The following is a 72,089-nucleotide window of genomic DNA, read 5'->3' as shown; positions in this document are numbered from 1 at the left end:
TCGCTGAGTGTTTTGGAGTCCTTAACATCACTCCATCGCTTCAGTCATGTATTAACTTTTAAAATTCATGAATTGCACGATAGTCTTACATGTAAAGGCTATTCACTCCTATTTTGCTGGGTTCCCTCACATGTGGGTATACCGGGCAATGAATTGGCTGACGAGGCAGCGAAATCGGCTACCATCCTTTTAAATGACCCTGTTCCTTTTAACGACATAAAGAGATACATAAAAGCCATTCTAAATCTGGAATGGCAATCGGAATGGGACAGAAAAGAGGTAAATAAGCTTCACTCTATTAAGCATTCCATCGAATTTTGGCCTAGTTTACCTAGCAGAAAATTAGATACAATTATTACTCGCTTAAGAATTGGCCATACGAGACTTACACATAAACATTTGTTGTTGGGGGAGCCCGCCCCTCGATGTACAATATGCCAATGCCTTTTGACAGTCCGACACATTCTTATAGAGTGCCCACGTTTGAACTCTCAACGAGTTCAATGTTTTCATTCGCCTCACCTTGTTTTAAAAGACATCCTTAACAAAGATCCTCATCCTCATCTTTTTACCTTTTTAAAAATGATAGGCTTCTTCTATTTTATATGAGTATTGTTCATCCTCTTTTAATGCTTCAAATCTTTACAACAGTTTTTTCTTCTCTAGAGCAGAGGTTTTAAATAACCTTTTAAAATGTGACCATGTACCTTTTTAATGAACCATATGTATGCATTTACCTTATGGTTGGCGCTGCATAATCAAAAATGGTTTTAGCGCCAGTAAACTTCATCAAACTCAAACTCAAACTCAAACTTGAAACAGTTTCCCCTTTTTTGGTACAGAAAGCAATTTGTGCTACAATTGGTGATGCGACGTCAATACGCAAGATGCGTTCTGGCGACTTGCTGATTGAGATTAATTCACGAAAGCAAGCCCAGAACATTCAAAAGTTAAAGGCTTTGGCAACTATACCAATCAAGGTATACCCACACACATCTTTAAATACATCAAAAGGTGTTATTACATGTGGAGAGATTTTCAACTTGCCTGTAGATTTAATTACTGAGGAATTAAAATCGCAAGGTGTCACACATGTCCGCCGTATTACCATCCGGCGAGATGGACAAACTCTTGAGACTAAACATCATATACTTACTTTTATGTCCCCTAAACTCCCGGACTACATATATGCAGGTTACATTAAGCTTCCCGTGAGACCATACATACCGAATCCTCTCAGATGCTTTAAATGTCAGCGTTTTGGGCATTCGAAAGCAAACTGCCGTGGGATAGTCACTTGTGCCCGCTGTGCTGAGAAAGGACATGAGAGCCAGGATTGTTCAGCACCAGAGAAGTGCGTGAATTGTAAAGGCGAACATACGTCCTTCTCCCGCTTATGCCCACGTTGGAAAATCGAAAAACAAATCACAGCAACTAAAATTAAAGAAAATATTCCATATCCTGAGGCTCGAAAGAAAGTTCTTGCACAAACACCCTCCCCTGGCGTAAGTTATGCATCTATAGTACGGAAAAACTTTTGTGAAAATTGTACATGTCCCAACTGTGCTCAAAATACCACCCGTATGATCTCTCCTAAGCAGTCATCTGATTCTGATACAGAAAAATCGATTGGCAACACACCTGATATTGAAAAACTAGACAAAAATAAGCGAAAAACAAAGCCGGTAAAATCTCTTAAACTAAAGCTTGCAAAGCGTGGACTGTCGAAGAAAGAACTGTCTTCGCAGTTAAAGAAATCAAGCACCAAACATTCTGTTGCATTGGGACTTGCTAGTAGGGGTGTAGCCCATAAGGACTTGACGTCCATTTTTGGAGGCTTATCAAATAGTCCCGATTTAAAACTCCATCCTTCTGAGGATGAAGCTGAATTTGACATGAGTTGTGAAGTTTCAGCAACTCCAACCACTGCTCTTAATTCCTCTTTTCGCAATAAAATTTCTTAATGGGTACCTTCCTGTCTTGGAATTGTCGCGGCATTCGTTCCAAACTTCATGACATCAAGACTATTCTTAACAAATTCCATCCCATCTGTTTTTGTGTGCAAGAAACTTTCTTGACACCAAACATCCCTTTAAAATTGCGTGGCTTTAATTGTGTTAGAAAAGATGTAGAAACAGGATCTCGCAGTTGTGGAGGTGTCTGTATATTTACGTCAAACCTGTATCCAAGCACACCACTCAGTTTACATACTTCCCTGCAAGCTGTGGCAGCACAGGTTCACGCAAGAACGCTGGTCACAGTTTGCTGCATTTATCTTCCGCCTCATGGTATCATCAGTCAGCAAGAACTCGACTATTTGGTGGACCAGCTTCCTTCACCTTTTATCCTACTCGGCGATTTCAATGCGCATAGCACCTTGTGGGGTTCGGATAGCACAAACTCTCGTGGGCGACAGATAGAGCAGTTCCTATCAAATAACTGCCTCTGTCTGATAAATAATAACGAGAAAACGTACTTCCACGAACCCACAAGAACCTTCCATAATCTTGATCTGGCCATTTGTTCTCCTGAGATCCTCCCTTTGCTTAATCTCACAGTCGAAAGTGATCTCTATAATAGTGATCACTTTCCTGTAATAGTTTCACAAAATGACATTAATGAGGTGACACCATGTTCCTCTCGTTTCATATTCCAGGGAGCAAACTGGAATGCTTTCTCGGAACTTGCAAATATTACAGAGACAATGGTCAGAACTGCGGATATCTCGGAAGCAGTGCAAAATGTTATTGATACCATAATGAGCGCCGCTAATGAAACCATACCAAAGAGTTCCCCACGTCTCAGAAAATTTCGAAGACCATGGTGGAATAAAGCTTGTCGCGACAGTTATAAGACTCAAAAAAAACTTTGGAACATATTTAGAAGGTACCCAACGACAAAAAATCTATTTGCTTTTAAACGAGCCAAAACCTTTGCTCGCAGAGTTCGCCGTCAAAGTCAAAAGGAATCATGGGCATCTTTTGTTTCATCCATAACATGCTCCACTTCCAGTAAAACCTTGTGGAACAAAGTTAAGGCCGCCAATGGGATTTATCGTGAATTTACCATCCCTGTTTTGAATACAGGAGAAGTGAAACATTCCGCTCCATTGGACATAGCTAACATTCTTGGCCAAGCATTCGCGAAAGTTTCAGCAATTGATTCTTATAGTCCTGAATTTACGGCAATTAAGAATCGCGCAGAACGATCGCCATTGCGTTTTAATACCAAGAGAACTTTTCCATATAACTGCAAATTTAGAATGTCAGAACTGGACGCAGCGTTATCTCGCACCCGTGATACCAGCCCCGGGCCAGATGGAATCGTATATTGCATGCTTCGCCATTTGAATAGAGTTTCCCTTTCCAATTTATTATTTTTATTCAATAGAATCTGGAATGAGCAGATATACCCTCATCAATGGTGCGAAGCTTTTGTGATTCCAGTGTTAAAACCTGGCAAAGAACCATCAAACCCTTTGAATTATAGACCAATTTCTCTTACGAGTTGTCTCAGCAAGACCTTTGAGCGTATGGTCAATGCTCGTCTTGTGTTTGAATTAGAGAAGCAAGGAAGCATTCCCCTGTTGCAGAGTGGTTTCCGAAAAGTACGATCAACTTTTGATAACCTGATCCTACTGGAGACCCAAATTCGCAATGCTTTTGTCCGGAGGAATCACCTTGTTTCTGTTTTCTTTGATATTGAAAAGGCATATGACCGTACATGGCGATACGGCATACTATCTACGATTTTTAATCTTGGTTTTAGAGGAAACTTGCCCATCTTTTTAACGAATTTTTTAGCTTACCGAACGTTCCGAGTTCGCTTGGGTAATTTTTATTCTAATTATTTTATTCAAACTGAGGGTGTTCCACAAGGAAGTGTCCTCAGTGTTACACTTTTTATTCTTCATTTTAGTCAGATACTTAGTCATTTGCCATCCTCTATTCATGGAAGTCTTTACGTTGATGATCTGCACATCTCTTGCCAAGGAAGTAATATGCGTTTGATTGAGCGTCAGCTACTGAATGCAATTAACAAGATAGTAGCTTGGTGCGATACAAACGGACATAAAATCTCACCCGAGAAATGTCGGTGCATTCACTTTTGTAGAAAACGGAACATTCACTTGGACCCTGTACTATATATACGCACTACTACCATACCTGTCGTAGAGGAAATGAAATTTTTAGGGATCTTCTTTGATAATAAACTAACTTTCCTCCCACATATTCAGTTTTTGAGAAAGAAATGTGAGAAAACCTTAAACATTCTGAAGGTTCTCTCCAAAACAACTTGGGGTGCAGATAGAACTTCCCTCCTCCGTGTGTACCAGGCTGTTATCCTTTCTCGCATTGACTATGGATGTATGGTGTATGGATCTGCTCGCTGTAGCGTTTTACGACGTTTGGACACCATACACCATTCGGCTTTGCGAATTTGCTCGGGCGCCTTTCGAACATCACCCATAGAAAGCCTCTATAATATCTGCCACCAGTTACCACTCGACTTAAGGCGTAAAAAAATATCTACTTTATACTTCCTACACGCACAAGCTAACTTGAATAATCCATTGGGTGAAATGACACTATCGGCTGGACTGCGAAGACTCTATGATGCGCGTCCCTTTCACATACGCCCTTTTTGTGAGAGAATGAAAATGCTTCTGAATGATTTGGAACTTAATGATATTACTATTAAATCAGTTCCGTCTCTCCAATTCTCTCCTTGGAATGTTCCAAAATTTACCTTTTTGAACCCGTTTTCTGGTTTTAATAAAGACATAACTGCGCCAGTTGTTTTACAGCAGCTTTTCCACTATCATCGCTGCCAATATTCTTCTTTTGCACCAATTTTTACAGATGGTTCGAAATCGGATGGACATGTCGGTAGTGGCATCATACTTCCATCTGAGACACTGAGCTATCGTTTGCACAATTGTTGCTCAGTGTTTACTGCTGAGTTGACTGCAATTTTCTGTGCTCTTGAGAAGATCTCGCCAAACACTCAGGGTAATTTCATAATCTATACTGATAGCATGAGTGCATTGGAGACATTATCCAACTACCATAATCGAATGCATCCGATTGCCATTGAGGTATTGTATCTTTTACGAACTCTTAAGGAAAAGGGATTTAATATTATATTTAGCTGGGTACCAAGTCACGTGGGCATTGTTGGAAATGAAGCAGCAGATGTCGCTGCAAAACATGCTTCCACTTCGCTGTGTCAAAGCATCCCATATAGTGACTTTAAAACAGCCATTTTTTCCCGCCTGCTATCAATATGGCAAGGAAAATGGGATCTGCAGACTGAGAATAAGTTGCATTCAGTCAAACCATCCATTGGTTTATGGCCTACTATTCCTATACGAGAGCTGGATGTTAAGTTGACTCGTCTCCGTATAGGGCACTCACGTTTTACGCATAAGTATCTTATTTTTGAGGACAGTGCACCGATATGTCCCACATGTCGGGTCGTTTTTAGCATTAAACACATTTTAATAGAATGTTGCTCATTTAGCTCACATAGAATTCGTTTTTTTAAATCTTCATCTTTAACTTGAACAGACTTCTTTGGGGGAGACGTACCACCAAAATATTTTCAAATTCTTAAAGGCTATTCGCCTTTTCACGTACATTTAATTCATTTTTTGTCTTTTCGATTTGTTTGACAACTAAAAATAACTTTGACTTTCACTTTTTATTTCCACATTTAAACCATCATTGCTCATTTTAAATTTCTGAATGTTATATGTTCATTTTAATCTATTCAATTTTCGCCTTCTTTTACCGAGACTAAACTGATTTATATTTTAATTGATGAAACAATTTTTTATGTAGTATGATTTTAAAACATATGCTTGGCGCAGCATGACCCAGCAGACCATGAAAAAAAATCCAAAACAACAACAACAACAACTGGTCTCAATTTTTTTCGACATAGAGAAGGCTTATGATAGAGCATGGCGATATGGGATTTTGAAAGACCTATTTGAGCTGGATTTTCGTGGACATTTGCCTATGTTTATACAAAACTTTTTAAAATATCGTTATTTTAGAGTTAGACTGGGAAATACTTATTCTGATGTTTATTGCCAAGAAGAGGGCCCCTCAGGGGCTCACCTACTATAGGTGAGTACGGGTGTCCCAATCCCGAGGTTCCCAGGGATCTTTACTCCCTTTATGTTTAATCTCCACTGCGCCTTCTGCTGTCTCCTTTTTTCTTCTTTCCCTCGAGGGTAGGCGAGGGAACTCTCCATGAGAAGCTGTCGCCACTCTGTTTGCGTCCTGCTTCTCATGGACAGCTAATACCCCCACGTGTTTGCCGTGCGTGGCGACCCATTAGACGGGCGGTGCACTGTGGTCCCCGGTGTATCAATCGGCCGTAGCTAGCAACCTGAGTTACTAGTCTGCTAGGGATCAAGCGAAGGGGTTACTCCTTGGGCTTGGCGTTAAGGGTGGTCACTGTCCCCGGGGGTAACTCCGAGCGTATAGGTTCCGGCTAGCGCTAGGGTAAGCGCCGAGGCTGGGAATGGCCAGAGCCGGTGGCTGCCTTCCCTTGTTGGGCTCCGTGGTGGGCGGTGCCGTCGGACCTGAAACTCTATTAATATCGTATGGGGCCTAAACTAATTTCGCAACAAAAGAACGAAAAAAAAACTAATGGAAAATATTTTGATCATTTTTTTATAATCTAAAGAATATCAGAAATTAAAGAAACATTCCACACAGTTTCGCCTTTCCTTGTTGAAAAGGCCGTCGTTGGTACACTTGGTGAAGTTTCTTCTATTCGCAAACTTCGTTCTGGAGACTTGTTGATTGAAGTAAACTCCCGACAACAAGCACAACAGATTCTTAAGTTGAAAGCTTTGGCAACTATTCCTGTATCCGTTACCGCTCACACATCTTTAAATACGTCTAAAGGTGTGATAACTTGTGGGGAGTTATTTAATACTTCCAATGAAGATATCGTAAAAGAATTCAAATCTGAAGGAGTAATTCATGTACGCCGCATCTCAATTCGGCGAGACGGACAACTCCTTCCCACAAAGCATCTTGTTCTCACCTTTTAGACACCAACATTGCCAGAAAAGGTTAAAGCTGGTTACATGCGTCTTGCTGTCCGACCATTTATTCCAAATCCTCTTAGATGCTACCAATGCCAACGTTTTGGGCATTCAAAGATGGCCTGCCGCGGGACACTCACATGCGCCCGTTGTGCAGAGAAGGGACATGACAGCCAGCAGTGTACGGCACCCGAAAAGTGCGTCAACTGCAATGGCGAACACACTTCATATTCAAGATCCTGTCCACGTTGGAAATTGGAAAAAGAAATCGTAACTGTGAAAACTAAGGAACAAATCCCATATCTGGAGGCAAAAAGGAAAATCCTTGCACAAACACCTTCCCCTGGCATAAGTTATGCATCCATTACTAAAAATCCATTTTGCAAAAACTGTAAATGTAAAAGTTGTGTTCAGATTTTAACTGAGAAACAAACACCTGATTCCCTTGTAAAACAAACCCCTGTAAAATCATCTGATTCGGATACTGAACCATCTACAAACAGTGCTCCAGAAACTCATGAAACCAGAAAACGGAAACCAAAACCAAAACCCCAACGTTCTCTAAAGCTAAAACTTTCTAAACGCGGTCTTTCGCAAGAAATGGTATCGGAGAAATTGAAAGCAAAATTTAAATCTAAAACCCACAATTCTGTAGCATTAGAACTTGCAAAGCAGGGCATAGCCCACAAAGATCTAACATCTGTTTTCGGTAACCCGCCCAAAACTCCAGATCTCATCACCCTCCATCCATCTGAAGGGGATGAGGATTTTGAAATGAGTTGCGATGTTTCGGCAACTCAAACTATTGTTTCCAAGCACTCTCAACTTGCAAAACTCTCTTAATGGGTACCTTCCTTTCATGGAATTGTCGCGGCATTCGTCCCAAACTCTTAGACATCAAGACAATTTTCAATAAATTTAATCCAGTTTGTTTATGTGTTCAAGAGACCTTCTTGAAACCAAACACCTCTCTTAAATTACGCGGTTATAATTGTGTTCGGAAAGATGCAGACACAGAACCTCGCAGTTCTGGTGGAGTCTGTATCTTCACTTCAAATCTTTATCCGAGCACACCTCTTACTTTACATACATCTCTACAGGCTGTGGCAGTTCAAGTTCACACACGAGCATTAGTCACGGTCTGTAGTATATATTTACCGCCTCATGATGTCGTTAATCAACAACAACTTGATAACTTAGTGGATCAGCTTCCTAAACCATTTATTATGCTAGGCGATTTCAACGGACATAGTACTTTATGGGGATCGGAAGATACAAATTCTCGTGGGCGACAGATCGAGCAATTTATTTCAAATAACTGTCTCTGCCTCCTAAATAATGACGAGAAGACTTATTTCCATCAACCCACTCGCAGCTTCCACAGTATTGATTTGGCTATATGTTCTCCTGAGCTCATGCCACTGCTGACTTTCGCAGTAAGTGAGGATCTTTACAATAGTGATCATTTCCCTATTATAGTCTCCCACGCTGATAGCGGCGGTGCGACATTATGTCCTCCGCGTTTTCTATTCCAGCGGGCAGACTGGGATTCTTTCAAGCATTTGGCAGAAATCACAGAGAATATGGTTAATACTTACAACATCACGGAAGCAGTGCAACATGTCGTTGATAACATAATAAGCGCCGCAAATGCCACCATTCCAAAGAGTTCCCCACATGTAAGAAATTTCCGCAGACCGTGGTGGAATGAAGCTTGCCGCGATAGTTATAAAAATCAGAAAAAACGCTGGAACATATTTAGAAGATACCCTACGACCGAAAATCTTGTCGCTTTTAAAAAAGCCAAAGCCTTAGCTCGACGAATTCGGCGTCATAGTCAAAGAGAATCTTGGATCAAGTTCGTATCCTCGATCACATCCTCAACTTCCACTAAATTTTTGTGGAAAAAGATAAAAGCTGCAAATGGCATTTATAGCGAATCCTCCATTCCCGTTTTAAAAACAGGAAATATGTTGTATTCTGCCCCATTAGACGTAGCTAATATTCTAGGCCAAGCATTCGCACAAGTTTCCGCAGCTGATTCTTATAGTCCGGAGTTTTTGGCAATTAAGAATCCCGCGGAACGGTTGCCTTTGCATTTTAATGATAGTCATACCTTTGCATACAATTGTGAATTTAGGATGTTCGAATTGGAAAGGGCTCTATCTCAAGCCCACGATACAAGCCCCGGACCAGATGGCGTAACTTATAGCATGCTTCGCCATTTAAATGCGACTTCTCTATCTAATTTGTTACTATTGTTTAACAGGATTTGGACTGAGCAGAAGTACCCTAAACAATGGAGCGAAGCTACTGTAATTCCAATTCTAAAGCCTGGGAAAGATCCATCAAGCCCTTTACACTACAGACCAATTGCTCTTACCAACTGTCTTTGCAAGACTTTTGAACGCATGGTTAATGCTCGTCTAATCTACGCATTGGAGAAACAAGGCTGCATCTCCCAGTTGCAGAGTGGTTTCCGCAAAGGAAGATCGACTTTTGATAATCTGATTTTGCTGGAAACCCAAATTCGCAATGCATTTGTTCGGAGAAACCACCTTGTGTCCATATTCTTTGATATTGAGAGGGCTTATGACCGTGCGTGGCGCTTTGGCATACTTTCTACACTTTTTAAATTTGGGTTTAGAGGAAACATGCCCATATTTTTACAGAATTTTTTATCATATAGAATTTTTCGAGTTCGTGTTGGTAATTTTTATTCAAATCATTTTATACAAGCTGAGGGTGTTCCTCAGGGAAGTGTCCTCAGTGTCACCCTCTTTATTGTTCATCTCAGTCTAATTTTAAATCATTTGCCCTCATTCGTACACGCCAGTCTGTATGTTGATGATTTACAGATCTCATGTCAGGGTAGTAACATGAATATAATAGAACAGCAATTGCAAAATGCAGTTAATAAGGTGGTAACCTGGTGCAATAAAAATGGTCACACTATCTCTCCTGAAAAGAGTCGATGTGTTCACTTTTGTAGGAAAAGAAATATGCACTTAGATCCGGTTATAAAGATAAGAGGCACACCAATTCCAGTTGTGACTGAAGTACGGTTTTGGGGAGTAATCTTCGATCGCAAGCTCACTTTCCTTCCACATGTCTTAAACTTGCGGAAGAGGTGTGAGAAAAATTTGAACATTTTAAAAGTGCTTTCTAGAACATCTTGGGGTGCCGATCGAACCTCCCTGCTCCGTATCTACCAAGCGATCATTCTCTCGCGCATGGATTATGGCTGTATGGTGTATGGGTCTGCCCGTCCTTCTGTTTTGAGACATCTTGATACTGTTCACCACTCTGCTCTCAGGATCTGCTCTGGTGCTTTCCGCACCTCTCCAGTTGAGAGTTTATATGTAATTTGTCACCAGTTGCCACTTTGTTTGCGGCGTCAAAAATTATCTACTTTGTTTTATTTTCGGGCACTATCTGTCCCAAACCATCCCATTCATTGCATGGTTTCTCCTGAAAACCTTCAAAGAATTTATAATGCCCGACCTTATCATATTCTACCTTTTTGTCGGAGAGTCAAAAGTGCCCTGCATGACTCGGATCTTAATAACATAGCCATTAAATCTCTTGATCCTTATTCTTTTCCTCCTTGGGATATTCCAAATTTGTCTTTTCTGAACCCTTTTCTTGGCTTTGATAAATTTTCAACTAGTTCTGTTATTTTTCAACAGATTTTCCATGACCACCGCTGTCAGTATTCCTCTTTTACCCCAGTGTTTACAGATGGCTCAAAATCAGATGGACATGTTGGTTGTGCCATTATAACTCCATCTGATACACTCAGCTACCGTATTAACCACGTTTGTTCTGTTTTTACTGCTGAGTTGATTGCAATTTTTTACGCACTAAAGGAAATTTCCCCTTCTACTGAGCGTAATTTTATCATATATACTGACAGTATGAGTGCTTTGGAAACCCTTGCTCATTTCCAAAACCACATGCATCCAATCGCCTTAGAAATTTTGTTTAACCTGCGGTTACTACAAAACAGGGGTTTTAATATAATTCTCTGCTGGGTTCCGGCTCACGTGGGTATTGCGGGCAATGAAAGGGCTGATGTTGCAGCTAAATCTGCATCAACATTTCAGTCTCAGGCCCTCCCATATTGTGACATCAAAAAGTCATTTGTTTATAAACTCTGTACAACTTGGCAAGATTCATGGGACCTACAGACCCAGAACAAACTACTTTTAATAAAACCGACAATTGGTTTGTGGCCTGTTCTACCTATACGAGAGGCTGATGTTAAATTGACTCGCCTCCGTATAGGTCATACGCGTCTCACTCACCGTCATCTAATTTTTGGTGATAGAGCGCCAATTTGCCCCACGTGTCATGTGAATTTTAGTGTAAAGCACATCTTTGTTGAATGTCCTTCTTTTAATCATCAGCGTCATTGCCTTTTTAAGTCAACTTCTCTTAACTTAAAAGACTTGATTGGTGAGAAACACCATCCAAATGTTTTTAAATTTTTAAAATCAATTGGGTTTTATATGAGTATTTAACATTTTTCTTTTTTCTTGATAATCATTTTTGCGTATCATATGTGTCTTGTGTTTTAAAACCTTTATCGCTTTTAATTCAAATGGTTTCTAGAATTGAACTTTAACTCAACAAAAGTCTGGCGCAGTTTAGCCAAGAATGGCTCTTGTGCCAAAAAAACACAAAAACCAACCAACCAACCAAGCCAAGAAGAGGGCGTTCCTCAGGGCTCAGTTTTAAGTGTAACCCTATTTATTTTAAAAATTAATAATATTTTATCAGTTTTACCTTCATGCATACAAAGATCACTTTATGTGGACGATCTTCAGATATCTTGTTCTGGTAGAGATATGAGTTTTATTGAAAGACAGCTGCAAACAGCAATCAATAATATGATAGCTTGGACAAATAAAAATGGTTTCACCTTTTCTGCTCAAAAAACCTTTGGTGTTCATTTCTGTAGAAGATTGTTACATCCAGATCCGGAATTATTTATTCAAGACACGCCTTTAATTATGCAGAATGAATGCTAATTCCTTGGGGTAATTTTTGACAAAAAATTGACTTTCCTTCCCCATATCACATATTTGAGGAAGACATGTCTCAAGTCTCTAAATATTTTAAGAGTTCTCTCAAACACTGCTTGGGGCGCTGATCGCACTTGCTTACTACGTGTATATAGAAGCGTCATACGTTCAAAACTGGCCCCTCAGGGGCTCACCTACTATAGGTGAGTACGGGTGTCCCAATCCCGAGGTTCCCAGGGATCTTTACTCCCTTTATGCTTATTCTATCCTACGCCTTCTGCTTTATGCTGTGCTTTTCTTTCCCTCGACGGCAGGCGAGGGAGCTCTCCATGAGAAGCTGTCGCCACTCTGTTTGCTTCTTGCTTCTCATGGACAGCCGAAAACCCCACGTGTTTGCCGTGCGTGGCGACCCATTAGACGGGTGGTACATTACGGTCTCCGGTGTATCAATCGGCTGGTATCCCAACCATTTGGCTGGTCTGCTCAAGGGGATCAAGCGAAGGGGTCACCTTCTGGGGCTCTGCGTTAAGGGTGGTAGACGTTCCTGGAAGTGGCCCTTAGCGTATAAGTTCTGGCTAGCATCAGGGTAAGCGCCGAGGCTGGAGGCAACCAGAGCCGGTGGCTGCCTTCCCTTGTTGGGCTCCATGGTGGGCGGTGCCGTCGGAGCTCGAATTTTTGTCCCTTTTTGCATGGGTTTTTCAGACACTTCGCCACGTTTTCCTATCACCGAAGATACTAGATTTCTAATCTTACACACACCAAAGACCTTTCATAAAGTTTCACCTTTTCTAGTTCAAAAATTGATCACTTCATTTATTGGTGATGTTAAATCTACAAAAAAACTTCCATCTGGGGATCTTTTAATTGAGACCTCATCAAAAGCTCAGATTGCTGCTATACAGAAATTAACAAAACTTGGAGACTTCCCTGTAGAGGTAACTCCTCACAGGACGCTGAATTTTTCTAGAGGGGTCATCTCTGATATAGATCTTTTTGATTGTTCAGACACTGAACTCGTTCAGGAATTACGTTCTCAAAAAGTTTGTGCAGCTCATCGTATAAAAATTAAACGCAACGGCACACTAATTCCAACAAAACATGTCATTCTGACCTTCAGTAGTCCAGAACTTCCGAAATTTATACGAGCTGGCTACGTACAATCCAAAGTTAAACCTTATGTTCCTAATCCTCTGCGTTGCTTCAAATGTCAGAGATTCGGACATTCACAGGGAACTTGCCGTGGCAGCCTTAGATGTGCTAAATGCTCAGCTGATGACCATGAAACGTCAGTTTGTAGCTCTCAAGCTTTGAAATGTTTAAACTGCTCTGGACCCCACCCTGCTTATTCTCGTGATTGTCCTAAATGGAAGATGGAGAAAGAAATCCAAAGCCTGAAAGTTAAAAGAAATATCACCTATGCAGAAGCGAGAAAGTTTGTTTTAGACAGGACACCTAAACCTGGCCTTTCTTATAGTGGAGCCATGAAATCAACATTAAAATGTACTGGCTCTCAGACAGAGATTACAGACATTATAACTACGAACACGTGTTCTTGTAAACATTTGGCTCAGGAATCAGTTAAGATCAATAACTTTCAAAAAACTGAAACCAGCCGAAATAAAGCTTCTACTTCGACAAAAAATTCTCCACCTCTTTCTCAATCCAAAGATTCTGAATTTTCTTTGGCTCGTTTCCCTAAGAAGAAATGCAAGAAAGCAAAATCTCCAAGTGCCAAAAGATCTGACACTGAGATCCCTCCTAAACCTCCAGATATCCCTACTACTTCAGATTCTGTTCTATCAATTTGTCCATCTACATCTGATATCTCTGATGTAGAAATGGATCAACATTTTCCTAATAAATCGCCCCCAGGAGGCCATACGTAGCTTTTTCAATTCTTCCTTTGTTTTTTAGTTATTTTTATGTCTGGTTTCATTTCATGGAATTGTCGTGGGTATCGTTCTAAAACTGTCGAAATAAAATCGATTTTAAATGAATACAAGCCTGCCTGTGTTGCCTTACAAGAGACATATTTAAAACCCTCAATAATTTCTAAAATTAGAGGATACAGCTGTGTACGGAGAGATGCGAATGCAAATTCAAATGTTAGTGTTTCGGGAGGTATTTGCATTTTCACTGCCAACCTCTACCCCAGCACACATCTTATTCTTCATACCAATTTACAGGCTGTTGCTGTTCAAATCCACATAAAGAGACTCGTAACAGTTTGCTGCATATATCTACCTCCACGTGAAGTGATTTCACAAGAAGAATTAAATTCCTTAATAGATCAACTTCCTGTTCCTTTTATATTGCTTGGTGATTTTAACGGACATAGCGTCCTATGGGGAAATGAAGATACTAACCCTCGTGGCCAGCAAATTGAACAATTGATTCACGATTATAATCTCTGCCTGTTAAATGGTGATGAAAAGACATATTTTCACGAGCCCACTCGTTCATTCCACTCATTAGACCTTGCTATATGTTCTCCAATATTGCTCCCACTTTTAAATTTTTCCGTTGGAGCAGATCTTCTCAATAGTGACCACTTTCCAATTTTGATTGACCTTGCTGATAGTGTTAGGATGGCACAACGACCATCTGTCTACTTATTCCAACGGGCAGATTGGGACAGCTTTCAGCAGTTGGCGACAATCACTGAGGCAATGGTTAATTGTTTGGATATCTCAGAGGCAGTTAAACAAATAACTGAAATCATATTATATGCCGCTGATACTGCAATCCCGAAAAGTTCTACCAGACCTCATAAACTTTCAAAACCTTGGTGGAATAATGCCTGCCGTGAAGCACAGAAGGCGCAAAGTAAGCGATGGGACATTTTTCGAAGGCGCCCGACAACAGAAAATCTCGTTGCATTCAAATATGCAAAGGCATATGCTCGCAAAATACGAAGACGTAGTCAGAGAGAATATTGGATTCGATATGTCTCTAGTATTAGATCCAATATTTCTAGTAAAATTTTATGGAAAAAAGTAAAGGCTGCCAACGGTATGTATCAGGAATTTACCTTTTCTATTTTAAAAAAGAATTCTTTCACATACTCATCACCACGTGACATTGCAAATATTATTGGTGAAACATTTTCCAAAGTGGCTAGCTCAGATAGCTATAATCCTACCTTTTTAAACATAAAAAACTGTGCTGAGCGACAACCAATTAACTTTAAAGTACGCCATACCCTCCCATATAACTCTGAATTCGATATGTGTGAACTGCAAAAGGCACTTTCCAAATCTAATAATACCAGCCCGGGACCTGATAAAATTTCATACCACATGCTTCGTCACTTAAGTGTTCCTTCGCTTTACAACATTCTTCGCCTTTATAACAGAATCTGGAATGAAGGAATTTTTCCATCGCAATGGCAGGAAGCTATTATCATTCCAGTTTTGAAACCAGGGAAAGATCCGACAGATCCTTCAAACTATCGCCCCATTGCACTTACGAGCTGTCTAAGCAAAACATTTGAAAGAATGGTCAATTTTCGACTGATCCATCAACTGGAATCGGAAAAACTCATACCATTACATCAAAGTGGATTTCGCAGAGGTAGATCTACTCTGGACAATATTCTACAGCTGGAGACGGAAATCCGTAATGCATTTGTGCGCAGAAATCATTTGGTATCGATATTCATAGATATTGAAAAGGCATATGATCAGACTTGGCGTTATGGGATACTTCGAACCCTCTTTCAGTTTGGGTTTCGAGGCCAATTGCCGCTTTTTATTGAAATTTTTTTATCTCACCGTGTTTTTAAGGTCCGTGTTGGATCGACGTTATCCGATTCTTTTATTCAAATGGAAGGCGTTCCTCAGGGTAGCGTATTAAGCGTTACCCTTTTTATCATCCACATTTCTAAAGTTCTTTTAATACTTCCTTCATCAGTTTTAGGCACATTGTATGTAGATGATTTACAAATTTCTTGCCAGGGATCAAACATGAGACTGATTGAAAGGCAGCTGCAGACTGCTGTGAATAGTCTTGTCAAATGGTGTGATCAGAATGGATACAAAGTTTCATCAAGTAAAAGTTGTTGCGTCCATTTTTGTAGAAAACGTAGTCTTCACCCTGAACCAGAAGTTTATATAAGCAACAGAGTTCTTCCTGTGGTCCCAGAAGTTCGTTTTCTCGGGGTAATTTTTGATCGAAAGCTTTCTTTCCATCCTCACATCTGCTTTCTACGAAAGAAATGTGGGAAAATGCTAAATATTCTGAAGGTTCTCTCCAACACATCTTGGGGGGCTGATAGGACATCATTACTCCGAGTTTATGAAGCTCTGATTCTATCCCGAATAGACTACGGTTGTATAGCATATGGCTCTACCAGCAATACTGCTTTGAAGAAACTTGATACCATCCATCATTCTGCCCTGAGGATTTGCTCTGGAGCTTTCCGCACATCCCCAGTGCAAAGCTTATATGTGACGTGCCATCAACTTCCACTCTCTCTGCGTCGCCAGAAATTGTCATTGCAATATTATTTTAAAATTTCATCCATACCTAAGCATCCTTTAATTTACACCACTCTCAGTCAATTCTTAGAACGACTTTATAATGCTCGTCCGAGAGCTATCCGTCCGTTTTATGAACGCATGAAATCTTTCACTTCTGGCACACAACTTTCCGAAGTAAGAATATTATCTATTGACCATTTCTGCTTTCCTCCCTGGAATACACCATGTATTGCTCATATAAACCCATTCCTTGATTTCAAAAAATCTCATATTGATGCACACTCGCTTCAGCGAATATTCCTTGAACATCGTGCCCAGTATAACAACTATAAAACAATCTTTACTGATGGTTCAAAAACGATGAATCATGTCGGTTTCGGTGTGATTTCAGATAACGCTACTTATAACCATACTCTCCCCAAATATTGCTCAGTGTATACGGCAGAAGCAACTGCTATTTTATTTGCGCTACAAAGTATTTCCTCATCTGACTCTCGTAAATTTTGCATATATACCGACAACATGAGCGTTTTGCAACAATTGCAAAATTTTGATTATTCTTGTCATCCGATTGTTGCACAAATCATGGAACAACTGTCAGTACTGATGAAAAGAGACTTCGACGTAATTTTCTGCTGGGTACCAAGTCACGTTGGAATCTATGGCAATGAGCTTGCAGATCAGGCTGCAAAATTCGCTTCAATTCCTCTTGAATTTCGTGTTCCCTTCTGTGATATTTCGGGATATATCAAACGATATATCTATGAGGAGTGGCAGAAAGTTTGGGACACGCAGGTTGATAACAAACTACATGCTATTCAACCAAAAATAAATATGTGGTCAGTTTTACAAAATCGATGCGCAGATGTAAAATTAATTCGTCTACGCATTGGGCACACAAGATATACACATAGACATTTACTGTTTGGTGAACGAGTCCCTCATTGTACGAACTGTGGAGTAGTCAATTCAATTGCACACATTCTTACTCAATGCCCTAATTTTACTTCTGATCGTTTAACTTACTTCCATTCGCCCATTTTAAATTTACAGGACTTAGTGGGTGAGAAACCTCACTCAAAACTTTTTGACTTTTTAAAAGCCATTGGTTTTTTTCATAGTATTTAAAATTGAGATTTATTTTGATTCTTGTGTCAAATCATTATATATCGTATATCTTCTTAACTTTTGACGTTTTACAATGCATCTTTCTTTTATCTACACATTTTATAATGGAACTGTTTAAAAATCCTTGTGAATGGCGCAGCTTGTCCTAAATTGGACCTTGTGCCAAAAAACCATATCATACCATACCATACGTTCAAAACTGGATTATGGGTGCATCGTTTACGGATCTACGCGACTTTCATACCTTTCACGGCTTAATTATATCCATCATCAGGCTTTAAGACTATGCTCAGGCTCTTTCCGCACCTCTCCAGTAATGAGTTTGTATGTCGAAAATTTTGAACCATCTTTGACTCGCAGAACATACATGCTATCCTTTTGTTATTATTTTCGAGTTTTATCAACCGAAAATAACCCTTTGAGGAAAATATTTTTGGATCACAGCACAGACAGGCTATTCAATAACCGGTCTTCATGTATACCTCCTTTGGGACTACGAATTCGCCAATTACTTCCAGATGAATTTCAGACTCTTGATGTCAGCAATAGTAATTCACTTGTGACCCCCCCCCCTTGGATCTGCAATAACATCACCTACCTGAATCCTTTTAAGAATCTATACAAAGCAGAGATATGTAGCTCTATTTTCAAATCTATTTTCTTTTCCCACAGGCAATTATTTCATGATTATCTACCCATTTATACAGATGGCTCTAAATCTGATACAAATACTGGTTGCGCTTTTGTTTGTGAGAATGACATAAGTTATAAACTTCATGATTTTACCTCTGAATTGACAGCATTGTATATATCACTAAAATATCTTTCTGAAAAAAGTCCAGTAAAAGCTATTATTTTCTCTGATTCTTTGAGTGCTTTGGAATCCTTGAATGGTGGTAAGAATTCTCATAGTCTTACACGGGAAATGAAGCGTTTGCAATCCCATCTGCATAGGAGAGGCTTTACAATTTTATTTTCATGGATACCAGCGCATGTCGGTATAACAGGTAATGAACAGGCAGATACTGCAGCTAAATTTGCTACTACATATCGCCCTCAACCTCTTCATTACACTGATATAAAGAGCACAATACGTAAGTGGATGCTAAATACTTGGCAAAATGACTGGAATCAAGAAGTAAATAACAAACTCTACGAAGTGAAACCGTATATTACGACATGGACTTTAACTTTCAACAGAAAATTTGATGTAATTTTAACTAGATTGCGTATTGGCCATTCACGTATCACACACAGGCACTTATTATTCGGTGAATCTCCACCTGTGTGCGTTTCATGGAATGCTCCTTTGACTATACGTCATATTTTAATTGAGTGTTCGGATTTTTATAGAGACCGTTTTAACTTTTTTTAACTCCTTGATTTTAACTTGTCTTTTCTTATAGGAGAAAAACCCCATAAAAATTTATTTCCGTTCTAGAAGAAAATTGGAATTTTTAGTGAAATTTAAATTTACTATTATAGTACTTTTACCTACTGTTTTACCAGTTTTTTACGTTGGAACTTAAGGAACTAAATAGAAACTCGATTAGTGAACTGTGTTTTCGGTGCAGCATATCCTAGAAAAGGATCTTGCACCAGAGAATTATTACATCCAATCCAATTCTCTGACTATACATTATTAAGCAAGCATATTTGAAATTTCCACTGTATTATGTAACTAAACATTTGTTGTCTTTTGAATTGAGAATATGCATATTAGCTGTGTTTCGAATAGTTTTCCAATGAATTGATATTTTACAAAAGGTCTGTCTGAAAATTAAATTTCTTATAATAATAGAATATATACATACGCAATACAAATAACAAAGTGCTGCAAACTGATTTTGAAAGTTAGGAGTTCACTGAAGTTTCTTCTAAACAATGAATTTAACAAAATTTGAATTTCGAGTAAATTATCATTAACTGTAAATTATATTTCTAAAGAAATGTGATGAATATTTGAACAAGTAAAAAAAAAAGGATAACTTTCTTCATTTATCAATTATAAACTAGTTAAAAATTTAAAATTTGGTAGATTTTTTTTTTCTTCAGATTTCAGCATTTTTTACAAAATGTGACATTTTTTTTTATTTATTTGTTAACATCAAAATTTTATTAGTTGAATGGTATTACCAGCAAATCATAATATTGATCTTTGTTGTTATTTATGATCTTTCCATGTTCTTTAATATATATTGTAAAATTTCCAAAGGCTATTTTAATTGCAATTAAAACAGTGATATCTCTAACAATCCCATATAATTGTTTGTATGAAGTTTATAATGTATATTACAAATTTCTCTTTATTTGACTTTCAGCATTTATTTGTAAACAAATAAGTTTTAAACTTCCACAATATTTTATATTTGAAAAATAGTAATATTACTTTTGGTGTCAATATTTAAATCTACATTTTCTATAGTTTTCGAAATAACATTCCCCCCACCCGTCTTCTCAAAGCTGAAAAAAAGCAAAAAATGCTTATTCTGTGCTATGCTTTCATTTCTGAAGAAAAACAAATATGGAAAAATATGCTTATTAATTATCAAAATATTGAATTTTTACATATATAATTGCTAAAAAAGATAAATTTATCGATTTAAATGTCAGAATATATACATATTGGAAGAATATTTACATTCAGAATATATGCTGCAAATGAGAAGATTCAAATTATAAACAAAAGTCGGTAAAAATTGTATATGAATATTGAAGACCAACAGCTATTTCACCAAAATAAATATTCATGCAATGAATTTGTATAATATATTGTTTTTGTGGAAGTGAAGAAGCTCATTTATACCTTATATCTAAAACTTTTTGTAAACAATGAATTTAACAACTCTTTAAATTTGAATGGGCTAATTGTTAGCTTGACAACATGTACTTGACATTACAAGTCAGTATAAAAATAATGTAAATATTGATGAGAACCATACTTATTTTAGAATTGATATCCCTGAGTAAAATAAATGATTAATTTGCACATCATAAGCATTCACTTTTGTCCAAATAAATTGAGTGGCAAAACATCTACAATTAACAAGAAATTTTTTTTAACACTTTCTGCTTGATGATTCAAACTTAATCAAAAAGCAACACATGCCAACTTGATTAGCCTGTCAGAAACTAGTAATGATATTTTAATTCTTTTAAAAAATGTGATATTTTCCATTTGTTTCAGCAAGCTCATGCCTTCCCCCCCAGAATTCTGTATCAAATAATTTATTAATTTTTTTGATATTTTAACATTTAGTTTCTACTTATACTTGAATAATATCTGTCACTTTATTATATTAATTTCCAATGATGTTTTTAATTATTCATATCTTCATGACAATCGTTACTTCCTGAAATCATAAATCTATGAGCACAACCATCTAACTAAATACTGTTAAGTCACCATAATTTCCTTTGTTTAATTTTCAAATTTTTCAACTCAGGGTCTTGTGTATTTAAACAAGGAATCTATTTGTATATTTAAAATAGGATGGAAGATGATCCAAATTTAAATGTTGCAAGAAAGTAAAAGAATTTTTCACAAAATTTTTTTTCTTGAAATCATCTTAAATATTATTCTGATAGCTTACATTAAACTGTCAGTTAAGTTAATAATTTTTAAAATAAACCTTTTTTTTAAATTTTATATTTCCATCATAATTTGTAAAAATTTGAATTTATTATCTTCACTTGTTTTTAAAATTCCAAAATTTTCAAATCCCAATTAATCTATTTTCTTTGTTTTTTTATACACTTCCCAGAATGTCTTAAAATATGCAAAATTAAAAAAAAGGACTTCTGTATACAAAAATCTATTTTATTCAAATATGACTCGAAAAGTAACATATTATATGAATAAAAAAAAAAATCTGACGGAGAAGTTACTGCTTGTACAAGCATTAAAATAAAGTGCCGTCAAGTCTTTTTCTATAAAATAAATAATAACATAAAAAATCAATTTACTAAAAAACCTTATATATCCATGTGAAAACATTGAACAGTCATGGAAATGAGTCATACAGGAAAGTTTCAAAAATACAAAAAGCAATCCTGTATAATCATCACCAGACAGATGAAAAAGATTTCTTTGTTTGTTGCTTTTCTTATTTTTTTTTCCAAAAGGAAAAGGCTGTTCCTGATTTGTTCCATATCTCGAGAAGTCTTTAATCTGAGAAATGTAAAATAAGAATTAATTATAATATTATAAATAACTGTAATGAAAAAAATTGTTAATTTAACAATAATACTTACATAACATGCTTAAAAATTGATAGTATAAACATAAATATTTGATATAAGTCAAAAATACCATTTTTTGTATCTAAATTTAGAATAAATATTTATTGTTCATTTATACAGTACGCCTATTATAAAAAAATACATAAGATATTCTATTCTCAATCACTAGAAATGTGCAGTCTAAAAAATTTGTAAAAAAAATCTAAAAAATTTCAAAAACCCTTCTTGTTTTAAATATTCATACAAAAGTCTGCCATAATATTTGATACAGGTTTAACACCCCTACCATTATAGAGGTGTATAATGGTAGGGGTGTTAAAATAAGAATTTTTCAATATGGAATTACGCATAATTAAAATTTTAAATTGATATTGCAAATAATCTTCAATACTTCAATTCTTTATTATATTTTTACAGATTTACAAAATTGAACAATAAAAGGAACAAGGTTAAAATTGATTAACATATACACTGTCTTAGTAAAGAATGGAAAAATTTTCTTATAGCTTGACAAATGCAAAAACTGTTAAAGATGAACTCTAGTTATAAAAGTTATATTAAAAGTTAATTAGAAATGATTTGAAAAAATATTACATACATTATCAATTTTGAATAACTAATATCGCAATAATAACATAATTAAAAAAACTATAAGACTACACAAATGATATGAATATGAATAGATATGAAACTATTTTACTTGCAAGTCATTAGATTAACCAGATAGAAAATATGCAATAAAATGTTTTTAATGGAAGCATAGCATTTTAAGGAACAATCATTTGACAAAAAACAATATAATCATATTAAATTTGACGAATCTTCCAGAAGGTATTAATAAGTTTAGCAAATTTTTTTCATTTGCTTCAAAAAATTGAATGTTCAAGGAATGATACAAATGATAGATTCTAGTTTTAATTCTAGAAAATAATAATCAAAAATCCACTCGGATATAATAATAATAAGGGATATAAGAGATTCCCATATGAAGGATATAAAAGAGATTAATGTAAACATACCTCAAGTCGCTCAGATTCATTTTTTGGTAGGTAAATGAATCTCATTCAGTTATACATCTAGATACTTCATTTATAGCCCGGCAACATGATGACTGGCTAATTTGATTCAAATCACCAATTATTTGTTAATGACTTCCTGAAGCAAAAAGAAGTAAGGCAATACATAATTTCTCTTCAGGAGTCAGAGCACTTTTTCGTAAAGAATTAGTACTTAGTTTTTCCTTCATTAAAGATAAAAGGCTTTCTGTAGAATTACGAGAAAGTCTGTACTTCGAAACAAAATCATGGTTATCTAACAAATCCAAATCTGAAACTCTGTCAGTGTAAATAATTCTCGATCGCCTGTCTGGTATCAACTGCAATAGCTCCAATGTATCCCAATTCCTCGATGTTGTTTGAAAACTAATGCAACCAAGTTATCCTTCTTGAGAACTGCGCATGCGGAAAACCGTTGATCAAATTTGATCATCTGAAGCCCGTGGATCAAAAAATGGGTCAAAACAGGGGGAAATCGACAATCAGTTTGGTCTGGAGAATACCGATTTGACCACTGAGCAGCGTTTAATCATCAGCTGATGTTTGACTACGGTTTATGAATACGGCCGCATATTTTAACAAAATGTCCTGATTTCAATCCCTTTCGTTTATATTTTTTTGGTACTACTGATGTAGATCTGAAAGATTTGTTGGGGGAAAGGCCCCACCTACAGTTGTTTGCTTTCCTTAGATGTATTGGATTTTTATCAAAAATGTTAATTTTTTAACCTTTTTAGTATTTGAGTTGTTTATATGAACTTTAGATTTCATTTGAAATTTTAATATTTTGCTATTTTATTTCTTATTCTTCGCTGTTTAACATTTTTTTCATGTTTATCTTGCATCGTACCGCGTATATTTAAGAATTTTACATACATGGTTTTACGTTTTTAATCAATGTTTGGCGCAGCTTGGCCAGATATGGCTTTTGTGCCAGTAAAATTCAATTCGCATTATTGTGCTAGAGGCTACATGGGATTTTTGAATAAATCAAATGTCATCTATAACGCTAGTAACACGAAAGGGGACTAAAGAAAAAATTAATTCCTAATTTGGCAGAAAATTCTGTGGTTGTAAGAAAAGAGAAATATTAGATTGGCTGGCAGCAAATTATATCATTCATTCACCTGATTCCTTAAAAATAGAATTATTACAATTAGTAAAATTAAATACTCCAAATTTAAGACTTATAGATTTGATATTGTTACAAGAACACGGCTTTCAAGCACTTCGTCTTCCACCATACCATTGCGATATCAAGGCAATCGAGTGCATTTGGGCTGATTTAAAAAGACAAATTAGAGATATCACCCCCACAGCTGATATGGAAATGAATAAATTACTCCGAGAAACGGAAGAGGTCATACATAAGACGTTTAATTATAGGTGACAATCTCATTGTAAGCAGGTTGAAAAACTTTAATGAAATATTGGAAAAAGGACGCTATTATTGAAGACATGTGAGAAACTCTTCAAATTTCTTTAATAAATAAAGAAGAAAGTGATAGCTATTGTGAGAACTAATCATTTTTTCCTACTAGGTGGGAAATGAATATCAATAAATATCATTTAACGTATGTCAATAGTTTGCTTACATTTAACAAGATGTTAGCTGATCCCATAACAAATGTAAGCCGTTTTATTCCTCTGTTACCGAATTCAAGTAAAATATCTGTAAATTATCATTACGAATGCTCATATTAAGAAATGTAAGGATGTATATCTATCTCGTATTCGTCTTTTTCGTAGTTTCAACACATCTACTCCAGAAGTAGCGGCTATTGTGTGGGACAGCAAAAAAGATTTCATTCCTCAAAACACTAGCACAAATAATTTATAGGCGACATTACTACAGCTTGGGTTGAAACTATTCAGAGATGATAAACTGTTGCATATCATGATACAGACAGTGTCATCTACGCTGGTAGGGGTGATAATGTGACCCTCCACTCGAAAATTTTCTGGGAGATTTCACAGACGAGTTTGATGGCGAGTACTCATTACATTTAATCTCTGGTAAATATGATTTTTTTCGCGTGTTCTATAATATTTATGCATAAAATGCTTTTTATATAAAATTTATAAAAATAGTTATTTGTGGACGAAACAGCACCAATGATGATTTTAGATGCTCTGTACTGTAAGTGTCAATTTTGTCCTTCGAAGAAGATGAGGCCTGTGCCCAAATGGGAGCAGCATATTCAAGAATTGGCCTTACGAGCCAGGTATAAGTATTAAGAGTTGCCGGTCTTGCGCCCCAAGATGCACCGCACAGCCTTTTTAAGATGTTAAGTCGTTTTAAGGCTCTGTTAGAGATTTATTCAAGGTGGTGTGAAAATCTTAGTTCATCATCAAGTGTGAGGCCGAGGTACGCTGGATGCTTAATGTGTTGGATTACAGAGCCAAATAGATTTATAGAAAGATTAAAATTACTTCTATTCTTCCTATCAGTCGAGAAAATGCAGAAAAATTTTTTTTCAGAATTTACAGTGAGCTGTGTTGAGTCCCGTGTTGAGTATGGTCATATTTAGGTCGTCAACTCGGTCGTCCAATTGAATTCCCTTTGAATTTAGTATATTGCATCCCCATGAGTGGCTTTTAGCATTTCGGTCTCCCAAGATAATTCTAGCTTCTGCTGTCGTGTCTGCAAGGCTCTGGAGAAGATTAGTATCGATTGGTGAATCATCAGGATGGTAAGCATTCACTAAAGTAATGGTATGCCTAAGGAGAAAGATGTTAATTGCCTGAGTCTCGGTGTTACTATTGACCGATGAAGATGTTGTCTGGGATATCTCTGCAAACTTCTGCTCTGGAGTTTTTACCAAGAAGTCAATACCTCCTCCAGAACTAGTGAGTCTATCTTTCCTGCTGACCGTATACCCCTTGATTTTTAAGTTTTACCTTGGGTTCACTTTAGTTTCCTGTAAGCAGGGCAGCATGAACATTCTGAGAATAAAGAATGGAGACCAATTCAGCCAACTTTTTCTGTGTACCATTAATATTGAGTTGAAGAATATTCACTGTCCGCGTAGCTGATTTCTCGACATGTACTCGGACTGCAGAACACGACGCGTCAGTGCCCCGTATGCAATAGCATTATAACTAGACAATAATATTGCACTAATCATGGAAGAGTAGTGCAATATTAATTATGATCATAATTAAAAGATTGCATAGGGGCGAGTCTCTTACTGTATTTTAAATTAATTTAATTGTAACTTGAAATAAAATAGATGAAGTGAGATTTCATATTTGTATTTCTTTCCATTACAGACTAAATTTTATGATTTTATATGCATTAAAAACTTTTATATTTTCATATTAAAATTATGTTTGACATTTTACATTTTTTTCCCCGGACTGAAGACAGTTCAAGATTATGAAAGGATCAGAGTTAGTTATTTCGTATAATGAAATGTACTTAAATTGTAAATGAAAAGCTTATTGTCATGTATTTTTTTATTGTAAATAAAGATACATAAATATGTAATCCATTTATTTCGTCTTGCATACACATATTTAGTTAATTTAGAGTTTCCCAGAGCTTGGTTTACAATGTAAGTCGCAGGCATGTTCATCTTCATTATGGCTGCTTAATATTCCTTCAATCCTGTTGGCGACTTCTTTCTGTTCTGAAGTAAGTATGTGACTAAATTCCCGATTAAAGTTCTTGGTATACGCTGACCCTTGTAATCAATTTCTCCTCCAGGAGTCCACGATAAAGTTTCCCTTCAGTGGGCATCGAAAACAAATTCATTTCACATCTCCTCCATCATTCGATACATTTTTTGTCATTAAAAGAGTTTCTGATAAGCAAGAAACATTCAATAATGTTTCGCCTTTTCTCGTACAAAAAGCAATTGCAGCAGTTGTCGGTGAAGTTGAATCCATCCGTAAAATGCGTTCAGGTGATTTGCTGGTGGAAGTCTGCTCAAAAAAGCAAGCCCAGCAAATCATAAAATTAAAAGCATTGGCAACAATACCTGTCACTGTTAGCTCCCACATGTCACTTAACTATTCAAGAGGTGTAATTACATGTGGAGAGCTGTTTAACGTTCCTCTTGAGGAAATAACTATGGAACTCAAGCCACAAGGAGTGACAAATGTACGCCAGATCAATATTCGCAGGGATGGGCAACTCCTTCCCACAAAACATTATATTATTACTTTTCATACTCCGAAGCTACCAGAATTTTTATACGCAGGCTACATAAAATTACCCGTACGACAATATATCCCAAATCCTCTACGATGTTTTCAATGCCAGCGTTTCGGTCATTCGAAAACTAACTGCCGCGGGACCCTCACTTGCGCCCGTTGTGCAGAAAAAGGCCATGATAGCCAGCAGTGTTGCGCACCCGAAAAATGTGTAAACTGCGGAGGTAATCATACTTCATTTTCTAGAAATTGTGAACGCTGGCAACAAGAAAAACAAATAACAGCAATAAAAACGAAGGAAAATTTATCCTATCCTGAAGCTAGAAAGAAAGTTCTAGCTCAAACACCCTCACCTGGTTTAACATATGCATCTGTAGTAAGAAAATCTTTTTGTACAAATTGTTCTTGTAAGAATTGTGTTAAATACTCCACCGAAAACAAAAATACAGATAAATCCTCTGAATCTGAAACTGAACCTACTGCAAAAAATATTCCTGACAATATCAAACCTGCTAAATCGAAATCGAATTCAAAATCCCAAAATTCACTGAAACTAAAGCTTGCAAAACGTGGCTCTTCGCCAATACAGCTGCCTTCAAAATTAAAATTATCAAAAACACAGAAATCCGTCGCACTGGGACTGGCGACGCAGGGTATCGTCCATAAGGATTTAACATCCATTTTTGGTGGCGCACCCAAAAGTCCCGATATCATTGAACTCCATCCATCTGAAGGGGATGACGATGAATTAGAAATGAGTTGCGATGTTTCACCAACTCAAACAACTGATAGCGACCTCTCTTCTAATACAAAACTCTCTTAATGGGTACTTTCCTTTCATGGAATTGTCGTGGCATTCGTTCCAAACTTCCTGATATCAAGTCCATCTTTAACAAATTTCATCCCGTTTGTCTTGGTGTTCAAGAAACCTTTTTGACACCAAGCATTCCTATTAAACTACGCGGATACAACTGTGTGCGGAAAGATGCAGACACAGAATCTCGCATTTCTGGAGGTGTCTGTATCTTCACTTCTAACCTTTACCCGAGCACACCTCTAACTCTACATACATCTCTACAGGCTGTGGCTGTACAAGTTCATGTACGGACATTAGTCACAGTCTGCTGTCTTTACTTACCACCTCATGCAGTTATATGTCAGCAAGATCTTGATAACCTAGTAGACCAGCTTCCCTCACCATTTCTCTTACTGGGCGACTTTAACGGACATAGTACATTGTGGGGTTCAGAAAGTACAAACTCTCGAGGGCGGAAAATTGAGCAGTTTATATCTAACAACTGTCTCTGCCTGCTCAATACTGAACAGAGAACGTACTTCCATGAACCCACACGTAGCTTCCATACACTTGATCTGGCCATATGTTCTCCTGAACTCTTGCCGTTGCTTAAATTTTCAGTCAGTAATGATCTATACAATAGTGATCATTTTCCAGTTATTGTCTCATATGCTCAAGGAGGAAATAAGACTCTACGCCCTCCACGTTTTTTATTCCATCGAGCAAACTGGGATATGTTTATGTATTTAGCAGACATCTCACAGGCTATGGTCAGTATTCCAGACATCACAGAAGCAGTTCAACATGTCATTCAAACAATTATAAAAGCCGCTAATAACACCATACCAAAATCTTCCTCGCGTCTAAGGAAGTTTTACAAACCGTGGTGGAATAAAGAATGCCACGACAGCCATAAGAATCAAAAGAAACTATGGAATATTTTTAGACGATACCCAACAACAGAGAATCTTGTCGCTTTCAAAAGAGCCAAAGCGCTTGCTCGCCGCATTCGCCGACGTAGTCAAAGGGAATCATGGATAAAATTTATATCATCAATCACATCTTCTACTTCCAGTAAACATTTATGGAGGAAAGTAAAGGCTGCTAATGGGATTTATAGTGAATCATCCATCCCTGTTTTAAAAACCGGAACTGAGATGCACTCCTTCCCATTAGACATAGCCAATATTCTTGGCCATGCATTCGCACAGGTTTCCGCAACGGATTCTTATAGTCCTGAATTTCTGGCAATTAAGAATCCAGCGGAACGGTTGTCATTGCATTTTAATGACCAAAGTTCCTATCCATACAACTGTGAGTTTAGGATGTTTGAATTAAAAGCCGCCTTGTCTCAAGCCCATGATACAAGTTCTGGGCCAGATGGAATCACATATAGTATGCTTCGCCATTTGAATGAAAATTCACTTTCCAACCTACTATTTTTATTTAATAGAATCTGGACGGAGCAGAAGTACCCATCACAATGGCGTGAAGCTATTGTGATTCCAATCCTAAAACCTGGCAAGGAATCTTCAAATCCTCTAAGCTACAGGCCAATTGCTCTAACAAGTTGCATTTGTAAAACCTTTGAGCGCATGGTCAACGCTCGTCTTATCTTTGAATTGGAGAAACAAGGATGTATTCCCCCTTTGCAGAGTGGTTTCCGGAGAGGTCGTTCCACCTTCGACAATCTCATTTTACTGGAAACCCAGATCCGTAACGCTTTTGTTAAGAGGAATCACCTTGTCTCCATATTTTTTGATATAGAAAAGGCCTATGACCGTGCTTGGCGCTTTGGAATACTATCAACACTTTTTAACTTCGGTTTTAGGGGAAACCTACCTATGTTTTTACAGAACTTTTTATCTCGTCGGACTTTCAGAGTTCGTGTAGGCAACTTTTATTCCGATTCTTTTATTCAAGCTGAGGGAGTTCCGCAGGGAAGTGTCCTCAGTGTCACACTTTTTATCGTTCATCTTAGTCAAATTTTAACAAGCTTACCTTCATCTGTACATGCCAGCCTTTATGTTGACGATCTGCAGATATCATGCCAAGATAGCGATATGAATGTAATTGAACAAAATTTACAAACTGCCGTAGATAAATTAGTAACTTGGTGCGATAACAATGGGCACACTATCTCTCCGGAGAAGAGCCAATGTGTCCACTTTTGCCGGAAAAGAAAGCTTCATCATGATCCGAATATGCATATTCGAAATACTCAAATCCCTGTGGTGAACGAAGTACGGTTTTTGGGAGTGATTCTTGATCGGAAGCTCACCTTCCTGCCGCATATCTTATATTTACGGAAGAAGTGTGAGAAATCATTGAACATTTTAAAAGTGCTCTCGAAAACATCTTGGGGTGCCGATCGAACCTCCTTAATCCGTATTTACCAAGCAGTAATTCTTTCCCGAATTGACTATGCTTGTATGGTGTATGGTTCCGCCTGCCCATCAGTTTTGAGACGACTGGATACCATTCACCATTCTGCTTTGCGTATCTGTTCAGGTGCATTCCGTACTTCTCCCGTTGAAAGCCTATACGTTATATGCCATCAACTTCCTCTATGTTTAAGGCGTAAGAAACTGTCTGCCATATTTTATTTTCGAACAAAATCTGTTCTCAAACATCCTTTAGGTCAATTGTCACTGCCAGTTGGTCTTCGTCGACTGTATAATGCCCGTCCTTCGAACATGCTTCCCTTTTTTGAGAGAACAAAAATACTCCTTCATGACTCGGACCTTAACGATATTCATGTTAGAGCTGTGGATTTCCTTAATTTCCCACCCTGGGATATCCCACAATTTTCTTATTTGAATCCTTTTCTTGGATTCGATAAACGCTCAACAGCTACTGTTGTTCTCCAACAGATCTTTTTATACCATCGCTGTCAGTATTCTACTTTTGCCCCAATTTTCACGGATGGCTCGAAATCAGATGGTCATGTCGGTTGTGGAATCATACTTCCATCCGATACACTGAGCCACCGTCTTCATAATTGCTGCTCAGTCTTTACAGCTGAGTTGGTAGCAATTTTCTGTGCCCTCCAGAAAATTAGATCATCCTCTCAGCGTCATTTTGTCATCTATACCGATAGCATGAGTGCTTTGGAGACACTTTCACATTATCACAATCGGATGCATCCGGTTGCGATTACAATTTTATTCACTTTGCGACTTTTGAAAAATGATGGCTTCCAAATAAATTTCTGTTGGGTTCCGAGTCATGTTGGTATCTTCGGGAATGAGAAGGCAGATTTGGCCGCAAAATCTGCAACGACCTTTTTAAGTATAGGACTTCCCTTTTGTGACATCAAAAGGTCCTTTGATCATCATTTTTTTTCTGTTTGGCAAAAATCGTGGGACCTGCAGATCAGAAATAAATTGCATTCTGTTGAAACGAACATTGTTTCTTGGCCTGTTCATCCTATACGTGAGATGGATGTTAAATTGACTCGTCTCCGTATAGGGCATACACGTTTCACACATAAGCATCTTATATTTGGCGAAAATGCACCTATGTGCAACAGTTGCAAAGTTCATTTTACTGTTCGTCATATTTTAATTGAATGCCCAGTTTTTAATTCTCTTCGTGCTCGTTTTTTTACCTCGGCATCTTTAACATTACAAGACCTGGTGGGTGAAAAATACCACCCAAATATTTTTAATTTTTTAAAAGCTATTGGTTTTTTCACTTGCATCTAGCATCTTTTTTGTCCTATTGTATTATAAAAGAGTAAATGAATTACTTCTTTTTATTGAATTCTTATGAATCATGGTTTAAAGTTTTAAGATTCTAATCGAGTTTTTTCATCATTTTTCTTTTCTTTATCTTTACACCCCTGATCTTGTTTTTAACAAATGAATGTTTTATAAACCTTTGTATAATTTTACCATTTGATTGGCGCAGCATAGCCAAGCATGGCTCTTGCGCCAGAAACCAACAAAACCAAACCAAACCACGATAAAGTTGCTTGATTATCTTTTAAAAATTCCAAAATTCTTTATATTACTTAAATACTGATTGGAGCAGACTTGGGCCACAGAGATTCCTGTAATAGGAATCATTGTGGATCTTCAAGTTCTATGGAAGTGAAAGCTGATTCTGTATTTGCGCAAAATCTGAAAAGTAGGATTTAGATATACCTCGGTGCTTTCAGAGGGAGAATCTTGTAAATAGTAAATATCTCTCTTCAAATATTTTCTTATCCTTTTTCAAATCTCGCTTTTCACTTACTCATACTAACTGAATCATCTACTTTAAAAGGTTTTCTGCTCAGAAAGACTGAACTATAAATTATGCACCCCTCAGGGGCTCATCTACTATAGGTGAGTACGGGTGTCCCAATCCCGAGGTTCCCAGGGATCTTTACTCCCTTTAGGTTTACTCTCCACTACGCCTTCTGCTGTCTGCTTTGTCCTTCTATCCCTCGACGGCAAGCGAGGGAGCTCTCCATGAGAAGCTGTCGCCGCTCTGTTTGCTTCTTGCTTCTCATGGACAGCCAAAACCCCACGTGTTTGCCGTGCGTGGCGACCCATTTGAAAGACGGGTGGTGCACTGTGGTCCCCGGTGTATCAATCGGCTGGTACCTAGTCACCTGAGTGGCTAGTCTGCTAGGGATCAAGCGAAGGGGCTACTCCTTGGGCTTGGCGTTAAGGGTGGTCACTGTCCCCGGGGGTAGCTCCCAGCGTATAGGTACCGATTAGCACTAGGGTAAGTACCGAGGTTGGAAATATCCAGAGCCGGTGGCTGCCTTCCCTTGTTGGGCTCCGTGGTGGGCGGTGCCGTCGGACCCGAATCACTTATCATATCGTATGGGGCCTAAAAACTTAAATCAACAAACGACATTTAAAAATACAGAAAAATATTACGACCATTTTTTTGTCATTAAAAGACTTTCTGAAAATAAAGAGACATTTCACACGGTCTCTCCGTTCCTTGTAGAAAAAGCCGTTTCTGGAACACTTGGGGAAGTTTCTGCCATTCGCAAACTTCGTTCGGGAGATTTATTGGTGGAAGTTAATTCTCGAAAACAATCTCATCAAATTCTCAAACTGAAAGCATTGGCTACAATTCCCATTTCTGTAAGCGCGCATACATCTCTTAATTCTTCTAAAGGTGTTATTACATGTGGGGAGTTATTTCATACATCAATTGAAGAAATTACAAATGACCTAAAACCTGAAGGAGTGATACATGTACGCCGTATCTCAATTCGGCGGGATGGACAACTCCTCCCTACAAAGCACCTCGTTCTTACCTTCCAAATGCCTACTTTGCCAGAAGTAGTTAAAATAGGATATATGAGATTGAAAGTGCGTCCTTTTATACCTAACCCTCTGAGATGCTTTCAATGCCAACGTTTTGGGCACTCTAAGATCGCCTGCCGCGGGACACTTACTTGCGCCCGTTGTGCAGAGAAAGGACATGATAGCCAGCAGTGCACCTCATCTGAAAAGTGCGTCAACTGGGATGGCGAACATACTTCCTTTTCCAGATCATGTCCACGTTGGAGGTTGGAAAAAGAAATTATAACTCTGAAAACAAAAGAACAAATTTCTTATCCAGAAGCGAAAAGAAAAATCGAGGCACAGACACCTTCCCCTGGGGTCAGCTATGCATCAGCTGTTAAAAAATCATATTGTAAAAACTGTTCATGTAAAAATTGTGTGCAGATTGTTGCTGAAAAAGTTCCTCCCGCAAAAACATCCGAATCTGATACAGAACCTTCCACAAACAGTGCTCCTGAATCTCATGATCCACCGAAACGTAAACCAAAACCAAAGCCTCCACGTGCTCTTAAATTAAAGCTTTCGAAACACGGCCTTTCACAAGAAATGATTTCGGAAAAATTTAAATCAAAATTGAAAAAATCCAATATTCGAAATTCGGTTGCTCTGGGACTTGCAACTACGGGGACAGTCCAAAAGGATTTACCTACTATTTTTGGAGGATTGTCCAAAAGTCCTGATTCAATTGCTCTCCATCCATCCGACGAAGAGGAGGATGACCTTGAAATGAGTTGCGAAATAACGCCAACTCAAACTAACGCCCTTTATAATTCCCACGCTAAAAAACTCTCTTAATGGGTACCTTTCTCTCGTGGAATTGTCGCGGCATTCGGACAAAGCTAACTGACATCAAAGCTCTCATTAATAAATCAAATCCTGTTTGCGTAGCTCTTCAAGAGACATTTTTGAAACCAAATATTCACTTCAAATTAAGAGGTTATAATTGTGCAAGGAAGGATAACGAAACTGGTGCATCATTCTCTGGTGGAGTGTGCATTTTAACCTCCAACTTTTATCCCAGTACTATCCTTAATCTACGCACTAACTTGCAAGCTGTGGCTGTGCAGATTCATGTCAAATCCTTGGTCACGGTCTGTTGCCTTTACTTGCCTCCAAATGGGGTTATTTCGCAGGACGATTTGAATACTTTGGTTGATCAGCTTCCAACTCCTTTCATTTTGCTTGGTGATTTTAACGGGCATAGTACTTTGTGGGGTTCGGATAGCACTAACTCCCGTGGGCGACAGATAGAACAATTCATTTCTGATAACTGTCTCTGTCTGCTCAATAACAACGAAAAGACATACTTTCATGAACCCACTCGTACTTTCCATTCCCTTGACCTCGCTATTTGCTCTCCGGCAATTTTTCCATTATTGAATTTGGCAGTTGAAAGCGATTTACATAATAGTGATCATTTTCCTCTTATCATCTCTCATGATGATAATAGTAATTTGATGCAAAGCCCACCAACATACATTTTCCAAAAAGCAGATTGGGCTACATTTACTAAGATTGCATTGATTACAGAAGAAATGATTTCATCTGCCGATATTAGTGAGGCTGTCCAAAATGTCACTGATTGCATTATTAAGGCCGCTGATGCTTCAATTCCAAAGCGTACCCCTCTTTCACGCAAATTTCGCAAACCATGGTGGAATGATGAATGTCGTAATGCTTATAAGGAACAAAGAAAATGTTGGGGTATTTTCCGCAGGTATCCTACCACGGAAAATCTTGTTGCATTTAAAAGAGCAAGAGCAAATGCTCGTCGAATTCGGCGCCGCAGTCAAAAAGAATCTTGGCAAAGTTTTATATCCACCATCACTTCCAATACATCTAGTGCACAGTTGTGGAAGAAAGTTAAAGCGGCAAACGGAATTTATAAAGAATTCGCTTTCCCCATCTTAAATACAGAAACGGCTTCATATTCCTCGCCACTTGATATTGCAAATGTTATTTGAGAAACCTTCGCTGATGTTTCAAGCTCTGTTCCTAATAATCCGACTTTTCGTGCGATTAAGAGACAAGCTGAACAAGTGCCTTTGAAGTTTAGAACCCGCATGGTCCTCTCTTATAACAATAACTTTAAGATAGTGGAATTAAGGAACGCTCTTTCTCGTACTCGAGATACTAGCCCAGGGGTCGACGGGATTACCTACAGTATGCTTCACCATTTAGACGAAACCTCTCTTTTGCATCTCCTGAACCTGTTCAGCAGAATCTGGAGTGAGCAAATTTTTCCTGAACAATGGTATGAAGCCATTGTGATACCTATCCTTAAACCTGGAAAGGATCCTACCAATCCCTCAAACTATAGGCCAATTGCTTTAACTAGTTGTCTCTGTAAAACGCTCGAACGCATGGTAAATGCCCGTTTACTCTATGAACTGGAGAAAAATGGGTATATTTCACCTTTCCAAAGTGGTTTCCGTCGAGGACGTTCTACCAATGACAACTTGGTTATGCTTGAATCTCAAATTCGAAATGCATTCGTCCGGAGAAACCATCTAGTTTCTATATTCTTCGATATAGAAAAGGCGTACGATCGTACGTGGCGGTATGGCATCCTCCGTACTTTAGGAGATTTTGGTTTTAAAGGTAACTTGCCAGTTTTTATTCAAAATTTTTTAAAATTTCGGACATTTCGAGTCCGTATTGGTAATACATTTTCTCATCATTTTATTCAAAGTGAGGGTGTTCCTCAAGGAAGTGTTTTGAGTGTCACCCTTTTTATTCTCCATATAAGCCAAATTATTCATGTTTTACCATCATCCGTTTGTGGAACACTATATGTGGATGATCTACAAGTCTCCTGCCAGGGGTCTAATATGGTTTTAATAGAGCGACAACTTCAGAGGGCTGTTAACAAACTAATTTCATGGTGTGATGAGAATGGACACACGCTTTCCCCTGAAAAGAGCCGCTGTGTACACTTTTGTCGGAAACGGAGTCTCCATCCTGATCCTGTAATACAAATTCGAGGTGTTGATATTCCAGTCGTTGAGGAAGTACGTTTCTTAGGGGTCATATTTGACCGAAAACTCACTTTCCTTTCGCATGTTCTTCATCTGCGAAAGAGGTGTGAAAAATCCCTCAACATCCTAAAAGTTCTCTCGACTACAAGATGGGGGGCAGATCGAACATCTTTACTTCGTATCTATCAGTCTGTTATTCTGTCGAGAATTGATTATGGATGCGAAATATATGGTACAGCTCGTTCTGGTGTTCTCCGAAATTTAGACACAGTACACAACAGTGCTTTGCGTATATGTTCTGGAGCTTTTCGTACATCACCAGTTCATAGTTTATATGTGATTTGTCATCAACTTCCACTTTATCTGAGACGGAAAAAATTATCTGAACTATATTTTTTCCGTATTGAATCCTCTATCAATCACCCTATTCGTAGAATTAATTTACCCATTGGCCTGGGGCGATTATATAATGCACGTCCTTCTAATATCCTACCTTTTCGTGAAAGGGTAAAAAGAGCTTTTGCTGATGTAAATATTTTAAATCTGCAGGTTCATAATACTAACGCTTATGCTTTGCCACCCTGGGATATCCCAGAAATATCATATCTTAACCCTTTTCTCGCTTATGACAAGTCTACCACTTCATCTGTTGTCTTTCAACAACTTTTTCTATATCACCGCAATGAATATTCTACACACATTCCTGTTTTTACGGATGGCTCAAAGACAGCTCATCAAGTAGGTTGTGCTGTCGTCATTGCTGAGGACACAGGCAGCTTTCAGTTGAGTACTTTGTGTTCAGTTTTAACTGCTGAACTAATGGCAATTATGATTGCTCTTGAAAAAATTTCTAACCTCACTTACCACAAATTCTGCATTTATTCTGATAGTATGAGTGCTCTGGAGGCCCTCAGCCATCCTCATACTAAAACACATCCACTAGCTGTAGATATCCTACATCTTTGGAGAGATTTGCAAGCTCAGAACTACCAAATTTTATTTTGTTGGTTACCTGGCCATGTTGGCATTGTTGGCAATGAATCTGCTGATGCTGCAGCAAAGACAGCATCCACTTCTCTACAACGAGCTATTCCGTACACAGATTTAAAAAAATATATTTCTCAACGTATTTTTTATTTATGGAAAGAATCATGGGATTTGCAGATTTCTAATAAGCTGCATTCTATTCAGCCTGACATCACTTTGTGGCCGGTAGTTCCAGTACGCGAGTTGGACGTCAAATTGACTCGGCTTCGCATTGGCCATACTCGCCTCACACATAAACATCTTCTATTTGGTGAGCGATGTCCAGTCTGCAATGCGTGTGATGTTAATTTAACTGTTATTCATATTTTATCAGAATGTCCAATTTTTAATTCTCATCGATTACGTTTATTAGGTAAATCATCTTCAAACATTCGTGACTTGGTGGGAGAACATCCCCACCCAAATATTTTTACTTTCTTGAAAGAAATTGGTGTTTTCCATTTTATTTAACTTGTTCAATTTTATCTCCACATTTCATGGTTTTTGCAAATTTTACTTTAACTTTTTAGAACTTCACTGAATATTTTTTATCTTCAACCATATGTTTGGCGCAGCATAGCCTGATATGGCTCTTGTGCCACAAAATCAGAAATAACCTAACCTAACCTAACCTACTATAGGTGAGTACGGGTGTCCCAATCCCGAGGTACCCAGGGATCTTCACTCCCTTTATATTTATTCTCCCCTAAATCTGCTGCTGTCTGCTATATATTTTCCTTCCCTCGACGGCAAGTGAGGGAGCTCTCCATGAGAAGCTGTCGCCGCTCTGTTTGCTTCCTGCTTCTCATGGACAGCCAAAAACCCCACGTGTTGGCCGTGCGTGGCGGCCCATTAGACGGGTGGTGTATTGTTGTTCCCCGGTGCATCAATTCGGCTGGTATTCTAACCATTTGGTTAGTCTGCTAGGGATCAAGCGAAAGGGTCATTCTCTGGGGCTTGGCGTTAAGGGTGGTCAACGTTCCTGGAGGTGACTCTGAGCGTATAGGCCTCGGCTAGCACCAAGGTAAGTGCTGAGGCTGGGAGTTCCAGAGCCAGTAACTGCCTTCCCTTGTTGGGCTCCGTGGTGGGCAGTGCCGTCGGAATCCGAATTACACTTGTTTCTTTGCATGGGATCTTTTGCAAATTTTTCTGGTGTGGAAGTTATGGAATTGGAGAGTTATAATATAGATTGTTTAAGTAAATTTGTAAGATATTTAATTTTGACTACAACGGATAAATCTAGAAATTTGTTTTCGTTTTCTCCTTTCGCTATACATAAAGCTATTACTGGTATTGGAGGAGAACCAAAATCTGTTAAAAAGCTAAAATCTGGAGATTTCCTTATAGAAACTTTGTCATCATCGCAAACAAAATCAATTCTCAACGCAAAAACGCTGCTTGATATTCCCATCTCTGTTACTCCTCATAAAAGTTTGAACTCTGTTCGTGGAGTAATATCAGAACCTGACTTGTTGAATACATCCGATTCTGATATCCTTGAGGGTTTCTCTGATCAAGGCGTAATTCATGTTCGCCACATTACTGTAAGGAAAGGTACAGAGTTTCAGCCAACTATTCACATAATTTTAACGTTCAATAAAACTCAGCTACCGAAATCAATTAAGGCTGGATACTTGCATTGTCGTGTCCGCCGTTTCATACCTAATCCAATTCGATGCTACAAGTGCCAACGGTTTGGGCATTTGAGGACTGCCTGTCGAGGAAATATGGTGTGTGCTAGATGTGCATCAGTTGGACATTCTAGTACTGATTGTCAACTAGAGCCTAAGTGTGCGATTTGTGCACAGCCTCATGAATCCAGCTCAAAATACTGTCCGACTTGGAAACGCGAAAAAGAAATTCAGAAACTGAAAGCACAGAAGAACATATCTTACGCCGAAGCACGTAAATTGTGTCTGCCAACAGCTGTTCCATCCTTTGCAAAAATAGTTCAACAAAAGAAACCTATTGACACCGTAGAAAAATTTACACAGACAGATTCAGATGTTACTTATGTATCACTTAAAAAATCTGTTTCAACACTAACTGATGATAAAATATGCAACGTAACACGACCTCCGAAAAAGAAAAAAGCCCAACAGTATACCAGTATTCATTCTAATGGAAATTCAGCAAACCTTAACAACGTAGATTTTCATACACATCTTAGAGCCACAAGTAAAACTAATGTACAAGAAACAATGCAATCGACAGCTTCTTATAACTCAGTGTCAGAATCAATGTTGACAGATAATTTGCTTCCTGATGTTCAAGATGCAGCAGAATCTGAGGATTATATTGATTATGATCCAGAAGAATCTATAGACGAAGATTTTATAGATGATCACCATTAACGGCAGCCGTCTACCAGTCGAACAGCTGCTAATTCAAAATTTTATCCTGCTCTTAAATCGAAGTTTATGAAAAAGCGAAGAAGGAAAAAAAGCTGATATTTAGTTCAGAATTTACTACATTTTGATACATTGACATTTGTCAAGTGAACTTTTTCTGTTTCTTGTTGACTTTTATGATGTTTTTTAATATTTGTACCATGCATCTTATATTCCTGAACATTTTTAAAGTTTTATCATAGAATCAGTCTTGTATTTGCTTATATATAGGATTTTAAATTATCACTTTTATATATCGTATCCTTTATTTCAATTACACCATACGTTTGGCGCAGTATGATCAAAAATGGTTTTTGCGCCAATAAACCCCACATTCACTCACTATAAATTATGCAAAACTTCTGCTTGGTTATCAATATTTACAGACGATGGTGCCATTTCGATACTTCGTATGATTATAACTGCATATTAATTTTTGAATTACATCGATGTATTTTCGTGTGTTATATTCTGTAAAATATCTCGTCAATTTTGACATCAAAGTTCTATGAAAGCGTTCGACTATTAAAGCTTTTCATTATTTGTCCTAAAAGATGCACTTTCATTTTCTTTAGATAAATTTGGACCACCTTATTTTTGAATTCCTTTCCCTTATTCGTTTGCAGTAACTGGGAGTACGTTCTTTCAATATTTTTTTGAAAACTATTGAACTAAACTATTGAAAACTATTTTATTATGACCCGTTTTATTCTTCAAGGATATTGCCCAAGCATATTTTGAAAACACGTCTATATACGTCAACAAATATTTATGTTTATTAAATTTACTCAGAGACTGCATGCCTAACAAATTCACCTGAAATTGTTCATTTAATCCACCTACTATCACTCGATTCCTTTCAAAATTTCGTCTTGCTACCTTATGTAGAGCGTAAGACTCCTTATACACTAACCATTTTTTAATATCCTTAGTCTTTATACTGTTGCCTACAGCCCTATGCAAAGCATTTGAGCCTGTAAAACTTGCTGGACGCTCAGGATTTTATTATACAACCTTTCAAGAGATTTTCCTTCCATTTTTTGATAAAATTAGTATATAATTAAAGTTTCTTTTTACTTACATGCTCCTAATGAGAACACATGTAACTTACAAAAAGCTTTTCTATATTCTTATGTGGGAAAAAAAGGAAAATAAACACAGATAAAACAAAATAAAACTGAAAACACTTTTATTGAAAACAAATCAGAATTCTAAAAATAAAGTTGAACTAGTTTTTTTTTTTTCATTTGCATACATTTCTTCAATTTTTAAAAATATTTTTTTAATATTAATTTCTGAAAATAATTCACCTTCAGACCATTAGATATATCGTCTATTAATGCTCATTTTTACAAATTTGGGAGCTAAAGCATCCCAATTAATACTGTAAAGAGCCTTTTCAAAATTAAAATTCTCCTGCTTGCAGAGATACAATCATGCATCTCCATAATAAAAACGAAACCATGCTTACAGTCAATGCACTCTGTTTTTGAAAACACAGTTGTATTGTGAGAAATGAAATCTGACAAACCCTTGCATAATGAATAATTCTATTCTTCAAAGCTTTGAGTAGTATCTACATCCCATCCTTCCCAACGTCCATCTTCAGTATATTTTCTTATTTCGACATTTACACGTTCTGTCGGTGTATACGTTAAAAGACAGTTCTTAACACTGTTCAATATCTTGTTGAATGAATCGCGCAGTTTATTAATTTGGACCTTTTAATACGGCTCTTTCTGGAACAAGTTGAAAGGAGCCGTTCTTTTTTTCTCTGGAACAGTGTTTGAAGCCTCACACACTTTCCAAAGTTCACCGTATGATTAAAAATGCACACGTCTTTTTTTCCCTACAGACATGGCGTCAGCATCCTCATTGATTGGGAAACTGCAAAGTGTACACAAACTCCACAATTCTGGTTTCAGAGACATTTTTTCTTTCATTAGATGTAAAAAACCATTTCTGTCTGTCGAATATGTACTCGAGTTTTCTTTTGAAATGCATTCACTAAAGTGAATAAACCGTTATCAATTGAAACATATGATTGGGTAAAGTACTCATAATCATTTCTTCATTCGTTCGTTCGTTTAAACAGAATTTTTTAGGCTTTTTATCTTAGTGTTAACTCTTGCATTTTTGTCTTGCCAGCTTTAGACAGATACATTTTAGAGAAAAATCGGATTTCAACAACTGAAAGGAAATCTCACACAGCAGTGTAGGAACAAATTCCAAAATGAAGGGACCTTCTTCAAAAGATTGGGAGGAGTCTTATCAAGAAATTGACACTGCTCTAATCATTTCAGTTCTCTATATCAGCCGATCAGAATATTAGAAACAGACAGCAAGTAGAAGGTAAACAGCTCAACCCATTTTTTCGAAAACCATTAAACCCCTCAACTCAGTGACGTCATCTTTAGATCTCCGTCACCATATAGAAGACCCAGTCAATCTCCTAGCCGGAAAAATGAGGAAAACTAGGCGTTGTGACCTTCCTTGGGGATGAGGCCGACAGTGAGTGACAAAAATCCTCCGATTGCAGCAAAGATATCCGGAAACAAAATTGAAGCAGTCATCGACAATGAACCAGTACCTGCCCTTGTGGACTCCGGAGAGTCATTTTCTGTTATCTCGGAAAAGCATCGTTTTCTACTGAAGAAAGTTATGTTTCCAGCAACTAACAATGTTCTTTTAAAAGTCGCCGATGGAAATTACACGAGACCAGTGGGGAAATGTACGCTTCGTCTCGAAATCAATGGCCGACCTCAAGCTTTTGAATTTATTGTTTTGCCGCAATTTAGTCACGATATCATCCTTGGTTGGGACTTTTTGGACGCTTCTCAAGCTGTCATAGATTGTGGCCGTTTGGGAATGTCTTGAAACAAGAGCTCCGAACACCAGCCGTTTATTCACGTTGGAGGAGTATATAATACCTGCTTGTTCTATCAGTAAAATGATCACTGTCTTAGGCCGTAAGAACCTTCGAGCTTACGATGTAATAGTAGCGGGAAATAGGATGCTCGCTCCTCTTGAACAAGGAAGTTGCCATTCCGTCTACTATAGTTACGCTCCTTAATGGTAAGGCACACCTACAGTCCGAAGCCATTCGGATAAAATGATGGGCCACCGCGAAGCAACCCCACCCAGCACAATGGTGCAAGACTAACTGTTGATAACTTTCATTATTCCTCAGACCAGAAGAATATAAATTTAATTTCCAATCACCGTGCTCCAATACTGATTAATATCTAACAGTACTTTTATTGTATGCGACAAATAACTAATGTACTAATAGACTATTACAGCGATATCACAATAAATTCTAACTTAATAATCGGAACATGAATATACATTCTACAAAGTAATAAAACACAAAATTGACTAAAACAATCCAAAAACTACGACATTTAAAGGGAAAAAAGAATGATGAACTTGATGAAGATTGGTGAGAACACCGAAAAATCAACATATAATTTAAAAGAGTAATTAACAAAGAAAAAAAAAACCAAAAATCAATTAGGGCTAGACATTTCCATTTTCTGGGGTTTAGCAATAATTTGAGAAGCACTAGAGCGAAAAGATGGAATTTTAACTAACATTTCAAGTTCCATATTCCTCCATTCTCTTGGCCATTGACTTCGAATATCACTCCAAAGATCACAATACTTTAACACATGTAATATAGTCCCTGAGGCACTTCCACAAGTACAAACAATTGATTTACCAAAGGGCCTTGCTTGATGAGTTCTAAAAGTTCCTTGACCAGTAATGATTTGGTTAATATAAAAGTCCCCATATAATCTATTTACATTTACTTGTATAAATTTCTAGGTCCATTCACCTTTTTTGGAATCTGTCCATCTATCTTCCATTATCTTATTTTTTTTTAATTGTGTAATTGAAGGTCCAAAATTAAAATCAATTCCTTCTTTCATTGTTGCTTCTTTAGCCAAAAAGTCAGCTCTTTCGTTACCAACAATGCCCTTATGGGCTTTCACCCACATTATTTTAATATTTAAATTTGAGTCGACTATTTTTGATTTTAAGTCACTTATTAATTTTCTATCTTCATTAGATGCTTGTAATGTTTCTAATACGGACATTGAAAATCCGATATGATGGAGATATTTAGCCATTTTTTGTGAATAATGTAATCAACTGCAGTTATAATGGCTAAGAGTTCCGCATTGTAAACTATGCTATTATCATTACGTCTAAGCTTCATTTAATCAATCTCAATGCCTTGTTGATAAATAACAATAGCACACCTCACTCGTCCTTCAAGTTTTGATCCATCGGTGTATATTTACGTCCCATCCCTGATTTCATTAAAATAAGTCCATTCTATTTTTTGTGCTTTCCAAGGGACTACTAACGTTACATAATTAAGATTTGTCACTCCATCTAGATGTTCGATTGGTTTTTGTTTTTTTATTATTTCTAATACTGGATTAGAAACTGGATATCCAATGGGGGCATGCACTCAAAACTTGTAAAGCTTTGTTAGAAACAGTACTGTAGCATTTCGCTATTATTTACAAAGATTGCTTCTGGATACTGATCAACTTGTTTATTTTGACGATATCTCTATACCATGATTCGCTTCCATAAAATATAATTTTCTGAATAACGTCCAAATAAATTTTTTTAAACTATTGGTTTTAAACCCCAGGTTGGGTTATCGAAGATGAAAAACAAAATACTGTGCAACGTGCTATCCTCGTGATAAGTGGTAATGAAATGTGATCTTCGACCCCACTCACTCGGTGTTGCCAAACCACGCTATAAGTAAATGAATCACGCTTTCCTAAAAACCGAGCTGGACGCATCAACAACTTTTCCCCCGCCCGGCAGTTGCGGTAAAGCAGTGCGAAGGATACTGGGATACAAGACTCTGGTTGCGATAAGTGAGTGCTCATATCCCGGCATCGCTTGATGCGCCAGCCTGGATTTTAGGAGCTATACTTGCTACTACTCATTCGTTCTGCACTATGCTCTAGGGTTTACTGTCGATACGATATATACGAATGTTTTCTTGGAATCTCGCGCTTTTTTTATATTTGATCATCGGCAGTTCACGACAGCGTGTTTTTTAAATTTCAACGATTTTAACCGTGAACAACCAGCGTATTATCCGCACTGGTAAATAGTCCGCAGCTTCAAAAATTACGGTAATGCTGTACATATAGATTTACTTATATTATACAGAAATAATCAAATATTAAAAGAAATGAATCTTTTTAATAAAGTATGCTATTTTTAATATTTCCTTACTTTTTTTTATAATGAATTTAAAAAGAGGGAGTAATTTTTTCTCAGTAAATATATTTCTGGGCAATGTAGCATTTTCCTAGCACTTAAAATTTAAAATCCCGATGGAATTAAAAAAAATTTCAATGTTAAATAGATTAATAGAATTTACTTATTGGCAATAAATCAGACTTATGATTAAGTTAACTCATGAAAACCATTTTTGCACTCATCCTTCTTTGGTTTTTGCTTGGCGCAGTATGGCCAGATATGGCTTTTGCGCCATAAAACATCACAAAACCAACCAACCTTCTTTGGTTTTTGCTTGGCGCAGTATGGCCAGATATGGCTTTTGCGCCATAAAACATCACAAAACCAACCAACCTTCTTTGGTTTTTGCTTGGCGCAGTATGGCCAGATATGGCTTTTGCGCCATAAAACATCACAAAACCAACCAACCTTCTTTGGTTTTTGCTTGGCGCAGTATGGCCAGATATGGCTTTTGCGCCATAAAACATCACAAAACCAACCAACCTTCTTTGGTTTTTGCTTGGCGCAGTATGGCCAGATATGGCTTTTGCGCCATAAAACATCACAAAACCAACCAACCTTCTTTGGTTTATAGATTCATTTTCATTTATAACTTCTTTAATTTCTTAAGCCATCAAACTCCAAATTTTGATCCCAAAGATTATTACTATTACAGATTTAAACTTATAAACAATAGACATTGAACAATTAAATAAGTATTAAAAAATACTAATTTTTCACCTAACTGATGTGCTTAACATAATTTGAAGAGGAGTACAGATTTTTTGCCAATCTTTTTTGAAATCTTACTTCTACACTTCAATTAGTAAAACATATGCTTATATAAATCCTTAAATAAGGTATTGTTTAGAATTTTAAATACAAAAAAAAACGCCTCTAATATCACAAAAATTCATTTTGATTGGATTTTTTTATAATCTGCAACTAATTATCGTTTAATTTAAAATATTTTTTTCCGTTTAATATATATATATATATATTTAAATACCATTCTAAATTGCATAATAAATTATTTTGCTCTCAGAAAAGGAGGAAGCACAAAATTTATCACTTTTGACCCATTTTTTAAAGAATAATATCTACTATAATAATAATAAAGATGAATGTTTGTGTTTTGAGCCTCTACAGATCACTTGACCTATACTATCAAATTAGACATATAATTTATATTAAATACAACCAATATCTTGACAAACCAGCCTGTCGGCAAAGGCAGCTAATATATAATAAAACTGATAATTAAGTTTTAAATTTTAGTATATAATATTTTTTTTATTGGCTGTATTTCTAAATTAAATTTGGATGAACATAATCACGGCTTTTATATTTTCTTCTACTAACAGTGTTTATTTAGATGCGCTTGATTTTACAATGATCAAATTCTTATTATATCTTAATACTTTAGAATTCTAAATATTAACCTTTATGATTTACTAATTTTTTCAGCAAATGAAAATATTAAAGATTATTTTATGAATAAAAATTAATATTTACATTTCAAATCAAAATTTCAATTATATGTAGGGGAGAGTGGCTCACCTTGGGACGCTTTTTTTTTCTCAAAATTTTTTATATTGATGAATTATTTTCAAATTTTTACCTTGTATTTGTTTAACCTTTGCCTACATTATTTCACAGATTTTAATCTTGAACCCATTATAGAAAATGTTAAAAAAATATTTTGTAAACTTGTACTTTGTTCACCTACACATTCTGCAACATCATAAATTGATATAGGCCTCCCAGCATGATTAACCTGCCATTGACTACAAGCTCTATTATAATGTACTTTAAAAGAGCTAAACACTGTGCGGTCCAAAGGTTGAAGTTTATGACTCGTGTGAAGGGGGTAAAGTGAGCATAATAATTCCATTTTCTTTGCAGAAGTCGATAGCTTCAATAGTTATATGTGTGTTATGATTATCTAAGATTAAAATAATACTGTTATCTTTGGATGCTTTAACATACTTCAGAAAGTGTTTGAGATAAAGCATAAATATTTGTGGTGAAGACCATCCACTTGGATTTGCAGCCGCAATAGATCCAGGTGGTGCTCCTTTCAACATATGATCCTTGAAAAACTTTCTGGGGAAAACCAAAAGTGGGGGAACTGAGTTGCCAATTGCATTTACAGCAGAAATAATAGTAACAAGTTTCCCACGCTCTCCGGATGTCATTTGACCAACTTGTTTTATGCCTTTTCCAGCAATAACTTTAGGTGGAACATGTACAGTTGTAATTCCCGATTCATCAAGATTATAAATCTCACTAGCCCTAAAGTTCTGACGATGAAGAATTGCTTCTAAGTTATCATAAAACTTATTTAGATTCTCTTTTGTAAAGCTGGTGGCACGGGAAAGACTAGTTGCTTCTGGTTTTCGAAGAGAAAACATCACACTATGTCTTCTTTTAAATCCTATGTACCAGTCCTTTCCAGCTTTTTTTTCATGCTCCCAGCTTGAGGGAATATTCTTTTTATTTGCTCAAGCATATTCATATGCAAGGGTACGTGCATCATTAATTGTTAGTCCATAGTGATATTTCGAAGCTTGTAAAATGTAATCTACTAGTTTTTTTTTCCCCTCATCGTCGGTGAATATTTTTCGACTTTGAATCTTTGATACGTACTTTCAGTGGACTACTAGTACTTTTCAGAGTTGTCTTACTAACATTGTAGACTGCAGCAGCTTCCCTAAAAGACATTTCTCTTGATAAAACTTTTGCAGCAGCTTTCTGAATATTGTTACCAGGAACTGTTTCGTTTCTTAGTTTTCTCTTTCTTAGTTTTCTAGTTTATTCTAGTTTATTCTTAGTTTTTATCGGCTATTCATTCCGAGGTTAGTTTGAATCCGTAAAAAAAGAGAGAAAAATTACTATCGAAAAACGAAATAGTTAGTTTCTGCATAGGAATAGCGTTTCCTACATCACCGACAGAGCTAAGCAGAGGCTTTCGACTGTGACGTCACGAATTCAACCTTTTGGCTTCCTGCATAGCTACTTCTGTTAATCGTTTTCGCGCACGGCCTCGTTTTAGCTCGGATGTAGACATATTGCGTCGTTGTTGCTTAATATTTAGGGAAGAGTTTTTGAAAATTGCTGATGTAGATCCGTTCCAGTAAATTCTTACACTATGCTACTACTAATAATAATACTAAAATAATAATAATAAATGGTTTATTATTTCTTAAATGTATTTGTTACATTTTTTTTAAGTACGTCACTATTGCATCAGCTTGCATGGCTGCGTATAGAAACGGTCACATGAAAGACGACACGATCGCAATGGTGCCTACACATGGCTATAGTAGTGGGAAGAATTACTGCCCTGATGCGATTCGTTGGCTGGATTATATATCTTCTTGTGAAGGTAGAGAAATCCAGTATTCACTAAATAAGAATGGCGAAAGAAAAATCGCAGGTGTCTTAGTAGATGAATATTCTGAAGAGACATACTGTCCCACTAGTTTTAAATTGACTCCACAAATTGGAAATGACGCTTGGTGTTATATCCAATTCCCTAGCAACCTGAGCTTGGGACTGGCTTGCCTCAAGTATACCCACAATTCTCCACCTCATACCGTCGTCTAAACGATGATGTTCACTCATTTCCCCTAAAAACCAGCAAGAAACAACACGATTATTCAAAAGGAGACTTTTGGATTTTGGCGGCTGGACTACTGGGGCTGGTCAGTAGAGAGACTACTGAACAGGATGTTGAAGCTGGCAAGGAGAGGTTGTTGGATTGGATGTTGGAGCTAGGGAGGAGAGGTCGCTGCGCTGGTTGCTAGTTTTGGCTAGTGGGCAGCTTGTTGGTGCTGGCAAGGAGAGGTTGTTTGGCAGATGGTTGAGTGTGGCAGATAGAAGGATGTTGACTCTTTTGGGGGTGAATTTGCTATGGATGTTGAAATTTTGGAAGTTGTTTTTGACTGGGTAAGATTGGGAAGTTGGTGGCTGGAGGCTCGTGCTATTGGGTGAAGAGGATGTCCTCGTTTGCTTGCAGGAACCTTACTAGTTGGATAATTTTTGTTCCGAGATATTTTATTGCTCATTATTCTTTTCCACCAGGTTGACTCTAGGTGTTGTGATGGCTTGTTGAAGTGGTAACTAGTAGTTAATGGACAGCTTCTGGCGTAGTGAAAAGGGGTGCCCTCCTTGCCACAGCCGCAAGTACTGTTGTTGCGAAGGTGGAATCGGTGAAGGTAGGAGGGGAAGGGACCATGCCCTGTTACAAACATGATCTCCCTTTCCCATCCGGATTGAGTTGTTTTGACTTTCGGGACGATCGTGTAGGTGGATCTTCCCGTTTCTCCTGCATTCCACTCTTCTTGACATCTTTTTACTAATATTGAATTGAGATGTTTTTTGAGTTGGGAATCGGGATGTTAATGGGGGTTCCTTCTATTGTTGCTCTCTTTGCCAGTTGGTCTGCGAGCTCATTTCCTTTGTTTGCAGCTTGGGCTTTAACCCAGCCTAATTTAATGTGATTGGTTTTGAGATCTTGAATATCTTGGGCTATTGTGCTATTGGTTTTTATGGCTTTGATTGAGTGGAGGCTTGACTCGCTGTCTGTCCAGATTTTGGTGGGTTGGTTCTGGTGTTAGGACCAGCGGCACGCTTCTTTGATGGCGGTTAGTTCTGCTTGGAAAACCGAATTTTCGTTTTTTAGCTTCCCCACCCATTCTTCCTGTACTTCATCATTGATGAGTATGCAGAACGCGCATCCCGTCTGGTCATCGAGGTGGGAGCCATCTGTAAAAATATTGATCTCGTCCTGGGGTGCGAATGCCTTGGCGGTTGATACTTTGTCTTCCAGTTGAAAGTCTGCTGTGTGGAATTTCGCTGAGGATGGTTTTTCTTCGTAATCAGAGGGTTTAAAATGACTCCCATCTAAGGATGTTTCCATATTAAGTCTTGTTGTCTTTACATAAGTCGTTTCTAGTTCGGCTTTTAGACAGAGCGGAAAAGATCCCTCTATTACCTGAAGTGCGGCTGTTGGGGTGGTTGAGTAGGCTCTGCTGATGTTTAGCAGCAACTTTCTGTGGATGGAGTTGAGGGCTCGTTTTTGCCTTGCAGAGAGGGTGGCTGCCCATGCTACTGAGCCATGTAGGATCATTCTCTCTGCAATGGTCTTATATAGGATTTTTCTTTGGTCTTTTTTGAGGCCCCAGTTGGATCCGGCAACCCTTCCAATCCTTTGTATAAGATTGGATGACTTTGTCTTTATAGTTTAGAATCAATATAGATGCTGATTTTAAAAAATTTACCAAAGATGGTTATTTTAAAAACCTCTCAAAGGTGGTGATTTTAAAAAAACTTCCAAAGATGGTTATTTTAAAACCTCTCAAAGTTGATGATATTAAAATAAATTCCATTAATTAACGTTAAATTTTTTTTGAAAATATAAAAATTACATCTTTGCGTTGCATAAAATTATTCAAATTTGGTTCAATGTTTTTTCAAACCATGCTTATAATATTTAATAATCTTTTTATCATTTAGATTTCTTTTTACAAAAAAAAAATGGATTCAATATCGAATCTCAATTTTTTAAAAGAAATAATTTAGCTATTTTTATAAAAGGGTAATAATTGTAACTTGAAATTATACATTTTTCCCAAACACAGAGAATTTTATTTAATCGCATTAGATTTCTTTACAAAAAAAAATACATTGAATATCGAGTCTCAATTTTTAAAAGACGTTTCATATTATTCTTATTTGAAGAATTTTAATCATATTTCAAAATTATTGTACAATTAAAAATTTTTTAGAATAAGATTTATATAATATCGTTTGAAATTTTTATTAAAAAAACAGTTTTACATTTAAAATTCTAACTAAATAATTTCTGAATTATTATATCTTTGTACAATAATAAAAAATTTTTAGAATAACATTTATATGATATTTTTTGAAATTTTTTAAAAAAATGTATATACTTATTTATAAAAAAAACACAATATACAATTAAAAAATATTATTTATTTTTAAATTCTTTGAAAATCTTATTTGTAAAATTCTCCAATGCCTCTGTATATCTGCTTGTTATTATCATTTATTTTTATTCTTTGAAAATCTTCGTAAGTCTCCAGTACCTCTATATGTCTGCTTGTTATAATTAAGTCCTTCACGTTTCTGAAAAAAAAAATAACAAAATTATAAATTAATTTACAAGTGCGATTTAATGTGACATTAAATTTGAGACTAGAATTATTTTTTTATTTGAGCAATAAATTAGCTGTCTTTTGTATGAATGGTAATTCATACATTCAACATAACCTTATTTTCCATTCGAGTATATTCTATTATAAGGAGTTTTGGATCATTAGGAATGAATATATCTACCACAATTGCACATTTCTCAAATAATCAATTTATATACCATGTTATGTAACTAAATATACAAAAGATTAATAAATAAAACTACAGGTATCATAATATCTACCACAATTGCACATTTCTTAATTGCAACAAATAATCAATTTATATATCATGTTATGTAACTATATGTACAAAAGGTTAATAAATAAAAATACAGATATCATATATTTAAGTAATTTTATCAATAATTGTATTTTTTATTGTATTCTATTATAAAGCGCAAATTGTTAAAACACTCCGCGGTAAGATGCCGTATGAAGAGCAATCGTTCGGTGAATGAAATTAATTCTTCCCTACTTTAGGCTTAAGTGCGCTCGCCGTGCAGTTATTACATATGAATATATTTATAAGTAATTCTTTATGTACTTACTTGTTTTTCATGTAATACCTTAACATGGAAATTACGTCTTGATATATTTTATTCTTTACAGAAGGATTTAAATCCTTAACTGAAATAAAAAAAGTGCAAGTATAAAATATTCAGTTTCCTCTCAATCGGATAAGCATTATGACACCACATAAGAAACAATTATTTACATAAGAAACAATAATGTACTTACAATTTTTCCTTCCTCTATCCTCGGAGCTGCTGTCCGAGTCGGAATCATTGTAATCTTAAATTGAAAAGGCAATATAAATTAAATATTATATAATATATTGGCACATATACTATGAGTTTTTTCGTACAAAAATCTCAAACAACACAGTAAGATATAATTCAAACTTGGTGATTAAAGTGTAAAACATATAATTGATATAAAAAATACTTACAATGATCCTTTTTATCGACCTTGCATACTGCTCCTAAAATTCAATACCCCTCAGGGGCTCACCTACTATAGGTGAGTACGGGTGTCCCAATCCCGAGGTTCCCAGGGATCTTTACTCCCTTTATGTTTACTCTACACTGCGCCTTCTGCTGTCTCCTTTATTCTTCTTTCCCTCGAGGGTAGGCGAGGGAGCTCACCATGAGAAGCTGTCGCCGCTCTGTTTGCTTCCTGCTTCTCATGGACAGCAAAAAACCCCACGTGTTTGCCGTGCGTGGCGACCCATTAGACGGGCGGTGCACTGTGGTCCCCGGTGTATCAATCGGCCGGTAACTAGCAACCTGAGTTACTAGTCTGCTAGGGATCAAGCGAAGGGGTTACTCCTTGGGCTTGGCGTTAAAGGTGGTCACTGTCCCCGGGGGTAACTCCGAGCGTATAGGTTCCGGCTAGCGCTAGGGTAAGCGCCGAGGCTGGGAATGGCCAGAGCCGGTGGCTGCCTTCCCTTGTTGGACTCCATGGTGGGTGGTGCCGTCGGGGCCCGAAGCCCCATCAATATCGTATGGGCAAAAAAAAACCGTTCTCCCTTCAGTGAGCGTCAAATGTTAACTAATCAAAATCAAACCTTATCACATTTCGATACATTTTTTACCATTAAAAGAGTTTCCGATTCCAAAGATACTTTTCACTCGGTATCACCATTTCTTGTACAAAAAGCCATAGTAGTCGGTGATGTTGCAGGTATACGTAAACTGCGTTCTGGGGACTTGCTTATAGAAGTTAATTCTAAGAAGCAAGCACAGCAAATAACCAAACTAAAAGCATTAGCTACAATACCAGCTACTGTTTCCCCTCACTCTTCCTTAAATTATTCAAAAGGTGTCATAACCTGTGGAGAGCTGTACAATGTTTCTCTGGAAGAAATATCTAAAGGATTTCAACAGCAAGGAGTTACTCATGTACGCCGCATAACCATTCGGCGGGATGGGCAACTCATTAATACAAAACATCTCATCCTCACTTTCCATTCGCCTAAACTGCCTGAATTTGTAAACGCCGGATATCTGAAATTACCTGTTAGAGCATATATACCCAATCCCTTAAGATGTTTCCAATGTCAACGTTTCGGCCACTCCATAGCTAATTGCCGCGGGACAGTAACTTGTGCCCGATGTGCTGAAAAAGGTCATGAAAGCCAGGAGTGCACTGCGCCAGAAAAGTGCGTCAATTGTGGTGAAGATCATGCTTCCTTTTCGAGACTTTGCAAACGTTGGACTCTCGAGAAACAAATAACCACTCTTAAGTTCAAAGAAAACATTACATATCCTGAAGCTAGACGTAAAATACTAGCTCAAACACCTACGCCTGGTTTAACCTATGCTTCTGTGGTACAGAAACAGTTTTGTGTAAACTGTTCTTGTCCGAATTGTGTAAAATCTGCCACACACACAAAAACACTTGAAAAATCAACTGATTCAGAAACAGAGCATTCCACAAACAATGAAATTGAATTATCGAAACTTGACAAACCTAAAAGAAATAAAACAAAATCTGGAAAGCATTTGAAATTACAACTCTCAAAACGCGGTCTTTCTCCACAGGATATTAGAACAAAACTTAGAAAATCAACCTTGCGCAATTCTGTTTCTTTGGGACTCGCAAATCAAGGTGCAGTCCACAAAGACCTAACGTCCATTTTTGGTGGCACATCCAAAAATGTAGACCTAATCGCACTTCATCCATCTGAAGAGGATGAAGAACTTAAAATGAGTTGCGATGCTTCTCAACTTCTCAACACTGTTCCTAATCCTTTACTTGAAGCAAAAGTTACTTAATGGGTACCTTCGTTTCATGGAATTGTCGTGGCCTTCGGTCCAAATTGAATGACATTAAGACCATCCTTAACAACTTTCATCCAATCTGTTTTGGTGTTCAGGAGACCTTCTTGACACCTAATATCCCCATCAAAATACGCGGTTATAACTGTGCTCGTAAAGATGCAGAAACAGCATCTCATCCTTCTGGTGGAGTTTGTATTTTCACGTCGAATTTATATCCGAGTACACCTCTCCTATTACACACTTCTCTGCAGGCTGTGGCTGTTCAGGTTCATACAAGAATTTTGGTCACAGTCTGCTACATTTACTTACCGCCTCATGATGTCATTCGTCAGCAAGATCTTGATAACCTTGTGGACCAACTTCCTTCTCCATTTATTATACTTGGAGATTTTAACGGCCATAGTACGTTGTGGGGTTCGGAAAGTACAAATTCTCGTGGGCAACAGATAGAACAGTTTATTTCTAATAATTGTCTCTGTTTGCTCAATAATGAAGAGAAGACGTACTTCCATGAACCCACACGTAGCTTCCATAGCCTTGATCTAGCCATGTGCTCTCCTGAACTCTTGCCGGTATTGAACTTTGCAGTTAGCAAAGATCTACATAATAGTGACCATTTCCCTATTATTGTCTCCCATGCTGATAGCGGCGGTGCGACTCTCTGTCCTCCGCGTTTTCTATTCCAGCGGGCAGACTGGGATACTTTCACTCAATTGGCAGATATTACAGAGACCATGGTCAGTACTTTCGACATTACGGAAGCAATGCAACTTGTTATTGACACCATATTAAACGCCGCAAATGCCACCATTCCAAAGACCTCCCCACGTCTCAGAAAATTTCGCAGACCGTGGTGGAATGAGGCTTGTCGCGACAGCCACAAGCAGCAGAAAAAACTATGGAACATCTTTCGGAGGTACCCGACAACTGAAAATCTCATTGCTTTTAAAAGAGCCAAAGCGCTAGCTCGTCGCATTCGTCGTCAGAGTCAGAGGGACTCCTGGATTAAATTTGTATCGTCCATTACATCATCGACCTCCAGCAAACAGTTGTGGAAAAAAGTAAAGGCTGCTAATGGTATTTATTGTGAATCTTCCATTCCTGTTTTAAATACAGGAAGTGGGATACATTCTGCCCCATTAGAAGTTGCCAATATTCTGGGCCAAGCATTCGCACAAGTTTCCGCAATTGATTCTTATGGTCCTCAGTTTCTGGCGATTAAGAATCCCGCGGAACAGTTGCCTCTGCTTTTTAATGACCGTCGCAAGTTTTCATCTAATATATAAAATTCTCGTGTCACAGTTTTCGTTGCCATACTCCTCCGAAACGGCTTGACCGATTTTGATGAAATTTTTTGTGCTTATCCGGTATCTATGAGAATCGGCCAACATCTATTTTTCATCCCCCTAAATGTTAGGGGTAGTCCACCCCTAAATTTTTTATTTTTATTTTTTAGACAAAATTTTTAATTTCTATTTTTTTATGATACAACATACAAAAATACATACAATCCTCAATTTTCCCCCTTCTACGATCCACCCTTATTTTTTAATAGCCATTTTAGTAATTTAATCATTTTTCCTCTCCGGTCGAAAACTGATCAATCGTCATTTAATTAGTTATCCCCGCCAGATGTCTACAGGTGTCACTTCTGACCCAGTAAACAGCACGGAGTAGGGATGAGAACGAAGCCGCTCTCCTTTCTTGCTCACTCCCTACACAGTTGTCGGCCATCATTATTGTTTATGCATCAAGTGTAGTAGTAACGTTGACAATTATTATTTTGCTATCTCAGTGTAACTCTCATATTAACTTTTAATCATTCCTATTTTATCAATAATAATTAAATTATCAATTTTGAGTGTATTTTGCACGATTAGTTAATCAAGTGATTTTATAACCTCAAAAGTACTCAACACGTGACACGAGCTTCCAATAACAACGGATTTTGTGTTGGTAAGTATACTTTTTTTTATTTATATCGAAAATGTTGTTCATCTTATAAAAATGTAATTTTAATTTAATTTTATTAAAAAAATGTAATTGAACAATTAAGATTTTCATAGTTTCAATTTTTACAGTGAGCAATGCCAAGAAAACGCAAAGGGGCTGATTTGAGCCGCAGTACAAGTAAAGCTCGAAACTTGCGAAATAGCAGATCCGAAAGAACAGAAGAACAAATCCAGCAACAAAATACTGATGCAAGTGTCAGAATGGCGCAATTGCATCAAGAAGAGCCAGAAGATACACGAGCTGAACGCAATGAAGTCAGAAGATTAGAACAACGACAATCACGCCGTTTCACAGTCAATAGACGAAGAACAAATGACCAACAACGACAACAGGTACATCGAGCATTTATATCTGATTCATTCCTGCGTCTAGCATTCCAGTATGAGCCCGATATTGAATATTATGCTCATTCAAAAGTGGTAATTGGTGCTATGGACAAGGAATGTCCGCATTGTCATGCTCTGAAATTCAAAAATGAGCCAGCTGGGATGTGTTGCGCGTCAGGAAAAGTGCAACTACCTGAAATTGAACGGCTTACTTATCGGCACGGATCCAGATTCTAACGTGTTCCTGAAGTCAATTCGAAGATTCAATTCATGCTTTCAAATGACATCGTTCGGAGCAACAGAAATAGTTCGAAATACTAATGCAAATGGTCAACAATTCAATTCTACATTCAAAATCAGAGGCCAAGTTTATCATAAAATGGGCTCACTGCTGCCAATGCCAAACGAACCACATAAATTCTTACAAATCTACTTTATGGGCGGCGAGGATTCCGGGAGCGCACTTGCCAATCGCGTGAATGCACGTTGTGATTATAACCACCTTGATTCACTTTATGCCAGGCGCATCGTCAGCGAGCTAGATGCTCTTTTGAACGAGCACAACGAGTTGTTGAAAATATTCAAATCACATATGCACCAATTACAAAGCGATAATCACGCTATCGTCATTAATCCTGATAAAACACCAGCTGGAGAGCATATTCGTAGATTCAATGCACCCGTTGTTGATGATGTTGCTGGAATCATGGTTGGCGATTGTACAGCTGCACGAGAAATTCTGATTCGTAAAAGAAATAATAATCTTCAGTTCATTGCTGACACACATCGTTCATATGACGCTCTCCAATATCCGCTAATATTCTGGAAGGGACAAGACGGATATTGCATAAACATAAAACAACGTGAACCCGTATCAGGTACTTCATTGATTATTAATTTGATCATTAATCATTTAACAAAACAATTAAATTATTGAACGTAATAAATTTAAATTAATTTTTATGAACAAATATTACAGGAGCTGAAACAAACAAGAACGTTAGCTCAAAGGATTATTATGCGTACCGATTAATGATTAGACGTGGCCTGGACAACGTCATTTTACGATGTCGTGAGCTTTGTCAACAATTCATGGTCGACATGTACGCGAAGATTGAGAGCGAACGACTACGATACTTACGATATAATCAACAAAAGCTGCGCGCGGAAGAGTACATTCATTTGCGAGACGCTATCAACAACAACGCCGACGTCGCCGAAATTGGTAACCATGTCATTTTACCATCATCGTACGTAGGCAGTCCACGTCATATGCAAGAATATATACAGGATGCTCTGACTTGCGTGCGCGAATATGGACGACCATGTTTATTTATCACGTTCACATGTAATCCAAAATGGCCAGAGATTACATCTTTGCTGCTGCCTGGCCAAAATGCAATACATCGCCATGACATTACAGCACGTGTGTTCAGACAAAAGTTTAAGTCTTTAATAAGTTTCATTACTAAATCACATGTATTTGGTCCCACACGTTGCTGGATGTATTCGGTTGAGTGGCAAAAGCGAGGATTACCTCATGCACACATTTTGGTTTGGTTCATCGACAAAATCCGTCCTGAAGAAATCGGTAGTATCATTTCTGCGGAAATTCCAGATCCATCCACTGACCAACTGCTGTTTGATATTGTTACAACAAACATGATTCATGGTCCATGTGGTACTCTTAATAGTTCATCGCCTTGCATGGCTGATGGAAAATGTACTAAAAATTTCCCTAAAGATTTTACCAATGATACGGTCACAAAAGTCGACGGATACCCAATATATCTTCGAAGAAATCCTGAAAATGGCGGACAGTCATTTATTAAAAATATCATCAACACAGACATTTGATACTAACAATCGTTGGGTGGTGCCATATTCGCCTCTGCTGAGCAAGACATATAATGCTCATATTAATGTTGAGTTCTGCAGTTCTGTGAAGAGCATCAAATACATTTGCAAGTATGTCCATAAAGGCAGTGATATGGCTGTGTTTAGAGTGGAAAATACTAATGTGAATGCTCCTCCAGTGAATAAAAACGATGAAATAACGCTCTACCAAATTGGTCGGTACATCAGCTCCAATGAAGCTGCTTGGCGTATCTTTGGTTTTCCAATTCATGAACGGGATCCAGCAGTTGTTCAGTTAGCCATCCATCTTGAAAACGGTCAGCGTGTATTTTTCACGAACGAGACAGCGATTGATCGTGCAATAAATCCACCTAAAACTACACTCACTGCATTTTTTGAATTGTGTAATCGTGCGGATGATTTTGGTGCCTTTGCACGAACATTACTCTATTCACAAGTACCACGCTATTTCACATGGACTCAAACAAAAACATGGATGCCCCGCAAGCAAGGCTCACCAGTTGCTGCATGTCTCAATTTATTTAAATCAAACGCCTTGGGGCGATTATTTACAGTCAATCCAAGACACACGGAGTGCTTTTATCTTCGACTGTTGTTGGTTAATGTTACTGGCCCATTATCATTTCAAGATATACGTAAAGTGAATGGGCAACAATATCCAACGTATAAAGATGCATGCCTTGCACTCGGCTTGCTGGAAGACGACAACCAGTGGGAATGCATGCTTGCTGAAGCTGCATTGAACTGTACAGCAATACAAATTCGTCTACTATTCGCTATAGTGTTGACTACATGTTTCCCAGCCCGAGCACAGATATTATGGGAAAATCACAAAGATTCAATGACTGATGATATATTGCATCAACATCGTATACGGTGCCACGATCTAACCATAACATTCTGCGACGAAATGTACAATGAAGCATTGATTGCTATTGAGGATCTTTGCATTGTCATTGCCAACTTACCACTTAGTAATTTCGGTATGAATTCGCCAAATCGAACTGCATCTGATTTAATGAATACTGAAATGAATCGTGAACTGCAGTACAGTACTGTAGAAATGGCAGCGATTGTTGCCCGCAATGTCCCACTAATGAATAAGGAATAAAGAACCATTTATGATCGCATTATGCTCGCAGTTTCAGCTGGACAAGGTGGGTTCTTCTTTTTGGATGCACCGGGTGGAACTGGCAAAACATTCGTTATTTCGCTAATTCTTGCTGAAATACGATCAAATAATGGCATCGCATTGGCCGTTGCATCATCGGGCATTGCAGCAACTTTATTGGATGGAGGTAGAACAGCTCATTCAGTATTTAAGCTGCCACTAAATATTCAGAATAACCCTGACGCAGTATGCAACATTAAGAAACAATCGTCCATGGCCACTGTGCTGAAACGGTGTAAAATTATTATTTGGGATGAATGTACTATGGCACACAAACATTCACTTGAGGCGTTGAACAGGACATTGAAAGATATTAAAAACAGTGACAAACTATTTGGCGGAACTCTGTTGGTCCTTTCAGGTGATTTCAGACAAACACTTCCAGTCATTCCACGTTCAACATACGCTGATGAGATCAACGCTTGCTTAAAATCATCTCCATTGTGGCGTAATGTCGAAAAATTACAGCTAAAAATAAATATGCGCGTTCAAATGCTTCAAGATCCATCCGCTGAAACATTTTCAAAACAACTCTTAGATATCGGTGATGGAAAAGTTGCTATAGATGAAACTGGATACGTAAAATTACCGACCGATTTCTGCACAATCGCTGATTCGCAAGATACTCTCATTGAACAAATATTTCCCGATGTACACACACAGTACATAAATCATGAGTGGCTTGCAGAAAGAGCGATTTTAGCGGCAAAAAATGTAGACGTTGACAATTTAAATCTGAAGATACAAATGTTGTTGCCAGGGAACTTGGTATCATATAAATCTATTGATACAGTTTGCGACGACAGCGAAGCAGTAAATTTTCCCACAGAGTTTTTGAACTCACTGGATTTGCCAGGCATGCCACCGCATAATTTACAATTAAAGGTTGGATCTCCAATTATCTTGCTTCGTAATTTGAACCCGCCCCGGCTGTGCAACGGTACGCGATTAGTCATTCAAAAATTAATGAAAAACGTGATCGAAGCCAGGATTTTAAATGGCAAGTTCAGAGGTGAAAATATACTCATACCACGGATTCCTATTATACCTACAGATGTGCCAATTCAATTCAAACGTATTCAGTTTCCGATTAGATTGGCATTTGCAATGACTATCAACAAATCCCAAGGTCAAACGATGTCTGTTTGTGGATTAGATTTGAGAACACCATGTTTTTCACACGGACAATTATACGTGGCATGCTCTCGAGTGGGTAAACCATCCAGTTTGTTTGTGTTAGCTAAAGATGGACTAACAAAAAATATTGTTCACGCTATAGCATTAAGAGATTGATATTGTTTAACAGTGTTACTGTCGTACTTGTTTAATTAATGATATATAATTTTAAGGAATAAATTATAATAACTTAAAAATAATGTTTGCCTTTTGTTATTTTTATATTCCCTCATCGTTCACAGCGCTCCATGCTTATTTCACGCATATACCACATTCTTACATACATACAATATACACATTCTAACATACATACATACTTACAATAAGTAAGCTATTTTTTGTCTACACTAGAAATTACTAGGAAATTATTTATATGGCAAAACAACGTTTGCCGGGTCAGCTAGTTACATATAATATTTCCAATAATTATATCATATGCAAATTTAGTTTACATAGTAATTATTTTATTCTCATTGAAGCATGAATTAGGCTCTTATTTTATATTATTTAAAAAAAACTGAATTCGAAAATTAAAAAAAAAAAGATCCATCAAATTTTGTTTGAACTAAAATACATTCTTATTTCAGGATAAGCAATTTACTGTTTCATGAGCATCAGAGAGATATAAGGTATCTGCCTGGGTACGGAGGCACATTTAAAAAAAAAGTCTCTTGATTATGATTTTTAACAGATTTTTTAAATTGATTATGACTCAAAACAATAAATAACATAAATTAGAAAATTTTTTAAACAATTTTATTAATTAAATAGTGTTATTTTGGGTAAAATTTGATAAAATTAGAGCAAAACGCAAAACACTCTACACTAAATTCAAATTATCCAATTTAAATCATTTTTCTACACAACACACTTGTATTTGTAAAGGCAATGAACTAAAAGCTAAGAAAAACATACGAGTGAAAAAAAGTAATGGACCTTCGAGTATTTTATAGTAAAAATTTTGTAAAAATCATAGGTACTAATGTCAATAAACTGCTAAAAATCAAAAACTGTCAACAGTAGACCCAAATCTTTAGTTCATTGCCTTCACAATAATTATGCTAATATATATACAAAATTTCATGGATATATATCCATAAGTTTTTGTGAAACTATGTTTTGCGTAAAACAAATTTGACAAAAAGACACATTCTTTAAAAAATGCATTTAAAGTTTTTATTAATATACATCTAAAATATTATTTCAATTTAAACAGTTAAAATTCACCACTTTTGTAGCAAATGCCCTCTGCTGCGTTATTCTCTGCTTTATTAATTTTTTTCTTTCTAATTACCCGTTTTATTATTCTGGACAATTTTGTAGCATTCAAAGACTGTCTCTTTGCAGCAGCAATTCGCTCTTGTCGAAGCTACTGTATTGGGTTAGCATATGATGAACTGGAATAATATCTAATTCATTAAAAATTTCTATTATTCCAGAAAAACCATCATTGAATTTAAATACAGCAATGTTTGTCCGTAAACGCAAAGTTTTCAATTCAACAAATATGTTTTTGGGAATGATTGTCCATAATAAATTGTTGGAACTTTCATTTGCATTTTGAGTTTTCCCATGAAGGCATTTTTTAAGAAGATTTTGATCACATAATTGAATATATGTAGGTTTAATAGGTAGGTAGGTAGGTTCATAATATAATGTAGGTTCATAATATTTTTTGAGTCCTTTACCTGAGTCCGTATATTCTTTCCCTTCTTAAAGTGTACGTTGGTATTTGCACTAAGAAAACTTTCCCTTTAGCCATTGTCCATGCATAGGTTTTTTTATTGCTTGAACAAACATGAGCAAATGCTGCAGGTGTTGCACTTTGCATCTGTAATAAATTGCCAACATTGGACCTTATTGCAATGGCATAATAGTTCTGTAGTTTATTTATAACATTGTCTGTAAGTTTTCCTTTACCCCCGAGACCTTTCATAGTTTTTTTAAAGCTCTCAAGTGAGTACCCACTTGCTTTTGAACATGTCCTACACATTCATATTTTGCAACAGAGTCTTTACCATATATATCTTTAACTTTTTCATATGCTTTTGAGTCACCATCACCATAATATTCTGAGTAAATGAGTCCACGGCAACTTTTAGAACGTTCAAAAATTCTATATGCACCACACACTTTCATACTTCCAGATGAACCTTTATGGTTAACGCACTGGTGTTTTTGTGCAAGCTTATGCTTTCGTGATGATGAAGTCTTGATGTCACATTTTTTACAAAATTGTGACATCACTTCAAAATCAAGAACCTTACCGGTAATGACTGAGATGGCACTGACAACACCATTCAGTGAAGAGTAACCACGTCGTTGCCAAGTTTCATCAACTGAAACACCACTTTTAACAATTGCTTCAGAATTGTTGTCCTTTCTTATCTCACATGCAGCTTTCGTCATGGAGCTTTCTGCAACCACCGAGACTGAAGCATGAAGAAGTTTTAATTCCTGCGCTCTAAAAGAGCATTTTGACAAAAAGGATAGCAAATTCAATGTTGCACAAAGTTTCTTACCAGCAGTAAAACCTTTACCAATCAAGCGTAGAGCACACACAAACATCAGATTTATTTCACTCCACTTATTCTGTTTTTTTAATGATGCAAATCCTTTTGAGAATGAACTGTATTTGCAATACAAGCATAAATTAGAACATAAGCCAAATACTGAATCTTCTTTCAAATATAGGCCTCTCTCTTTACAGCCAGGGCATAACAACACAGACAATACACTAATAAATATATGTATGTCGAATATGCGACATCCTGACAATTCATTTTTATATCCTCTTTAAAACATTCTTTAGACGATTGCAGTTTCTTTTCACTACATGTCAATTCTTCTATAGATGTGCTAGATTCAGAAGTGGCTGTTGAAGCAAATCTATTACCATGAAACTTACGTTTCTTGGAGCGTCCAATGCTTTTCCCTCTCATTAAAAAGCTGACAAAAACAATTTACATATAAAAAAACCGAATTCAAATAGTATTTAACGAATAAATCGAAGACAAAACAAAGCGAGCTAGAAGCGATAGCCGAAGCAAATCAAAATATAAAAACCACATGCTGCCAACTGTCTCTTCATAAATATGTTCAGAAACTTTATCAAATTATTGCGGCTTGTCGATAGAGCATATTATTTATTTTAATTTCCGTAAGTAAATATTAATGGTATTAAAGCGCAAGAAACTGACTTCCGGTTATTTCCGTGCTACATCAGGTTTCGTTTTCGTTGATGTTGGTCTAAAGAAACATCTATATCTTCTGATATAATAATCGTAGAAACAAAACAAACACAGATTTGGAAACGTAATTAAATGGTCTTTCAAAGAAAACAATAAAAAAAAATTTGTAATTTTTGGTCAAAAATCGACTTGTCAACCAGGCAGATACCTTCTGATTTAACAATAATTTAATAATGTGGCAGTCAAATGAAACGCTTCAATAAAAGATATCAAAGCTAAATATGCATTATTCAAAACTGTTTAATATTATTTTTTAGTTTTTCTGTAAAATAATAATATGAATAACTTCAAAAAATTAAAATTTCATTTCATTGGAATTTAACATAATTCATTTGAATTATGCAACTGAGATATATATTTTATATACAAATTTTTTTTATTGATGCAATCAAATGATCAAACTCATATGTATTGATATTGCTTAATAGTTACATTGTCAGATCTATGTATTTAATAGCACCAAATACCCAACTATATGTTTAAAAATACATGCTGGCACTGAAATATATATAACAGTACATTAATCAAATCATATTTTTCTTTAAATAAATAGAAAACTTTTAATTGATGCTTAGTTAAAATATTAAAAAAAAATTATGTATTTATTTATTTGACTCGAATGTTTCTATCAAGGCCCTATTAGTCGGTACTGTTTTCAGATCTATGGCTTTCAACTTTTCTTTTTCGCTTCAAACTATCACATTGGTCCATTTGCTCTGTAGTAGCTTGTTTTTTTTAAAGAAGTTTTGCTGCAATAGTGATGCGTTCTTCAGCAAAAGGCATCATATTGACAGTTTTTTTTTTTTTTTTGATGAAAATGTTTTTTCTCGAAGTTCCAATACTTGATGGAAATTGTGTTGTACTTGTTTCACTATCAATTCTTGGTAATACTGCTTTCAGATGTGACAGTTTTTTCTTCTTCATAAACTCTAGTTGCTTTTTTTATTTGTGAGTTTATTATTTCATTATACTCCAACTTCAATTTTGATTTTTCATTTTCTGACGATTTAGTTGTTGGTTTTTTATATATGTTTTAAAAGAAAGTCCGATTCTGCATTTTCTGAGATATTTAAATCGCCTCTTTCAGATAAATCATTTAGTGAAGAATAGCAATTTTCCTTCTTCAGGAACATGCAAACTTTGTGAATATGTTTGCACATATTCCATTTTATTGCATTGTCTGAGCAGCTACATATGTATTTATGAATGCAAGTTTTACAATATGTGCAAAATAGCTTACACCCAGACAAGTACACTTTCTTACTGGATTGAACTAAATATATTTCTTTCATTCCTGAAATCAGAACATCCCACCCTTCTTCACATTTCGCTGCTTGAAATGAACAGTGGCATATTTGCAAAACACTACTTTTCAGGAGAGCGTTTCAAAGTTTTTGCACAATCGAATAAATTATTCCCGAATATATTATTAGTCACAGCGAAATATTTTGGTGGTAAAATAATTGCTTTTTACTGAACTACTTATACAGGCAAAGAAAAAATGCCTAAAATATTACTATTTAAGAAAGAAATGAAGATATGCCGTTGTTACGTAAGTATTATTATTAAATGCTGAAGATAATTCTAGGCAACAATAAGGTAAGTTATTATTTAATTAATTGGAAATAAAATAAAAATAATTCATTTGAAACGTTTTAATATGGAAATAAAGTAGGTACAAACTGTTATAAAAATCGGAAAACTGTCGAGGAATAAGGCCATTTTTTAACACACCCAGTAGCTTCTCCTTTGTTTTTTTTTGCCACCTTGAATGGAGTTGGGCATGCCTGCTCATAATCAGGAAATGTTGGACTCCCAGACTTTCGAGTTTTCTTCATTTCTAAATCTACTACGATTTGGAACTGCGCATCTCCGTAAGACCTTTTTCCATAAATCTTCAAGGGCTCACTCTTTTTAAACATAATGACGCTCATTTCTGAAATTGCTGGGATAGGGATGCCCGTATCCCTAATATTTAGGAAATCGGAGTACATCATCTCAACAAGTTTGTATTGCTTTCCTTTTTTTTTTTTTTTTGTCGTACTGATTATTGTTGAGTATTGAACTGGTGAAAATATGCCGGGTTGTCCAAGCAAAAAGTGATTGACCGATTTTTCAATTTGGCTATGTACGTTATCACCTTCATTTTGAGTATGCCCTGTGACAAGATATTTGTGTGTGATTGAATCGAAGTTCATTTTATTAATTGCTTGGAGATACATAGACATTAAGTATTGGTTTTTTTGTTGTCCAGAACAGTTGTCGCTGTAAAAGATGACATTTTTCACTGACCCCTGTGCATCAAGGTAAGAGAGATACTTCCAGACGGACGTTCCGATTTCTACTGGGCCACGGTGTCCCTGTGTTTCGTTCCAGAAGTAACAGAACACTTCATCTTTTTTAATGTTAAATATAGTAAAGTTGTATGAAGCCACCTTAGACAGGTAATAAAAGTCTGACACCAAACAGTTCGGAACCGAAAGAACAGCTTGTAAATCATACACAGCAACAGCAGTTTCAGCGTCCGAGTTTTCTTTGTCTGCCTGCTTCTCCATTCGAGAAAGATCTTTCTCTATGATATGCTGCTCATACTTCTCAGTTAATGCATCCGATTTTGGAGAGTTTTCGTATTGTCGGCAAAGTGAACATTGGTCTTTTTTTTGGTTGAAAAAAGCTAATATTATACGTCTTAAATATTTGGAAATATTGGTCGTAAGTAGCACATTTTTTTCCTTCTTTTTCTCGTTCCTTCTTGTAGTCTCTATGCAAATCAGCGATAGACTTTCCCCCTTCGATGTAAACTCGTGAAGTGTCTTGTCGGCAGTAGTGGATAGGGATTTTTGGGATGGAATTGATGTGTTTATGAACACTTTCCACCAAAGTAACTTCTATTTTGTTATGCTTCTGGTGTTTTCCCCTTTGATCTGTTTTTAGAATATTTGTTTCGTTGTCTATTTTTTCAATGACTGTTCTAATGAACCTGTCTGTTATGTTGAATGTGTTTTTGAAGAAATACTTACAGACTCTGAATCTTTCACCTTTATGGATCACATAATATCCTTGGTTTTTACCTCTAATACGTGTCGCATTCAAAGTGACCCTCTCTACTTTTGGCGCTACTGTTTGCATACAATCTTTGACGTATTGACGTTGACGCTGACGCTGCAAGTCTCCAAGGGCCCAAAAGGTTGTAAACATTTCTTGTCTTTGGCTCTCGTCAATTTTCTCCTTGCAGTTTAACTTACAATTTTGACATGGCGGTAACAGCTTTTTAGCGGCGACAAGCTTGTCAGTGCGACCGATGTATTCTTTACCCAATTGTCTCAAATGTTTTCTTGTTTTCCTCTGATTCTCTTTCTTGGGTTTCTTGGTCAAAAGCTTCTGTTTTTTGGCATCTGGTAGGGATAAAATATTATTATTGCTCATTTCATTGTCAGGGTTGTATGGCGGATGATTTTCTTCGCCGTCAGACGCTGCAAAGGGGTCTGGTGCCCCATCAGAATCTCTACCAGTCTTATCCAATTCATTAACTCCATTCTCATTCATTTTGGTAACAGCAGTCTCATTTTCTTCGGTAACTTCATTTTCATTTATTTTGGTAACATCAGCCTCATTTTCTTCATTAACTCCATTCTCATTCATTTTGGTAACACTAGACTCATTTTCTTCGGAAATTTTATTCCCATTTATCTTGGTAATACTAGTACTAGTCTTATTAACTTTGGTAACTCCAGTCTCACTGGTTTCAGGAATTCCAGTCTCAGTCTTTTTAGAAACTCCATCAGTCTCATTCATTTCGTTAACTCCATTATTTACAGTCTTAATATAATTCAAAGTGCCATCAGTATTAATTATTCCGGCATCTTCACAAAAGTCTTGCATCTCATTGCTATCATTGCATCTGTACTGCATTGGTTGTACTGGTTGTAGTTCAAAATAATCGGGGTCCGGCAGGTTGTTTACCCATTCTTGTGTACCTAAAACCGTTGAAGTAGAACCTATCGTTGTTGGTGACACTGGTGGCACAATTCGCCATTCATCCCTTAGTGATGGATCTGGTGACACAATTCGCCATTCATCCCTGTGTGATGAGCCTGGTGCTTCAGTAACGCCTTTTTCTATCATTTGGCGCTTTCTCGCCATCTGAAGAATTAACGCTGTCCGCCGTTTCATGATTCATGAAGAACTACAACAAACAAATAACAATAAAATTAAACAACTGTATGCAGAAGTCTGGACAATAGTCAATTGGATGAAGCAAAAAAGCTTTGAAATCAGTAAAGTCTCTAAAATAAGGCAGAAAACAACACACTTATTTTGAAGTATTTTGATCTGGTTTTCTCCAAAATGAGGGAAACACCAGAACATCAACCAATACTCCAGTCTTTTTTTTAAAAAAAACTACAGTTAGCGGATTCTTACATTGAAGAAACACCGGCATATCAGCTCAAGTGACAGTTTTACTTTGAGTGAGAGATCAGTAGTTAGTCTCCCACTCGATGTAACACCGGCACATCAGCCGAAATGCCAATTTAATTTTCATAATACATAGTGAAACATAGAAGTAAAATGGTATTAAGGGTACTAATGCCGAATCAACTTACAGAGACATAGATGTTCCTCCTCCAAGCACTTCTTCAGAACTGACGCAATGGCGGCAGTGTCGTTGTTTACTAGGAGAAGCGCGCCAAAATACCAACTATGCACAACGACACTAGCGATTGCTGCTTGATATTTTGAAACTAGAGATATGCCGACATTACCACAAGAAAGAGTAAAAAAAAAAAAAAAATGAATTTTTTGATGTAATAAAAAAAATCGATTTTTGCAGATATGCCACTGTTCATTTCAAGCAGCGATTTATCTATTATTGTTTCAAGCTTGCAACTTATTTTGTGTCGATTTCTTAAATTTTTTAATTTACTCGATATTTTACCTTTATCAAGGGTGATCAGTCTTTCCACAATTTTATCCCTAAGGAAACGCATGAATGCATCTAAAGCTTTGTCCCACCGTTTTACAGCTTTTCCATTAAGATATATATACTTAATGGTTTTATGCATTCGTTCTAAATGAATGTTTGTATTGTGACCACAATGGAGTCTGTAACAAAATGCCCACTGTCTCAATTTGTTCAAATAGTGGGTTTTGAAATACTCTGCAAAAGCAGAAGTATCAGCTTCAGCACTCAAATCTTTCAATGATTTTTCTATCATGGTACTAACTGCATTTTCTTTTCCATTAATCTTACTTAAGTTTTTACTCCAAGTTCTATCCACATGGCATGTACAATATAAGTGTTGCTTTGGAAGTCCCATTATGGCAGACCAAGCATTATAAAAGTCATTTGCCATATCCGACATGAATATAGCAGGAGTTACAGGTCCCAATTCATTTTTTATGTATTTAAAAAAAATAGATAAAGCTTCTTCATCTTCTCTGTTGCTGATAAAAAAAAGCATATGGGAATCCTACACGTATATCATCAATGACCATCAAAGTTATTAATTCAAATCCATAATCATTTAAACCATGTGTTCCATCAACACAGATACAATCAGATCCATACTTTATAAACATTTCATTTTGAGCCTGATTCTTGATTATGAGCGCAAAGTCATCATTTTTCAAAGTAGGCTCTTTATCTAACACTAACCCTGCGGTTTATATAATTAAATGCACGAATCAGAAGCAGATTCCCCTATTTCTTTCACCCAAATGTCAACACTAGTAGCATCATCAAAATGTTTTTTTGAAGTTAATAAATAACTATTCTCAATGTTATACAAGTCTTGTCTTGTTAGTAAATGTAATCTTTGCATGCCAGACTCTGATATAGATTCTCGGACATGATCCAAAATTACATCCAATGGAATTTTCATTGCTAATTTTTCTGCAAGGCTTTACTTTTCAGAAGATAATAACTGCATATGTTTCAACTCCATTTTATGGTCTATCTGAGCTTTTATAAATTTAACTTCACAACTTTTATCAGCAGCTTCTGATATTTTTATGCTTGAAGGGCAAAAAAAAATTAATGTTTTTGCTGCCCTGAGTTTTCAGATGTCTAATATTATTTTTGGTATCAAAATAACCCGAGCGGTGAGAATTGTAAAAATAGTGTTTCATTCCACCATACTTTTTTGCTCCTCTTTCTACAATATATTTACATTTAATATCCTTTTCCAGATTTTTTTAAATTTCATTACTTCTTCAAATGTGGAAAAGCTGAGTATTTCTTCGTCCATATCAATTTTATGTTCATTTACGTAATGAATCAAAAGGGCCTCTTTTTCAAACTCCGTGGAGCACAAAAAACAGCAATGTAGTTTGTGAACAGCTGAAGCTAGACCATGTTTTGATCTCTGATGAGATCTAAGATTTCGTTCATTATTGAATTTTCTGTTACATTACGTACAAGGGAATTTGTACTCCATCACAGGCTCCAAAAATTCTTTTTTCTGATGGATTTTTAAAATATGGCGCTTTGAATTTCACTTACTAGCATATTGCTGTTTGTATTCCAAACATTCAAAATTTGCGATATATTCCGAATTTATATTATGTACTGAAAATTCATCACTTTAAACATCACTCTCGTTACTAACATTACCAGAGCCGGTGGCTGCCTTCCCTTGTTGGGTTCCATAATGGGCGGTGCCGTCGGGCCCGAATCCCCATCAGTGTCGTATAGGCAAAAGAAGAAAAAAAAACCGTATTCCTTCAGTGGGCAACACTTATTCGAATCCACAAATTAACCATTTTCCAGCTTTCTTTCTTTCTAATTCAAAGAGTATCTGATGCAAAAGTGTCTTTTCATAATGTCTCCCCATTTCTTGTCGAGAAAGCCATTTCTGGCAGTATTGGTCAGGTTAAATCCACAAAGAAGCTTCGATCTGGCGGTTTGCTAGTTGAAGTTTAATCGTCCAAACAAATTGCTAAACTTAAATGTCTGTTTACAATTCAGATTCATGTTAGTCCCACCCGACATAAAACTCTTCCGAGGGAGTTATATCCTGCGGACAGCTATTAAATGTTTCTGTTGAAGATATAACTAAAGATTAAAAAAACCAGGGAGTGACCCATGTACGGCGTATTTCTATACGAAGGGATGGCCAGCTCCTGAATCAAACCATTCCTTCGTCAAACATTTAGTATTGATATCTGATTCTCCTAAGTTACCTGAGCACATAAAAACCGGATATATGCGCCTTTCTGTCCGAGAATATATTCCAAACCCATTGCGTTGTTTCAAGTGCCAACGCTTCGGGCATTCTAAAACTTCTTGCCGCGGGACTCAAGTATGCGCCCGTTGTGCAGAATCTGGCTATGACAGTACTAACTGCACTGACGAAGAGAAGTGTGTGCATTGCAAAGACCGGCACACTTCTTTATCCAGAAACTTTCTTGCTTGGAAACAAGAGAAAGAAGTAGTAAATTCGTAAGTTTTTTAATTCTGCCCTTTGATAAATCGAGAAACGTTTCTTCTCTTTCACCTTTTGCAATCTACAAAGGTATTACAGGCATTGGTGGGGAACCAAAATCAATTAAAAAATTAAAATCGGGTGATTTCTTGATCACCCGAATTTCTTGAAAAATTAAAACCGGGTGACTTCATTCAATTAAAACTTATGTCGATTTGTGGCCTGCTCTACCTATGCGAGAGATTGATGTAAAACTGACTCGTCTTCTCATAGGGCACACCCATTTTACTCATAAACATTTGTTGTTTGGGGATGAAGCACCGATGTGCCCGACATGCCGTGTAGATTTTACCGTTTTACACATTTTAATACAATGTCCCTCTTTTAATCATCATCGTAATCATTTTTTTTCTTCTACGACACCGTCGCTTCTAGATTTAATGGGTGAATAACCCCACAAAAATATTTTTCACTTCTTAAAAATCATAGGTTTTTATCATTCTATTTAGATTTTATTGCCTTTTTAAATCGTCTCTGCTCCAGTTTCTTGTTTTATTAATCAATTTTACATGTTGAATTTAAAAACTTTTCGAAAAAATCAATTTTTTCTCACTTTTAAACTTGTATTGAAATAATTTTAACCATTTGACTGGCGCAGCTTAGTCAAAACATGGCTCTTCGCCAATAAAATACAACAAACAAACCAACCAACCAATCGCCATTTCAGGACTATTAACTTCCTTAAGGTACTTACTAAACTACTAACTATTAAACTATCCTACTATTAACTTCCTAAATCATCCGCCCCTCAGGGGCTCACCTTCTTTAGGTGAGTACGGGTGTCCCAATCCCGAGGTTCCCAGGGATCTATACTCCCTTCATGCTTACTCTCCTCTACGTCTTCTGCTTTTTGCTTGGTACTTCC

The 72,089-nt window shown here is 36.8% G+C and overlaps 5 protein-coding genes and 1 long non-coding RNA gene across 6 annotated transcripts; 4 read left to right on the top strand and 2 right to left on the bottom strand.

Moving 5' to 3' along the window:
* The first annotated feature begins 12,737 nt into the window (after window positions 1-12,737).
* On the top strand, window positions 12,738-13,979 carry LOC129956621 (uncharacterized). The gene has a single exon (XM_056068554.1). It carries the CDS (start codon window positions 12,738-12,740, stop codon window positions 13,977-13,979), a length of 1,242 nt encoding a protein of 413 aa, XP_055924529.1.
* Window positions 13,980-46,768: 32,789 nt separating this feature from the next.
* On the bottom strand, window positions 46,769-47,332 carry LOC129956620 (uncharacterized). Its single transcript, XM_056068553.1, has one exon. It carries the CDS (start codon window positions 47,330-47,332, stop codon window positions 46,769-46,771), a length of 564 nt encoding a protein of 187 aa, XP_055924528.1.
* Window positions 47,333-50,958: 3,626 nt separating this feature from the next.
* On the bottom strand, window positions 50,959-52,391 carry LOC129957640 (uncharacterized). The gene is made up of 3 exons (XR_008782803.1): window positions 51,881-52,391; window positions 51,691-51,769; window positions 50,959-51,074 (listed from the first exon to the last, which is right to left on the bottom strand). It is a non-coding gene; the product is annotated as an uncharacterized LOC129957640 (long non-coding RNA).
* A 211-nt stretch (window positions 52,392-52,602) lies between these two features.
* On the top strand, window positions 52,603-53,919 carry LOC129956619 (uncharacterized). Its single transcript, XM_056068551.1, has one exon. It carries the CDS (start codon window positions 52,603-52,605, stop codon window positions 53,917-53,919), a length of 1,317 nt encoding a protein of 438 aa, XP_055924526.1.
* Window positions 53,920-56,544: 2,625 nt separating this feature from the next.
* Window positions 56,545-58,121, top strand: LOC129956618 (uncharacterized). The gene is made up of 2 exons (XM_056068550.1): window positions 56,545-57,142; window positions 57,244-58,121. Exons 1-2 carry the CDS (start codon window positions 56,545-56,547, stop codon window positions 58,119-58,121), a joined length of 1,476 nt encoding a protein of 491 aa, XP_055924525.1.
* A 938-nt stretch (window positions 58,122-59,059) lies between these two features.
* On the top strand, window positions 59,060-60,629 carry LOC129957246 (ATP-dependent DNA helicase PIF1-like). The gene has a single exon (XM_056069494.1). It carries the CDS (start codon window positions 59,275-59,277, stop codon window positions 60,604-60,606), a length of 1,332 nt encoding a protein of 443 aa, XP_055925469.1. The 5' UTR covers window positions 59,060-59,274; the 3' UTR covers window positions 60,607-60,629.
* The last annotated feature ends 11,460 nt before the right edge of the window (window positions 60,630-72,089 follow it).

Source organism: Argiope bruennichi, chromosome 11, assembly GCF_947563725.1.
Source record: "Argiope bruennichi chromosome 11, qqArgBrue1.1, whole genome shotgun sequence".
Taxonomy (NCBI): domain Eukaryota; kingdom Metazoa; phylum Arthropoda; class Arachnida; order Araneae; family Araneidae; genus Argiope; species Argiope bruennichi.
Note: the sequence above shows the minus strand (reverse complement) of the source record. Positions and strands in the feature narration are given on the sequence as shown.

Coding starts and splice junctions, on each gene's coding strand:
- LOC129956621 (XM_056068554.1), top strand. CDS start 12,738: ATGGTGGGCGGTGCCGTCGGAGCTCGAATTTTTGTCCCTTTTTGCATG.
- LOC129956620 (XM_056068553.1), bottom strand. CDS start 47,332: ATGTTTTCTCTTCGAAAACCAGAAGCAACTAGTCTTTCCCGTGCCACC.
- LOC129956619 (XM_056068551.1), top strand. CDS start 52,603: ATGGTGGGTGGTGCCGTCGGGGCCCGAAGCCCCATCAATATCGTATGG.
- LOC129956618 (XM_056068550.1), top strand. CDS start 56,545: ATGACATCGTTCGGAGCAACAGAAATAGTTCGAAATACTAATGCAAAT. Junction 57,143..57,243: donor ACAACGTGAACCCGTATCAG/GTACTTCATTGA, acceptor CAAATATTACAG/GAGCTGAAACAAACAAGAAC.
- LOC129957246 (XM_056069494.1), top strand. CDS start 59,275: ATGCTCGCAGTTTCAGCTGGACAAGGTGGGTTCTTCTTTTTGGATGCA.